The sequence below is a fragment of the Schistocerca piceifrons genome, chromosome 11 (genome assembly GCF_021461385.2).
Source record: "Schistocerca piceifrons isolate TAMUIC-IGC-003096 chromosome 11, iqSchPice1.1, whole genome shotgun sequence".
Taxonomy (NCBI): Eukaryota; Metazoa; Arthropoda; class Insecta; order Orthoptera; family Acrididae; genus Schistocerca; species Schistocerca piceifrons.
Genome location: NC_060148.1, coordinates 2,599,437 through 2,667,298, shown reverse-complemented (window position 1 = coordinate 2,667,298; position 67,862 = coordinate 2,599,437). Strand labels below are relative to the sequence as shown.

The following is a 67,862-nucleotide window of genomic DNA, read 5'->3' as shown; positions in this document are numbered from 1 at the left end:
TTTGGAACGTAGGAGACGAGGTACTGGCAGAAATAAAGCTGTGAGCATGGGGCGTGAGTTGTACTTGGGTGGCTCGGTTGGTAGAGCACTTGCCCGCGAGAGGCAAAGGTCCCGAATTCGAGGCTCGGTCCGGCACGCAGTTTTAATCTGCCAGGAAGTTTCATATCAGCGCACACTTCTCTGCAGAGTGAAAATCTCATTCTGGATACATTCCCCAGGCTGTAGCTATGCCATGTCTCCGCAACATCCTTTCTTTCAGGAGTGCTAGTTCTGCAAGGTTCGCAGGAGAGCTTCTGTTAACTTTGGAAGGTAGGAGACGAGGTACTGAGAGAAATAAAGCTGTGAGCAAGGGGCGTGAGTTGTGCTTGGGTGGTTCAGTTGGTAGAGCACTTGCCCGCGAGAGGCAAATCTCCCGAGTTCGAGTCTCGATCTGGCACGCAGTTTTAATCTGCCAGGAAGTTTCATATCAGCGCACACTCCGCTGCAGAGTGAAAATCTCATTCCGGAAACATTCCCCAGGCTGTAGCTATGCCATGTCTCCGCAATATCCTTTCTTTCTGGAGTGCTAGTTCTGCAAGGTTCGCAGGAGAGCTTCTGTTAACTTTGGAACGTAGGAGACGAGGTACTGGCAGAAGTAAAGCTGTGAGGATGGAGCATGAGTTAAGTTTGGGTGACTCGGTTGGTAGAACACTTGGCCACGAGAGGCAAATGTCCCGAGTTCGAGTCTCGGTCCGGCACGCAGTTTTAATCTGCCAGGAAGTTTCATGTCAGCGCACACTCCGCTGCAGAGTGAAAATCTCATTCTGGAAACATTCCCCAGGCTGTGGCTAAGCCATGTCTCCGCAATATCCTTTCTTTCAGGAGTGCTAGTTCTGCAAGGTTCGCAGGAGAGCTTCTGTTAACTTTGGAAGGTAGGAGACGAGGTACTGGCAGAAATAAAGCTTTGAGCATGGGGCGTGACTTGTGCTTGGGTGGCTCGTTGGTAGAGCACTTGCCCGCAAGAGGCAAATGTCCCGAATTCGAGGATCGGTTCGGCACGCAGTTTTAATCTGCCAGGAAGTTTCATATCAGCGCACACTTCTCTGCAGAGTGAAAATCTCATTCTGGAAACATTCCCCAGGCTGTAGCTATGCCATGTCTCTGCAATATCCTTTCTTTCAGGAGTGCTAGTTCTGCAAGGTTCGCAGGAGAGCTTCTGTTAACTTTGGAAGGTAGGAGACGAGGTACTGGCAGAAGTAATGATGTGAGGATGGAGCGTGAGCCGTGCTTGGGTGGCTCAGTTGGTAGGGCACTTGCCCCCGAGAGGAAAAGGTCCCGAGTTCGAGTCTCGGTCCGGCACGCAGTTTTAATCTGCCAGGAAGTTTCATATCTGCGCACACTCCACTGCAGAGTGAAAATCTCATTCTGGAAACATTCCCCAGGCTGTAGCTATACCATGTCTCCGCAATATCCTTTCTTTCAGGAGTGCTAGTTCTGCAAGTTTCGCAGGAGAGCTTCTGTTAACTTTGGAAGGTAGGAGACGAGGTACCGGCAGAAATAAAGCTGTGAGCATGGGGCGTGAGTTGTGCTTGGGTGGCTCGGTTGGTAGAGCACTTGCCCGCGAGGGGCAAATGTCCCGAGTTCGCGTCTCGGTCCGGCACGCAGTTTTAATCTGTCAGGAAGTTTCATATCAGCGCACTCTCCGCTGCAGAGTGAAAATCTCATTCTGTAAACATTCCCCAGGCTGTAGCTATGCCATGTCTCGGCAATATCCTTTCTTTCAGGAGTGCTACTTCTGCAAGGTTCGCAGGAGAGCTTGTGTTAACTTTGGAAGGTAGGAGACGAGGTACTGGCAGAAGTAAAGCTGTGAGGATGGTGCGTGAGTTGTCCTTGGGTGGCTCGGTTTGTAGAGCACTTGCCCGCGAGAGGCAAATGTCCCGAGTTCGAGTCTCGGTCCGGCACGCAGTTTTAATCTGCCAGGAAGTTTCATATCAGCGGACACTCCACTGCAGAGTGAAAATCTCATTCTGGAAACATTCCCCAGGCTGTGGCTATGCCATGTCTCCGCAATATCCTTTCTTTCAGGAGTGCTAGTACTGCAAGGTTCGCAGGAGTGCTTCTGTTAACTTTGGAAGGTAGGAGACGAGGTACTGGCAGAAATAAAACTGTGAGCATGGGGCGTGAGTTGTGCCTGGGTGGCTCAGTTGGTAGAGCACTTGCCCCCGAGTGGCAAATGCCCCGAGTTCGAGTCTCGGTCCGGCACGCAGTTTTAATCTGCCACGAAGTTTCATATCAGCGCACACTCCGCTGCAGAGTGAAAATCTCATTCCGGAAACATTCCCCAGGCTGTAGCTATGCCATGTCTCCGCAATATCCTTTCTTTCTGGAGTGCTAGTTCTGCAAGGTTCGCAGGAGAGCTTCTGTTAACTTTGGAACGTAGGAGACGAGGTACTGGCAGAAATAAAGCTGTGAGCATGGGGCGTGAGTTGTACTTGGGTGGCTCGGTTGGTAGAGCACTTGCCCGCGAGAGGCAAAGGTCCCGAATTCGAGGCTCGGTCCGGCACGCAGTTTTAATCTGCCAGGAAGTTTCATATCAGCGCACACTTCTCTGCAGAGTGAAAATCTCATTCTGGAAACATTCCCCAGGCTGTAGCTATGCCATGTCTCCGCAATATCCTTTCTTTCAGGAGTGCTAGTTCTGCAAGGTTCGCAGGAGAGCTTCTGTTAACTTTGGAAGGTAGGAGACGAGGTACTGAGAGAAATAAAGCTGTGAGCAAGGGGCGTGAGTTGTGCTAGGGTGGTTCAGTTGGTAGAGCACTTGCCCGCGAGAGGCTAATCTCCCGAGTTCGAGTCTCGATCCGGCACGCAGTTTTAATCTGCCAGGAAGTTTCATATCAGCGCACACTCCGCTGCAGAGTGAAAATCTCATTCTGGAAACATTCTCCAGGCTGTAGCTATGCCATGTCTCCGTAATATCCTTTCTTTCAGGAGTGCTAGTTCTGCAAGGTTCGCAGGAGAGCTTCTGTTAACTTTGGAAGGTAGGAGACGAGGTACTGGCAGAAATAAAGCTGTGAGCATGGGGCGTGAGTTGTGCTTGGGTGGCTCGGTTGGTAGAGCACTTGCCCGCGAGAGGCAAATGTCCCGAGTTCGAGTCTCGGTCCGGCACGCAGTTTTAATCTGCCAGGAAGTTTCATATCAGCGCACACTCCGCTGCAGAGTGAAAATCTCTTTCTGGAAACATTCCCCAGGCTGTAGCTATGCCATGTCTCCGCAATATCCTTTCTTTCAGGAGTGCTAGTTCCGCAAGGTTCGCAGGAGAGCTTCTGTTAACTTTGGAAGGTAGGAGACGAGGTACTGGCAGAAATAAAGCTGTGAGCATGGGGCGTGAGTTGTGCTTGGGTGGCTCAGGTGGTAGAGCACTTGCCCGCGAGAGGCAAATGTCCCGAATTCGAGTCTCGGTCCGGCACGCAGTTTTAATCTGTCAGGAAGTTTCATATCAGCGCACACTCCGCTGCTGAGTGAAAATCTCATTCTGGAAACATTCCCCAGGCTGTAGCTATGCCATGTCTCCGCAATATCCTTTCTATCAGGAGTGCTAGTTCTGCAAGGTTCGCAGGAGAGCTTCTGTTAACTTTGGAAGGTAGGAGACGAGGTACTGGCAGAAATAAAGCTGTGAGCTTGGGCCGTGAGTTATGCTCGGGTGGCTCAGTTAGTAGAGCACTTGCCCCCGAGAGGCAAATGTCCCGAGTTCGAGTCTTGGTCCGGCACGCAGTTTTAATCTGCCATGAAGTTTCATATCAGCGCACACTCCGCTGCAGAGTGAAAATCTCATTCTGGAAACATTCCACAGGCTGTAGCTATGCCATTTCTACGCAATGTCCTTTCTTTCAGGAGTGCTAGTTCTTCGAGTTTTGCAGGAGAGCTTCTGTTATCTTTGGAATTTAGGAGACGAGGTACTGGCAGAAATAAAGCTGTGAGGATGGAGCGTGGGTCGTGCTTATGTGGCTCAGTTGGTAGAGCACTTGCCCGCGAGAGGCAAATGTCCCGAGTTCGAGTCTCGGTCTGGCACGCAGATTTAATCTGCCAGGAAGTTTCATATCAGCGCACACTGCACTGCAGAGTGAAAATCTCATTCTGGAAACATTCCCCAGCCTGTGGCTATGCCATGACTCCGCAATATCCTTTCTTTCAGGAGTGCTAGTTCTGCAAGGTTCGCAGGAGAGCTTCTGTTAACTTTGTAAGGTAGGAGATGAGGTACTGGCAGAAGTAAAGCTGTGAGGATGGGGCGTGAGTCGTGCTTGGGTGGCTCAGTTGGTAGAGCACTTGCCACCGAGAGGCAAAGGTACCGAGTTCGAGTCTCGGTCCGGCACGCAGTTTTAATCTGCCAGGAACTTTCATATCAGCGCACACTCCGCTGCAGAGTGAAAATCTCATTCTGGAAACATTCCCCAGGCTGTAGCTATGCCATGTCTCCGCAATATCCTTTCTTTCAGGAGTGCTGGTTCTGCAAGTTTCGCACGAGAACTCCTGTTAACTTTAGAAGGTAGGATACGAGGTACTGGCAGAAATAAAGCTGTGAGGATGGAGCGTGAGTTGTGCTTGGGTGGCTCGGTTGGTAGAGCATTTGCCCGCGAGAGGCAAATGTCCTGAGCTCGAGTCTTGGTCCGGCACGCAGTTTTATTCTGCCAGGAAGTTTCATATCAGCGCACACTCCGCTGCAGAGTGAAAATCTCATTCTGGAAACATTCCCCAGGCTGTAGCTATGCCATGTCTCCGCAATATCCTTTCTTTCAGGAGTGCTAGTTCTGCAAGCTTCGCAGGAGCGCTTCTGTTAACTTTGGAAGGTAGGAGACGAGGTACTGGCAGAAGTAAAGCTGTGAGGATGGAGCGTGAGTTGTGCTTGGGTGGCTCAGGTGGTAGAGCACTTGCCCCCCAGAGGAAAAGGTCCCGATTTCGAGTCTCGGTCTGGCACGCAGTTTTAATCTGCCAGGAAGTTTCATATCAGCGCACACTCCGCTGCAGAGTGAAAATCTCATTCTGGAAACATTCCCCAGGCTGTAGCTATGCCATGTCTCCGCAATATCCTTTCTTTCAGGAGTGCTAGTTCTGCAAGTTTCGCAGGAGAACTTCTGTTAACTTTCGAAGGTAGGAGACGAGGTACTGGCAGAAATAAAGCTGTGAGGATGGAGCGTGAGTTGTGCTTGGGTGGCTCGGTTGGTAGAGCACTTGCCCGCGACAGGCAAATGTCCCGAGTTCGAGTCTTGGTCCGGCACGCAGTTTTAATCTGCCAGGAAGCTTCATATCAGCGCACACTCCGCTGCAGAGTGAAAATCTCATTCTGGAAACATTCCCCAGGCTGTAGCTATGCCATGTCTCCACAATATCCTTTCTTTCAGGAGTGCTAGTTCTGCAAGGTTCGCAGGAGCGCTTCTGTTAACTTTGGAAGGTAGGAGACGAGGCACTGGCAGAAATAAAGCTGTGAGCATGAGGCGTGAGTTGTGCTTGGGTGGCTCAGGTGGTAGAGCACTTGCCCCCCAGAGGAAAAATTCCCGAGTTCGAGTCTCGGTCTGGCACACAGTTTTAATCTGCCATGAAGTTTCATATCAGCGCACACTCTGCTGCAGAGTGAAAATCTCATTCTGGAAACATTCCCCAGGCTGTAGCTATGCCATTTCTCCGCAATATCCTTTCTTTCAGGAGTGCTAGTTCTGCAAGGTTCGCAGGAGAGCTTCTGTTAACTTTGGAAGGTAGGAGACGAGGTACTGGCAGAAGTAAAGCTGTGAGGATGGAGCGTGAGTCGTGCTTGGGTGGCTCAGTTGCTAGAGTACTTGTCCGCGAGAGGCAAAGGTCCCGAGTTCGAGTCTCGGTCCGGCACGCAGTTTTAATCTGCCAGGAAGTTTCATATCAGCGCACACTCTGCTGCAGAGTGAAAATCTAATTCTGGAAACATTCCCCAGGCTGTAGCAATGCCATGTCTCCGCAATATCCTTTCTTTCAGGAGTGCTAGTTCTGCAAGGTTCGCAGGAGAGGTTCTGTTAACTTTGGAAGGTAGGAGACGAGGTACTGGCAGAAATAAAGCTGTGAGCATGGGGCGTGAGTTGTGCTTGCATGGCTCAGTTGGTAGAGCACTTGCCCCCGAGAGGCAAAGGTCCCGAGTTCGAGTCTCGGTCCGGCACGCAGTTTTAATCTTCCAGGAAGTTACATATCAGCGCACACTCCTCTGCAGAGTGAAAATCTCATTCTGGAAACATTCCCCAGGCTGTGGCTATGCCATGTCTCCGCAATATCCTTTCTTTCAGGAGTGCTAGTTCTGCAAGATTCGCAGGAGAGCTTCTGTTAACTTTGGAAGGTAGGAGACGAGGTACTGGCAGAAATAAAGCTGTGGCAATGGGGCGTGAGTTGTGCTTGGGTGGCTCGGTTGGTAGAGCACTTCCCCGCAAGAGGCAAATGTCCCGAGTTCGGGTATCGGTCCGGCACGCAGTTTTAATCTTCCAGGAAGTTTCATATCAGCGCACACTCCTCTGCAGAGTGAAAATCTCATTCTGGAAACATTCCCCAGGCTGTGGCTATGCCATGTCTCCGCAAAATCCTTTCTTTCAGGAGTGCTAGTTCTGCAAGGTTCGCAGGAGAGCTTCTGTTAACTTTGGAAGGTAGGAGACGACCTACTGGCAGAAGTAAAGCTGTGAGGATGTAGCGTGGGTCGTGCTTGGGTGGCTCAGTTGGTAGAGCACTTGCCCCCGAGAGGCAAAGGTCACGAGTTCGAGTCTCGGTCCGGCACGCAGTTTTAATCTGCCAGGAAGTTTCATATCAGCGCACACTCCGCTGCAGAGTGAAAATCTCATTCTGGAAACATTCCCCAGCCTGTGGCTATGCCATGTCTCCGCAATATCCTTTCTTTCAGGAGTGTCAGTTCTGCAAGGTTCGCAGGAGAGCTTCTGTTAACTTTGGAAGGTAGGAGACGAGGTACTGGCAGAAATAAAGCTGTGAGCATGGGGCGTGAGTTGTGCTTGCATGGCTCAGTTGGTGGAGCACTTGCCCCCGAGAGGCAAAGGTCCCGAGTTCGAGTCTCATTCCGGCACACAGTTTTAATCTGCCAGGAAGTTTCATATCAGCGCACACTCCGCTGCAGAGTGAAAATCTCATTCTGGAAACGTTCCCCAGGCTGTAGCTATGCTATGTCTCCGCAATATCCTTTCTTTCAGGAGTGCTAGTTCTGCCAGGTTTGCAGGACTGCTTCTGTTAACTTTGGAAGCTAGGAGACGAGGTACTGGCAGAAGTAAAGCTGTGAGGATGTAGCGTGAGTCGTGCTTGGGTGGCTCAGTTGGTAGAGCACTTGCCCCCGAGAAGCAAAGGTCCCGAGTTCGAGTCTCGGTCCGTCACGCAGTTTTAATCTGCCAGGAAGTTTCATATCTGCGCACACTCCACTGCAGAGTGAAAATCTCATTCTGGAAACATTCCCCAGGCTGTAGCTATACCATGTCTCCGCAATATCCTTTCTTTCAGGAGTGCTAGTTCTGCAAGTTTCGCAGGAGAGCTTCTGTTAACTTTGGAAGGTAGGAGAAGAGGTACTGGCAGAAATAAAGCTGTGAGCATGGGGCGTGAGTTGTGCTTGGGTGGCTCGGCTGGTAGAGCACTTGCCCGCGAGGGGCAAATGTCCCGAGTTCGCGTCTCGGTCCGGCACGCAGTTTTAATCTGTCAGGAAGTTTCATATCAGCGCACTCTCCGCTGCAGAGTGAAAATCTCATTCTGTAAACATTCCCCAGGCTGTAGCTATGCCATGTCTCGGCAATATCCTTTCTTTCAGGAGTGCTAGTTCTGCAAGGTTCGCAGGAGAACTTGTGTTAACTTTGGAAGGTAGGAGACGAGGTACTGGCAGAAGTAAAGCTGTGAGGATGGTGCGTGAGTTGTCCTTGGGTGGCTCGGTTTGTAGAGCACTTGCCCGCGAGAGGCAAATGTCCCGAGTTCGAGTCTCGGTCCGGCACGCAGTTTTAATCTGCCACGAAGTTTCATATCAGCGCACACTCCGCTGCAGAGTGAAAATCTCATTCCGGAAACATTCCCCAGGCAGTAGCTATGCCATGTCTCCGCAATATCCTTTCTTTCTGGAGTGCTAGTTCTGCAAGGTTCGCAGGAGAGCTTCTGTTAACTTTGGAACGTAGGAGACGAGGTACTGGCAGAAATAAAGCTGTGAGCATGGGGCGTGAGTTGTACTTGGGTGGCTCGGTTGGTAGAGCACTTGCCCGCGAGAGGCAAAGGTCCCGAATTCGAGGCTCGGTCCGGCACGCAGTTTTAATCTGCCAGGAAGTTTCATATCAGCGCACACTTCTCTGCAGAGTGAAAATCTCATTCTGGAAACATTCCCCAGGCTGTAGCTATGCCATGTCTCCGCAATATCCTTTCTTTCAGGAGTGCTAGTTCTGCAAGGTTCGCAGGAGAGCTTCTGTTAACTTTGGAAGGTAGGAGACGAGGTACTGAGAGAAATAAAGCTGTGAGCAAGGGGCGTGAGTTGTGCTAGGGTGGTTCAGTTGGTAGAGCACTTGCCCGCGAGAGGCTAATCTCCCGAGTTCGAGTCTCGATCCGGCACGCAGTTTTAATCTGCCAGGAAGTTTCATATCAGCGCACACTCCGCTGCAGAGTGAAAATCTCATTCTGGAAACATTCTCCAGGCTGTAGCTATGCCATGTCTCCGTAATATCCTTTCTTTCAGGAGTGCTAGTTCTGCAAGGTTCGCAGGAGAGCTTCTGTTAACTTTGGAAGGTAGGAGACGAGGTACTGGCAGAAATAAAGCTGTGAGCATGGGGCGTGAGTTGTGCTTGGGTGGCTCGGTTGGTAGAGCACTTGCCCGCGAGAGGCAAATGTCCCGAGTTCGAGTCTCGGTCCGGCACGCAGTTTTAATCTGCCAGGAAGTTTCATATCAGCGCACACTCCGCTGCAGAGTGAAAATCTCTTTCTGGAAACATTCCCCAGGCTGTAGCTATGCCATGTCTCCGCAATATCCTTTCTTTCAGGAGTGCTAGTTCCGCAAGGTTCGCAGTAGAGCTTCTGTTAACTTTGGAAGGTAGGAGACGAGGTACTGGCAGAAATAAAGCTGTGAGCATGGGGCGTGAGTTGTGCTTGGGTGGCTCAGGTGGTAGAGCACTTGCCCGCGAGAGGCAAATGTCCCGAATTCGAGTCTCGGTCCGGCACGCAGTTTTAATCTGTCAGGAAGTTTCATATCAGCGCACACTCCGCTGCTGAGTGAAAATCTCATTCTGGAAACATTCCCCAGGCTGTAGCTATGCCATGTCTCCGCAATATCCTTTCTATCAGGAGTGCTAGTTCTGCAAGGTTCGCAGGAGAGCTTCTGTTAACTTTGGAAGGTAGGAGACGAGGTACTGGCAGAAATAAAGCTGTGAGCTTGGGCCGTGAGTTATGCTCGGGTGGCTCAGTTAGTAGAGCACTTGCCCCCGAGAAGCAAAAGTCCCGAGTTCGAGTCTCGGTCCGGCACGCACTTTTAATCTGCCAGGAAGTTTCATATCAGCGCACACTCCACTGCAGAGTGAAAATCTCATTCCGGAAACATTCCCCAGGCTGTAGCTAAGCCATGTCTCCGCAATATCTTATCTTTCAGGAGTGCTAGTTCTTCAAGGTTCGCAGGAGATCTTCTGTTATCTTTGGAAGGTAGGAGACGAGGTACTGGCAGAAGTAAAGCTGTGAGGATGGAGCGTGAGTTGTGCTTGGGTGGCTCGGTTGGTAGAGCACTTGCCCGCGAGAGGCAAACGTCCCGAGTTCGAGTCTCGGTCCGGCACGAAGTTTTAATCTGCCATGAAGTTTCATATCAGCGCACACTCCGCTGCAGAGTGAAAATCTCATTCTGGAAACATTCCACAGGCTGTAGCTATGCCATTTCTACGCAATGTCCTTTCTTTCAGGAGTGCTAGTTCTTCGAGTTTTGCAGGAGAGCTTCTGTTATCTTTGGAATTTAGGAGACGAGGTACTGGCAGAAATAAAGCTGTGAGGATGGAGCGTGGGTCGTGCTTATGTGGCTCAGTTGGTAGAGCACTTGCCCGCGAGAGGCAAATGTCCCGAGTTCGAGTCTCGGTCTGGCACGCAGATTTAATCTGCCAGGAAGTTTCATATCAGCGCACACTGCACTGCAGAGTGAAAATCTCATTCTGGAAACATTCCCCAGCCTGTGGCTATGCCATGACTCCGCAATATCCTTTCTTTCAGGAGTGCTAGTTCTGCAAGGTTCGCAGGAGAGCTTCTGTTAACTTAGTAAGGTAGGAGATGAGGTACTGGCAGAAGTAAAGCTGTGAGGATGGGGCGTGAGTCGTGCTTGGGTGGCTCAGTTGGTAGAGCACTTGCCACCGAGAGGCAAAGGTACCGAGTTCGAGTCTCGGTCCGGCACGCAGTTTTAATCTGCCAGGAACTTTCATATCAGCGCACACTCCGCTGCAGAGTGAAAATCTCATTCTGGAAACATTCCCCAGGCTGTAGCTATGCCATGTCTCCGCAATATCCTTTCTTTCAGGAGTGCTGGTTCTGCAAGTTTCGCACGAGAACTCCTGTTAACTTTAGAAGGTAGGATACGAGGTACTGGCAGAAATAAAGCTGTGAGGATGGAGCGTGAGTTGTGCTTGGGTGGCTCGGTTGGTAGAGCATTTGCCCGCGAGAGGCAAATGTCCTGAGCTCGAGTCTTGGTCCGGCACGCAGTTTTATTCTGCCAGGAAGTTTCATATCAGCGCACACTCCGCTGCAGAGTGAAAATCTCATTCTTGAAACATTCCCCAGGCTGTAGCTATGCCATGTCTCCGCAATATCCTTTCTTTCAGGAGTGCTAGTTCTGCAAGCTTCGCAGGAGCGCTTCTGTTAACTTTGGAAGGTAGGAGACGAGGTACTGGCAGAAGTAAAGCTGTGAGGATGGAGCGTGAGTTGTGCTTGGGTGGCTCAGGTGGTAGAGCACTTGCCCCCCAGAGGAAAAGGTCCCGATTTCGAGTCTCGGTCTGGCACGCAGTTTTAATCTGCCAGGAAGTTTCATATCAGCGCACACTCCGCTGCAGAGTGAAAATCTCATTCTGGAAACATTCCCCAGGCTGTAGCTATGCCATGTCTCCGCAATATCCTTTCTTTCAGGAGTGCTAGTTCTGCAAGTTTCGCAGGAGAACTTCTGTTAACTTTCGAAGGTAGGAGACGAGGTACTGGCAGAAATAAAGCTGTGAGGATGGAGCGTGAGTTGTGCTTGGGTGGCTCTTTTGGTAGAGCACTTGCCCGCGACAGGCAAATGTCCCGAGTTCGAGTCTTGGTCCGGCACGCAGTTTTAATCTGCCAGGAAGCTTCATATCAGCGCACACTCCGCTGCAGAGTGAAAATCTCATTCTGGAAACATTCCCCAGGCTGTAGCTATGCCATGTCTCCACAATATCCTTTCTTTCAGGAGTGCTAGTTCTGCAAGGTTCGCAGGAGCGCTTCTGTTAACTTTGCAAGGTAGGAGACGAGGCACTGGCAGAAATAAAGCTGTGAGCATGAGGCGTGAGTTGTGCTTGGGTGGCTCAGGTGGTAGAGCACTTGCCCCCCAGAGGAAAAATTCCCGAGTTCGAGTCTCGGTCTGGCACACAGTTTTAATCTGCCATGAAGTTTCATATCAGCGCACACTCTGCTGCAGAGTGAAAATCTCATTCTGGAAACATTCCCCAGGCTGTAGCTATGCCATTTCTCCGCAATATCCTTTCTTTCAGGAGTGCTAGTTCTGCAAGGTTCGCAGGAGAGCTTCTGTTAACTTTGGAAGGTAGGAGACGAGGTACTGGCAGAAGTAAAGCTGTGAGGATGGAGCGTGAGTCGTGCTTGGGTGGCTCAGTTGCTAGAGTACTTGTCCGCGAGAGGCAAAGGTCCCGAGTTCGAGTCTCGGTCCGGCACGCAGTTTTAATCTGCCAGGAAGTTTCATATCAGCGCACACTCTGCTGCAGAGTGAAAATCTAATTCTGGAAACATTCCCCAGGCTGTAGCAATGCCATGTCTCCGCAATATCCTTTCTTTCAGGAGTGCTAGTTCTGCAAGGTTCGCAGGAGAGGTTCTGTTAACTTTGGAAGGTAGGAGACGAGGTACTGGCAGAAATAAAGCTGTGAGCATGGGGCGTGAGTTGTGCTTCCATGGCTCAGTTGGTAGAGCACTTGCCCCCGAGAGGCAAAGGTCCCGAGTTCGAGTCTCGGTCCGGCACGCAGTTTTAATCTTCCAGGAAGTTACATATCAGCGCACACTCCTCTGCAGAGTGAAAATCTCATTCTGGAAACATTCCCCAGGCTGTGGCTATGCCATGTCTCCGCAATATCCTTTCTTTCAGGAGTGCTAGTTCTGCAAGATTCGCAGGAGAGCTTCTGTTAACTTTGGAAGGTAGGAGACGAGGTACTGGCAGAAATAAAGCTGTGGCAATGGGGCGTGAGTTGTGCTTGGGTGGCTCGGTTGGTAGAGCACTTCCCCGCAAGAGGCAAATGTCCCGAGTTCGGGTATCGGTCCGGCACGCAGTTTTAATCTTCCAGGAAGTTTCATATCAGCGCACACTCCTCTGCAGAGTGAAAATCTCATTCTGGAAACATTCCCCAGGCTGTGGCTATGCCATGTCTCCGCAATATCCTTTCTTTCAGGAGTGCTAGTTCTGCAAGGTTCGCAGGAGAGCTTCTGTTAACTTTGGAAGGTAGGAGACGACCTACTGGCAGAAGTAAAGCTGTGAGGATGTAGCGTGAGTCGTGCTTGGGTGGCTCAGTTGGTAGAGCACTTGCCCCCGAGAGGCAAATGTCCCTTGTTCGAGTCTCGGTCCGGCACGCAGTTTTAATCTGCCAGGAAGTTTCATATCAGCGCACACTCCGCTGCAGAGTGAAAATCTCATTCTGGAAACATTCCCCAGCCTGTGGCTATGCCATGTCTCCGCAATATCCTTTCTTTCAGGAGTGTCAGTTCTGCAAGGTTCGCAGGAGAGCTTCTGTTAACTTTGGAAGGTAGGAGACGAGGTACTGGCAGAAATAAAGCTGTGAGCATGGGGCGTGAGTTGTGCTTGCATGGCTCAGTTGGTGGAGCACTTGCCCCCGAGAGGCAAAGGTCCCGAGTTCGAGTCTCGGTCCGGCACACAGTTTTAATCTGCCAGGAAGTTTCATATCAGCGCACACTCCGCTGCAGAGTGAAAATCTCATTCTGGAAACGTTGCCCAGGCTGTAGCTATGCTATGTCTCCGCAATATCCTTTCTTTCAGGAGTGCTAGTTCTGCCAGGTTTGCAGGACTGCTTCTGTTAACTTTGGAAGCTAGGAGACGAGGTACTGGCAGAAGTAAAGCTGTGAGGATGTAGCGTGAGTCGTGCTTGGGTGGCTCAGTTGGTAGAGCACTTGCCCCCGAGAGGCAAAGGTCCCGAGTTCGAGTCTCGGTCCGTCACGCAGTTTTAATCTGCCAGGAAGTTTCATATCAGCGCACACTCCGCTGCAGAGTGAAAATCTCATTCTGGAAACATTCCCCAGGCTGTAGCTATGCCATGTCTCCGCAATATCCTTTCTTTCAGGAGTGCTATTTCTGCAAGGTTCGCAGGAGAGCTTCTGTTAACTTTGGAAGGTAGGAGACGAGGTACTGGCAGAAATAAAGCTGTGAGCATGGGGCGTGAGTTGTGCTTGGGTGGCTCAGTTGGTAGAGCACTTGCCCGCGATAGGCAAATGTCGGGAGTTCGAGTCTCGATCCGGCACGCAGTTTTAATCTGCCAGGAAGTTTCATACCAGCGCACACTCCACTGCAGAGTGAAAATCTCATTCTGGAAACATTCCCCAGGCTGTAGCTATGCCTTGTCTCCGCAATATCCTTTCTTTCAGGAGTGCTAGTTCTGCAAGATTCGCAGGAGAGCTTCTGTTAACTTTGTAAGGTAGGAGACGAGGTACTGGCAGAAGTAAAGCTGTGAGGATGGGGCGTGAGTCGTGCTTGGGTGGCTCAGTTGGTAGAGCATTTGCCCGCGAGAGGCAAATTTCCCGAGTTCGAGTCTTGGTCTGGCACGCAGTTTTAATCTGCCACGAAGTTTCAAATCAGCGCTCACTCCGCTGCAGAGTGAAAATCTCATTCTGGAAACATTCCCCGGGCTGTAGCTATGCCATGTCTCCGCAATATCCTTTCTTTCAGGAGTGTTGGTTCTGCAAGTTTCGGAGGAGAGCTTCTGTTAACTTTGGAAGGTAGGAGACGAGGTACTGGCAGAAATAAAGCTGTGAGGATGGAGCGTGAGTTGTGCTTGGGTGGCTCGGTTGGTAGAGCATTTGCCCCCGAGAGGCAAATGTCCCGAGTTCGAGTCTCGGTCCGGCACGCAGTTTTAATCTGGCATCAAGTTTCATATCAGCGCACACTCCGCTGCAGAGTGAAAATCTCATTCTGGAAACATTCCCCAGCCTGTAGCTATGCCATGACTCCGCAATATCCTTTCTTTCAGGAGTGCTAGTTCTGCAAGGTTCGCAGGAGAGCTTCTGTTAACTTTGTAAGGTAGGAGATGAGGTACTGGCAGAAGTAAAGCTGTGAGGATGGGGCGTGAGTCGTGCTTGGGTGTCTCAGTTGGTAGAGCACTTGCCACCGAGAGGCAAAGGTACCGAGTTCGAGTCTCGGTCCGGCACGCAGTTTTAATCTGCCAGGAACTTTCATATCAGCGCACACTCCGCTGCAGAGTGAAAATCTCATTCTGGAAACATTCCCCAGGCTGTAGCTATGCCATGTCTCCGCAATATCCTTTCTTTCAGGAGTGCTAGTTCTGCAAGCTTCGCAGGAGCGCTTCTGTTAACTTTGGAAGGTAGGATACGAGGTACTGGCAGATATAAAGCTTTGAGCATGGGGCGTGAGTTGTGCTTGGGTGGCTCAGTTGGTAGAGCACTTGCCCCCCAGAGGAAAAGGTCCCGATTTCGAGTCTCGGTCTGGCACGCAGTTTTAATCTGCCAGGAAGTTTCATATCAGCGCACACTCCGCCTCAGAGTGAAAATCTCATTCTGGAAACATTCCCCAGGCTGTAGCTATGCCATGTCTCCGCAATATCCTTTCTTTCAGGAGTGCTAGTTCTGCAAGGTTCGCAGGAGAACTTCTGTTAACTTTGGAAGGTAGGAGACGAGGTACTGGCAGAAATAAAGCTGTGAGGATGGAGCGTGAGTTGTGCTTGGGTGGCTCGGTTGGTAGAGCACTTTTCCGCGAGAGGCAAATGTCCCGAGTTCGAGTCTCGGTCCGGCACGCAGTTTTAATCTGCCAGGAAGTTTCATATCAGCGCACACTCCGCTGCAGAGTGAAAATCTCATTCTGGAAACATTCCCCAGGCTGTGGCTATGCCATGTCTCCGCAATATCCTTTCTTTCAGGAGTGCTAGTTCTGCAAGGTTCGCAGGAGAGCTTCTGTTAACTTTGGAAGGTAGGAGACGACCTACTGGCAGAAGTAAAGCTGTGAGGATGTAGCGTGAGTCGTGCTTGGGTGGCTCAGTTGGTAGAGCACTTGCCCCCGAGAGGCAAAGGTCCCGAGTTCGAGTCTCGGTCCGGCACGCAGTTTTAATCTTCCAGGAAGTTTCATATCAGCGCACACTCCTCTGCAGAGTGAAAATCTCATTCTGGAAACATTCCCCAGTCTGTGGCTATGCCATGTCTCCGCAATATCCTTTCTTTCAGGAGTGCTAGTTCTGCAAGGTTCCCAGGAGAGCTTCTGTTAACTTTGGAAGGTAGGAGACGAGGTACTGGCAGAAATAAAGCTGTGGCAATGGGGCGTGAGTTGTGCTTGGGTGGCTCGGTTGGTAGAGCACTTCCCCGCAAGAGGCATATGTCCCGAGTTCGGGTATCGGTCCGGCACGCAGTTTTAATCTTCCAGGAAGTTTCATATCAGCGCACACTCCTCTACAGAGTGAAAATCTCATTCTGGAAACATTCCCCAGGCTGTGGCTATGCCATGTCTCCGCAATATCCTTTCTTTCAGGAGTGTTAGTTCTGCAAGGTTCGCAGGAGAACTTCTGTTAACTTTGGAAGGTAGGAGACGAGGTACTGGCAGAAATAAAGCTGTGAGCATGGGGCGTGAGTTGTGCTTGCATGGCTCAGTTGGTAGAGCACTTGCCCCCGAGAGGCAAAGGTCCCGAGTTCGAGTCTCGGTCCGGCACGCAGTTTTAATCTGCCAGGAAGTTTCATATCAGCGCACACTCTGCTGCAGAGTGAAAATCTCATTCTGGAAACATTCCCCAGGCTGTAGCAATGCCATGTCTCCGCAATATCCTTTCTTTCAGGAGTGCTAGTTCTGCAAGGTTCGCAGGAGAGCTTCTGTTAACTTTGGAAGGTAGGAGACGAGGTACTGGCAGAAATAAAGCTGCGGCAATGGGGCGTGAGTTGTGCTTGGGTGGCTCGGTTGGTAGAGCACTTCCCCGCAAGAGGCAAATGTCCCGAGTTCGGGTATCGGTCCGGCACGCAGTTTTAATCTTCCAGGAAGTTTCATATCAGCGCACACTCCACTGCAGAGTGAAAATCTCATTCTGGAAACATTCCCCAGGCTGTGGCTATGCCATGTCTCCGCAATATCCTTTCCTTCAGGAGTGCTAGTTCTGCAAGGTTCGCAGGAGAGCTTCTGTTAACTTTGGAAGGTGGGAGACGACGTACTGGCAGAAGTAAAGCTGTGAGGATGTAGCGTGAGTCGTGCTTGGGTGGCTCAGTTAGTAGAGCACTTGCCCCCGAGAGGCAAAGGTCCCGAGTTCGAGTCTCGGTCCGGCACGCAGTTTTAATCTGCCAGGAAGTTTCATATCAGCGCACACTCCGCTGCAGAGTGAAAATCTCATTCTGGAAATATTCCCCAGGCTGTAGCTATGCCATGTCTCCGCAATATCCTTTCTTTCAGGAGTGCTAGTTCTGCAAGGTTCGCAGGAGAGCTTCTGTTAACTTTGGAAGGTAGGAGACGAGGTACTGGCAGATATAATGCTGTGAACATGGGGCGTGAGTTGTGCTTGCATGGCTCAGTTGGTAGAGCACTTGCCCCCGAGAGGCAAAGGTCCCGAGTTCGAGTCTCGGTCCGGCACACAGTTTTAATCTGCCAGGAAGTTTCATATCAGCGCACACTGCACTGCAGAGTGAAAATCTCATTCTGGAAACGTTCCCCAGGCTTTAGCTATGCTATGTCTCCGCAATATCCTTTCTTTCAGGAGTGCTAGTTCTGCCAGGTTCGCAGGACAGCTTCTGTTAACTTTGGAAGGTAGGAGACGAGGTACTGGCAGAAGTAAAGCTGTGAGCATGGGGCGTGAGTTGTGCTTGGGTGGCTCAGTTGGTAGAGCACTTGCCCGCGATAGGCAAATGTCCCGAGTTCGAGTCTCGATCCGGCACGCAGTTTTAATCTGCCAGGAAGTTTCATACCAGCGCACACTGCACTGCAGAGTGAAAATCTCATTCTGGAAACGTTCCCCAGGCTGTAGCTATGCTATGTCTCCGCAATATCCTTTCTTTCAGGAGTGCTAGTTCTGCCAGGTTCGCAGGACAGCTTCTGTTAACTTTGGAAGGTAGGAGACGAGGTACTGGCAGATGTAAAGCTGTGAGGATGTAGCGTGAGTCGTGCTTGGGTGGCTCAGTTGGTAGAGCACTTGCCCGCGAGAGGCAAATGTCCCGAGTTCGAGTCTCGATCCGGCACGCAGTTTTAATCTGCCAGGAAGTTTCATACCAGCGCACACTCCACTGCAGAGTGAAAATCTCATTCTGGAAACATTCCCCAGGCTGTAGCTATGCCATGTCTCCGCAATATCCTTTCTTTCAGGAGTGCTAGTTCTGCAAGGTTCGCAGGAGAGCTTCTGTTAACTTTGGAAGGTAGGAGACGAGGTACTGGCAGAGGTAAAGCTGTGAGCATGGGGCGTGAGTTGTGCTTGGGTGGCTCAGTTGGTAGAGCACTTGCCCGCGATAGGCAAATGTCCCGAGTTCGAGTCTCGATCCGGCACGCAGTTTTAATCTGCCAGGAAGTTTCATACCAGCGCACACTCCACTGCAGAGTGAAAATCTCATACTGGAAACATTCCCCAGCCTGTGGCTATCCCATGTCTCCGCAATATCCTTTCTTTCAGGAGTGTTACTTCTGCAAGGTTCGCATGAGAGCTTCTGTTAACTTTGGAAGGTAGGAGACGAGGTACTGGCAGAAATAAAGCTGTGAGCATGGGGCGTGAGTTGTGCTTGCATGGCTCAGTTGGTAGAGCACTTGCCCCCGAGAGGCAAAGGTACCGAGTTCGAGTCTCGGTCCGGCACGCAGTTTTAATCTTCCAGGAAGTTTCATATCAGCGCACACTCCTCTGCAGAGTGAAAATCTCATTCTGGAAACATTGCCCAGTCTGTGGCTATGCCATGTCTCCGCAATATCCTTTCTTTCAGGAGTGCTAGTTCTGCAAGGTTCGCAGGAGAGCTTCTGTTAACTTTGGAAGGTAGGAGACGAGGTACTGGCAGAAATAAAGCTGTGAGCATGGGGCGTGAGTTGTGCTTGCATGGCTCAGTTGGTGGAGCACTTGCCCCCGAGAGGCAAAGGTCCCGAGTTCGTGTCCCGGTCCGGCACACAGTTTTAATCTGCCAGGAAGTTTCATATCAGCGCACACTCCGCTGCAGAGTGAAAATCTCATTCTGGATACGTTCCCCAGGCTGTAGCTATGCTATGTCTCCGCAATATCCTTTCTTTCAGGAGTGCTAGTTCTGCCAGGTTCGCAGGACAGCTTCTGTTAACTTTGGAAGCTAGGAGACGAGGTACTGGCAGAAGTAAAGCTGTGAGGATGTAGCGTGAGTCGTGCTTGGGTGGCTCAGTTGGTAGAGCACTTGCCCGCGAGAGGCAAAGGTCCCGAGTTCGAGTCTCGGTCCGGCACGCAGTTTTAATCTGCCAGGAAGTTTCATATCAGCGCACACTCTGCTGCAGAGTGAAAATCTCATTCTGGAAACATTCCCCAGGCTGTAGCAATGCCATGTCTCCGCAATATCCTTTCTTTCAGGAGTGCTAGTTCTGCAAGGTTCGCAGGAGAGCTTCTGTTAACTTTGGAAGGTAGGAGACGAGGTACTGGCAGAGGTAAAGCTGTGAGCATGGGGCGTGAGTTGTGCTTGGGTGGCTCAGTTGGTAGAGCACTTGCCCGCGATAGGCAAATGTCCCGAGTTCGAGTCTCGATCCGGCACGCAGTTTTAATCTGCCAGGAAGTTTCATACCAGCGCACACTCCACTGCAGAGTGAAAATCTCATTCTGGAAACATTCCCCAGCCTGTGGCTATCCCATGTCTCCGCAATATCCTTTCTTTCAGGAGTGTTACTTCTGCAAGGTTCGCATGAGAGCTTCTGTTAACTTTGGAAGGTAGGAGACGAGGTACTGGCAGAAATAAAGCTGTGAGCATGGGGCGTGAGTTGTGCTTGCATGGCTCAGTTGGTAGAGCACTTGCCCCCGAGAGGCAAAGGTCCCGAGTTCGAGTCTCGGTCCGGCACACAGTTTTAATCTGCCAGGAAGTTTCATATCAGCGCACACTGCACTGCAGAGTGAAAATCTCATTCTGGAAACGTTCCCCAGGCTTTAGCTATGCTATGTCTCCGCAATATCCTTTCTTTCAGGAGTGCTAGTTCTGCCAGTTTCGCAGGACAGCTTCTGTTATCTTTGGAAGGTAGGAGACGAGGTACTGGCAGAAGTAAAGCTGTGAGGATGTAGCGTGAGTCGTGCTTGGGTATCTCAGTTGGTAGAGCACTTGCCCGCGAGTGGCAAATGTCCCGAGTTCGAGTCTCGATCCGGCACGCAGTTTTAATCTGCCAGGAAGTTTCATACCAGCGCACACTCCACTGCAGAGTGAAAATCTCATTCTGGAAACATTCCCCAGGCTGTAGCTATGCCATGTCTCCGCAATATCCTTTCTTTCAGGAGTGCTAGTACTGCAAGGTTCGCAGGAGAGCTTCTGTTAACTTTGGAAGGTACGAGACGAGGTACTGGCAGAAGTAAAGCTGTGAGGATGTAGCGTGAGTCGTGCTTGGGTTGCTCAGTTGGTAGAGCACTTGCCGCCGAGAGGCAAAGGTCACGAGTTCGAGTCTCGGTCCGGCACGCAGTTTTAATCTGCCAGGAAGTTTCATATCAGCGCACACTCCGCTGCAGAGTGAAAATCTCATTCTGGAAACATTCCCCAGGCTGTGGCTATGCCATGTCTCCGCAATATCCTTTCTTTCAGGAGTGCTAGTTCTGCAAGGTTCGCAGGAGAGCTTCTGTTAACTTTGGAAGGTAGGAGACGACCTACTGGCAGAAGTAAAGCTGTGAGGATGTAGCGTGAGTCGTGCTTGGGTGGCTCAGTTGGTAGAGCACTTGCCCCCGAGAGGCAAAGGTCCCGAGTTCGAGTCTCGGTCCGGCACGCAGTTTTAATCTTCCAGGAAGTTTCATATCAGCGCACACTCCTCTGCAGAGTGAAAATCTCATTCTGGAAACATTCCCCAGGCTGTGGCTATGTCATGTCTCCGCAATATCCTTTCTTTCAGGAGTGCTAGTTCTGCAAGGTTCCCAGGAGAGCTTCTGTTAACTTTGGAAGGTAGGAGACGAGGTACTGGCAGAAATAAAGCTGTGGCAATGGGGCGTGAGTTGTGCTTGGGTGGCTCGGTTGGTAGAGCACTTCCCCGCAAGAGGCATATGTCCCGAGTTCGGGTATCGGTCCGGCACGCAGTTTTAATCTTCCAGGAAGTTTCATATAAGCGCACACTCCTCTACAGAGTGAAAATCTCATTCTGGAAACATTCCCCAGGCTGTGGCTATGCCATGTCTCCGCAATATCCTTTCTTTCAGGAGTGTTAGTTCTGCAAGGTTCGCAGGAGAGCTTCTGTTAACTTTGGAATGTAGGAGACGAGGTACTGGCAGAAATAAAGCTGTGAGCATGGGGCGTGAGTTGTGCTTGCATGGCTCAGTTGGTAGAGCACTTGCCCCCGAGAGGCAAAGGTACCGAGTTCGAGTCTCGGTCCGGCACGCAGTTTTAATCTTCCAGGAAGTTTCATATCAGCGCACACTCCTCTGCAGAGTGAAAATCTCATTCTGGAAACATTGCCCAGTCTGTGGCTATGCCATGTCTCCGCAATATCCTTTCTTTCAGGAGTGCTAGTTCTGCAAGGTTCGCAGGAGAGCTTCTGTTAACTTTGGAAGGTAGGAGACGAGGTACTGGCAGAAATAAAGCTGTGAGCATGGGGCGTGAGTTGTGCTTGCATGGCTCAGTTGGTGGAGCACTTGCCCCCGAGAGGCAAAGGTCCCGAGTTCGAGTCTCGGTCCGGCACACAGTTTTAATCTGCCAGGAAGTTTCATATCAGCGCACACTCCGCTGCAGAGTGAAAATCTCATTCTGGAAACGTTCCCCAGGCTGTAGCTATGCTATGTCTCCGCAATATCCTTTCTTTCAGGAGTGCTAGTTCTGCCAGGTTCGCAGGACAGCTTCTGTTAACTTTGGAAGCTAGGAGACGAGGTACTGGCAGAAGTAAAGCTGTGAGGATGTAGCGTGAGTCGTGCTTGGGTGGCTCAGTTGGTAGAGCACTTGCCCGCGAGAGGCAAAGGTCCTGAGTTCGAGTCTCGGTCCGGCACGCAGTTTTAATCTGCCAGGAAGTTTCATATCAGCGCACACTCTGCTGCAGAGTGAAAATCTCATTCTGGAAACATTCCCCAGGCTGTAGCAATGCCATGTCTCCGCAATATCCTTTCTTTCAGGAGTGCTAGTTCTGCAAGGTTCGCAGGAGAGCTTCTGTTAACTTTGGAAGGTAGGAGACGAGGTATTGGCAGAAATAAAGCTGCGGCAATGGGGCGTGAGTTGTGCTTGGGTGGCTCGGTTGGTAGAGCACTTCCCCGCAAGAGGCAAATGTCCCGAGTTCGGGTATCGGTCCGGCACGCAGTTTTAATCTTCCAGGAAGTTTCATATCAGCGCACACTCCACTGCAGAGTGAAAATCTCATTCTGGAAACATTCCCCAGGCTGTGGCTATGCCATGTCTCCGCAATATCCTTTCCTTCAGGAGTGCTAGTTCTGCAAGGTTCGCAGGAGAGCTTCTGTTAACTTTGGAAGGTGGGAGACGACGTACTGGCAGAAGTAAAGCTGTGAGGATGTAGCGTGAGTCGTGCTTGGGTGGCTCAGTTGGTAGAGCACTTGCCCCCGAGAGGCAAAGGTCCCGAGTTCGAGTCTCGGTCCGGCACGCAGTTTTAATCTGCCAGGAAGTTTCATATCAGCGCACACTCCGCTGCAGAGTGAAAATCTCATTCTGGAAATATTCCCCAGGCTGTAGCTATGCCATGTCTCCGCAATATCCTTTCTTTCAGGAGTGCTAGTTCTGCAAGGTTCGCAGGAGAGCTTCTGTTAACTTTGGAAGGTAGGAGACGAGGTACTGGCAGATATAATGCTGTGAGCATGGGGCGTGAGTTGTGCTTGCATGGCTCAGTTGGTAGAGCACTTGCCCCCGAGAGGAAAAGGTCCCGAGTTCGAGTCTCGGTCCGGCACACAGTTTTAATCTGCCAGGAGGTTTCATATCAGCGCACACTGCACTGCAGAGTGAAAATCTCATTCTGGAAACGTTCCCCAGGCTTTAGCTATGCTATGTCTCCGCAATATCCTTTCTTTCAGGAGTGCTAGTTCTGCCAGGTTCGCAGGACAGCTTCTGTTAACTTTGGAAGGTAGGAGACGAGGTACTGGCAGAAGTAAAGCTGTGAGCATGGGGCGTGAGTTGTGCTTGGGTGGCTCAGTTGGTAGAGCACTTGCCCGCGATAGGCAAATGTCCCGAGTTCGAGTCTCGATCCGGCTCGCAGTTTTAATCTGCCAGGAAGTTTCATACCAGCGCACACTGCACTGCAGAGTGAAAATCTCATTCTGGAAACGTTCCCCAGGCTGTAGCTATGCTATGTCTCCGCAATATCCTTTCTTTCAGGAGTGCTAGTTCTGCCAGGTTCGCAGGACAGCTTCTGTTAACTTTGGAAGGTAGGAGACGAGGTACTGGCAGATGTAAAGCTGTGAGTATGTAGCGTGAGTCGTGCTTGGGTGGCTCAGTTGGTAGAGCACTTGCCCGCGAGAGGCAAATGTCCCGAGTTCGAGTCTCGATCCGGCACGCAGTTTTAATCTGCCAGGAAGTTTCATACCAGCGCACACTCCACTGCAGAGTGAAAATCTCATTCTGGAAACATTCCCCAGGCTGTAGCTATGCCATGTCTCCGCAATATCCTTTCTTTCAGGAGTGCTAGTTCTGCAAGGTTCGCAGGAGAGCTTCTGTTAACTTTGGAAGGTAGGAGACGAGGTACTGGCAGAGGTAAAGCTGTGAGCATGGGGCGTGAGTTGTGCTTGGGTGGCTCAGTTGGTAGAGCGCTTGCCCGCGATAGGCAAATGTCCCGAGTTCGAGTCTCGATCCGGCACGCAGTTTTAATCTGCCAGGAAGTTTCATACCAGCGCACACTCCACTGCAGAGTGAAAATCTCATTCTGGAAACATTCCCCAGCCTGTGGCTATCCCATGTCTCCGCAATATCCTTTCTTTCAGGAGTGTTACTTCTGCAAGGTTCGCATGAGAGCTTCTGTTAACTTTGGAAGGTAGGAGACGAGGTACTGGCAGAAATAAAGCTGTGAGCATGGGGCGTGAGTTGTGCTTGCATGGCTCAGTTGGTAGAGCACTTGCCCCCGAGAGGCAAAGGTCCCGAGTTCGAGTCTCGGTCCGGTACACAGTTTTAACCTGCCAGGAAGTTTCATATCAGCGCACACTGCACTGCAGAGTGAAAATCTCATTCTGGAAACGTTCCCCAGGCTTTAGCTATGCTATGTCTCCGCAATATCCTTTCTTTCAGGAGTGCTAGTTCTGCCAGTTTCGCAGGACAGCTTCTGTTATCTTTGGAAGGTAGGAGACGAGGTACTGGCAGAAGTAAAGCTGTGAGGATGTAGCGTGAGTCGTGCTTGGGTATCTCAGTTGGTAGAGCACTTGCCCGCGAGTGGCAAATGTCCCGAGTTCGAGTCTCGATCCGGCACGCAGTTTTAATCTGCCAGGAAGTTTCATACCAGCGCACACTCCACTGCAGAGTGAAAATCTCATTCTGGAAACATTCCCCAGGCTGTAGCTATGCCATGTCTCCGCAATATCCTTTCTTTCAGGAGTGCTAGTACTGCAAGGTTCGCAGGAGAGCTTCTGTTAACTTTGGAAGGTACGAGACGAGGTACTGGCAGAAGTAAAGCTGTGAGGATGGAGCGTGAGTCGTGCTTGGGTGGCTCAGTTGGTAGAGCACTTGCCCGCGATAGGCAAATGTCCCGAGATCGAGTCTCGATCCGGCACGCAGTTTTAATCTGCCAGGAAGTTTCATACCAGCGCACACTCCACTGCAGAGTGAAAATCTCATTCTGGAAACATTCCCCAGGCTGTAGCTATGCCATGTCTCCACAATATCCTTTCTTTCAGGAGTGCTAGTTCTGCAAGGTTCGCAGGAGAGCTTCTGTTAGCTTTGGAAGGTAGGAGACGAGGTACTGGCAGGAGTAAAGCTGTGAGCATGGGGTGTGAGTTGTGCTTGGGTGGCTCAGTTGGTAGAGCACTTGCCCGCGATAGGCAAATGTCCCGAGTTCGAGTCTCGATCCGGCACGCAGTTTTAATGTGCCAGGAAGTTTCATACCAGCGCACACTGCACTGCAGAGTGAAAATCTCATTCTGGAAACGTTCCCCAGGCTGTAGCTATGCTATGTCTCCGCAATATCCTTTCTTTCAGGAGTGCTAGTTCTACCAAGTTCGCAGGACAGCTTCTGTTAACTTTGGAAGGTAGGAGACGAGGTACTGGCAGAAGTAAAGCTGTGAGGATGTAGCGTGAGTCGTGCTTGGGTGGCTCAGTTGGTAGAGCAGTTGCCCGCGAGAGGCAAATGTCCCGAGTTCGAGTCTCGATCCGGCACGCAGTTTTAATCTGCCAGGAAGTTTCATATCAGCGCACACTCCACTGCAGAGTGAAAATCTCATTCTGGAAACATTCCCCAGGCTGTAGCTATGCCATGTCTCCGCAATATCCTTTCTTTCAGGAGTGCTAGTTCTGCAAGGTTCGCAGGAGAGCTTCTGTTAACTTTGGAAGGTAGGAGACGAGGTACTGGCAGAAGTAAAGCTGTGAGCATGGGGCGTGAGTTGTGCTTGGGTGTCTCAGTTGGTAGAGCACTTGCCCCCGAGAGGCAAAGGTCCCGAGTTCGAGTCTCGGTCCGGCACGCAGTTTCAATCTGCCAGGAAGTTTCATATCAGCGCACACTCTGCTGCAGAGTGAAAATCTCATTCTGGAAACATTCCCCAGGCTGTAGCTATGCCATGTCTCCGCACTATCCTTTCTTGCAGGAGTGCTAGTTCTGCAAGGTTCGCAGGAGAGTTTCTGTTAGCTTTGGAAGGTAGGAGACGAGGTACTGGCAGAAATAAAGCTGTGGCAATGGGGCGTGAGTTGTGCTTGGGTGGCTCGGTTGGTAGAGCACTTCCCCGCAAGAGGCATATGTCCCGAGTTCGGGTATCGGTCCGGCACGCAGTTTTAATCTTCCAGGAAGTTTCATATCAGCGCACTCTCCTCTACAGAGTGAAAATCTCATTCTGGAAACATTCCCCAGGCTGTGGCTATGCCATGTCTCCGCAATATCCTTTCTTTCAGGAGTGTTAGTTCTGCAAGGTTCGCAGGAGAGCTTCTGTTAACTTTGGAAGGTAGGAGACGAGGTACTGGCAGAAATAAAGCTGTGAGCATGGGGCGTGAGTTGTGCTTGCATGGCTCAGTTGGTAGAGCACTTGCCCCCGAGAGGCAAAGGTACCGAGTTCGAGTCTCGGTCCGGCACGCAGTTTTAATCTTCCAGGAAGTTTCATATCAGCGCACACTCCTCTGCAGAGTGAAAATCTCATTCTGGAAACATTGCCCAGTCTGTGGCTATGCCATGTCTCCGCAATATCCTTTCTTTCAGGAGTGCTAGTTCTGCAAGGTTCGCAGGAGAGCTTCTGTTAACTTTGGAAGGTAGGAGACGAGGTACTGGCAGAAATAAAGCTGTGAGCATGGGGCGTGAGTTGTGCTTGCATGGCTCAGTTGGTGGAGCACTTGCCCCCGAGAGGCAAAGGTCCCGAGTTCGAGTCTCGGTCCGGCACACAGTTTTAATCTGCCAGGAAGTTTCATATCAGCGCACACTCCGCTGCAGAGTGAAAATCTCATTCTGGAAACGTTCCCCAGGCTGTAGCTATGCTATGTCTCCGCAATATCCTTTCTTTCAGGAGTGCTAGTTCTGCCAGGTTAGCAGGACAGCTTCTGTTAACTTTGGAAGCTAGGAGACGAGGTACTGGCAGAAGTAAAGCTGTGAGGATGTAGCGTGAGTCGTGCTTGGGTGGCTCAGTTGGTAGAGCAGTTGCCCGCGAGAGGCAAATGTCCCGAGTTCGAGTCTCGGTCCGGCACGCAGTTTTAATCTGCCAGGAAGTTTCATATCAGCGCACACTCTGCTGCAGAGTGAAAATCTCATTCTGGAAACATTCCCCAGGCTGTAGCAATGCCATGTCTCCGCAATATCCTTTCTTTCAGGAGTGCTAGTTCTGCAAGGTTCGCAGGAAAGCTTCTGTTAACTTTGGAAGGTAGGAGACGAGGTACTGGCAGAAATAAAGCTGCGGCAATGGGGCGTGAGTTGTGCTTGGGTGGCTCGGTTGGTAGAGCACTTCCCCGCAAGAGGCAAATGTCCCGAGTAAGGGTATCGGTCCGGCACGCAGTTTTAATCTTCCAGGAAGTTTCATATCAGCGCACACTCCACTGCAGAGTGAAAATCTCATTCTGGAAACATTCCCCAGGCTGTGGCTATGCCATGTCTCCGCAATATCCTTTCCTTCAGGAGTGCTAGTTCTGCAAGGTTCGCAGGAGAGCTTCTGTTAACTTTGGAAGGTGGGAGACGACGTACTGGCAGAAGTAAAGCTGTGAGGATGTAGCGTGAGTCGTGCTTGGGTGGCTCAGTTGGTAGAGCACTTGCCCCCGAGAGGCAAAGGTCCCGAGTTCGAGTCTCGGTCCGGCACGCAGTTTTAATCTGCCAGGAAGTTTCATATCAGCGCACACTCCGCTGCAGAGTGAAAATCTCATTCTGGAAATATTCCCCAGGCTGTAGCTATGCCATGTCTCCGCAATATCCTTTCTTTCAGGAGTGCTAGTTCTGCAAGGTTCGCAGGAGAGCTTCTGTTAACTTTGGAAGGTAGGAGACGAGGTACTGGCAGATATAATGCTGTGAGCATGGGGCGTGAGTTGTGCTTGCATGGCTCAGTTGGTAGAGCACTTGCCCCCGAGAGGCAAAGGTCCCGAGTTCGAGTCTCGGTCCGGCACACAGTTTTAATCTGCCAGGAGGTTTCATATCAGCGCACACTGCACTGCAGAGTGAAAATCTCATTCTGGAAACGTTCCCCAGGGTTTAGCTATGCTATGTCTCCGCAATATCCTTTCTTTCAGGAGTGCTAGTTCTGCCAGGTTCGCAGGACAGCTTCTGTTAACTTTGGAAGGTAGGAGACGAGGTACTGGCAGAAGTAAAGCTGTGAGCATGGGGCGTGAGTTGTGCTTGGGTGGCTCAGTTGGTAGAGCACTTGCCCGCGATAGGCAAATGTCCCGAGTTCGAGTCTCGATCCGGCACGCAGTTTTAATCTGCCAGGAAGTTTCATACCAGCGCACACTGCACTGCAGAGTGAAAATCTCATTCTGGAAACGTTCCCCAGGCTGTAGCTATGCTATGTCTCCGCAATATCCTTTCTTTCAGGAGTGCTAGTTCTGCCAGGTTCGCAGGACAGCTTCTGTTAACTTTGGAAGGTAGGAGACGAGGTACTGGCAGATGTAAAGCTGTGAGGATGTAGCGTGAGTCGTGCTTGGGTGGCTCAGTTGGTAGAGCACTTGCCCGCGAGAGGCAAATGTCCCGAGTTCGAGTCTCGATCCGGCACGCAGTTTTAATCTGCCAGGAAGTTTCATACCAGCGCACACTCCACTGCATTGTGAAAATCTCATTCTGGAAACATTCCCCAGGCTGTAGCTATGCCATGTGTCCGCAATATCCTTTCTTTCAGGAGTGCTAGTTCTGCAAGGTTCGCAGGAGAGCTTCTGTTAACTTTGGAAGGTAGGAGACGAGGTACTGGCAGAGGTAAAGCTGTGAGCATGGGGCGTGAGTTGTGCTTGGGTGGCTCAGTTGGTAGAGCACTTGCCCGTGATAGGCAAATGTCCCGAGTTCGAGTCTCGATCCGGCACGCAGTTTTAATCTGCCAGGAAGTTTCATACCAGCGCACACTCCACTGCAGAGTGAAAATCTCATTCTGGAAACATTCCCCAGCCTGTGGCTATCCCATGTCTCCGCAATATCCTTTCTTTCAGGAGTGTTACTTCTGCAAGGTTCGCATGAGAGCTTCTGTTAACTTTGGAAGGTAGGAGACGAGGTACTGGCAGAAATAAAGCTGTGAGCATGGGGCGTGAGTTGTGCTTGCATGGCTCAGTTGGTAGAGCACTTGCCCCCGAGAGGCAAAGGTCCCGAGTTCGAGTCTCGGTCCGGTACACAGTTTTAATCTGCCAGGAAGTTTCATATCAGCGCACACTGCACTGCAGAGTGAAAATCTCATTCTGGAAACGTTCCCCAGGCTTTAGCTATGCTATGTCTCCGCAATATCCTTTCTTTCAGGAGTGCTAGTTCTGCCAGTTTCGCAGGACAGCTTCTGTTATCTTTGGAAGGTAGGAGACGAGGTACTGGCAGAAGTAAAGCTGTGAGGATGTAGCGTGGGTCGTGCTTGGGTATCTCAGTTGGTAGAGCACTTGCCCGCGAGTGGCAAATGTCCCGAGTTCGAGTCTCGATCCGGCACGCAGTTTTAATCTGCCAGGAAGTTTCATACCAGCGCACACTCCACTGCAGAGTGAAAATCTCATTCTGGAAACATTCCCCAGGCTGTAGCTATGCCATGTCTCCGCAATATCCTTTCTTTCAGGAGTGCTAGTACTGCAAGGTTCGCAGGAGAGCTTCTGTTAACTTTGGAAGGTACGAGACGAGGTACTGGCAGAAGTAAAGCTGTGAGGATGGAGCGTGAGTCGTGCTTGGGTGGCTCAGTTGGTAGAGCACTTGCCCGCGATAGGCAAATGTCCCGAGATCGAGTCTCGATCCGGCACGCAGTTTTAATCTGCCAGGAAGTTTCATACCAGCGCACACTCCACTGCAGAGTGAAAATCTCATTCTGGAAACATTCCCCAGGCTGTAGCTATGCCATGTCTCCGCAATATCCTTTCTTTCAGGAGTGCTAGTTCTGCAAGGTTCGCAGGAGAGCTTCTGTTAGCTTTGGAAGGTAGGAGACGAGGTACTGGCAGGAGTAAAGCTGTGAGCATGGGGTGTGAGTTGTGCTTGGGTGGCTCAGTTGGTAGAGCACTTGCCCGCGATAGGCAAATGTCCCGAGTTCGAGTCTCGATCCGGCACGCAGTTTTAATGTGCCAGGAAGTTTCATACCAGCGCACACTGCACTGCAGAGTGAAAATCTCATTCTGGAAACGTTCCCCAGGCTGTAGCTATGCTATGTCTCCGCAATATCCTTTCTTTCAGGAGTGCTAGTTCTGCAAGGTTCGCAGGAGAGTTTCTGTTAACTTTGGAAGGTAGGAGACGAGGTACTGGCAGAAGTAAAGCTGTGAGCATGGGGCGTGAGTTGTGCTTGGGTGTCTCAGTTGGTAGAGCACTTGCCCCCGAGAGGCAAAGGTCCCCAGTTCGAGTCTCGGTCCGGCACGCAGTTTCAATCTGCCAGGAAGTTTCATATCAGCGCACACTCCGCTGCAGAGTGAAAATCTCATTCTGGAAACATTGCCCAGGCTGTAGCTATGCCATGTCTCCGCAATATCCTTTGTTACAGGAGTGCTAGTTCTGCAAGGTTCGCAGGAGAGCTTCTGTTAACTTTGGAAGGTAGGAGACGAGGTATTGGCAGAATTAAAGCTGTGAGCACGGGGCGTGAGTTGTGCTTGGGTGGCTCAGTTGGTAGAGCACTTGCCCGCGAGAGGCAAATGTCCCGAGTTCGAGTCTCGGTCCGGCACGCAGTTTTAATCTGCCACGAAGTTTCATATCAGCGCACACTCCGCTGCAGAGTGAAAATCTCATTCTGGAAACATTCCCCAGGCTGTAGCTATACCATGTCTCCGCAATATCCTTTATTTCAGGGGTGCTAGTTCTGCAAGGTTCGCAGGAGAGCTTCTGTTAACTTTGGACGGTAGGAGACGAGGTACTGGCAGAAATAAAGCTGTGAGCATGGGGCGTGTGTTGTGCTTGGGTGGCTCGGTTGGTAGAGCACTTGCCCGCAAGAGGCAAATGTCCCGAGTTCGAGTCTCGGTCCGGCACGCAGTTTTAATCCGCCAGGAAGTTTCATATCAGCGCACACTCCGCTGCAGAGTGAATATCTCATTCTGGAAACATTCCCCAGGCTGTAGCTATGCCATGTCTCCGCAATATCCTTTCTTTCAGGAGTGCTAGTTCTGCAAGGCTCGCAGGAGAGCTTCTGTTAACTTTGGAAAGTAGGAGACGAGGTGCTGGCAGAAGTAAGGCTGTGAGGATGGAGCGTGAGTCGTGCTTGGGTGGCTCAGTTGGTAGAGCACTTGCCCCCGAGAGACAAAGGTCCCGAGTTCGAGTCTCGGTCCGGCACGCAGTTTTAATCTGCCAGGAAGTTTCATATCAGCGCACACTCCCCTGCAGAGTGAAAATCTCATTCTGGAAACATTCCCCAGACTGTAGCTATGTCATGTCTCCGCAATATCCTTTCTTTCAGGAGTGTTAGTTCTGCAAGGTTCGCAGGAGAGCCTCTGTTAACTTTGGAAGGTAGCAGACGAGGTACTGGCAGAAGTAAAGCTGTGAGGATGTAGCGTGAGTCGTGCTTGGGTGGCTCAGTTGGTAGAGCACTTGCCCGTGAGAGGCAAAGGTCCCGAGTACGAGTCTCGGTCCGGCACGCAGTTTTAATCTGCCAGGAAGTTTCATATCAGCGCACACTCCGCTGCAGAGTGAAAATCTCATTCTGGAAACATTCCCCAGACTGTAGCTATGTCATGTCTCCGCAATATCCTTTCTTTCAGGAGTGCTAGTTCTGCAAGGTTCGCAGGAGAGCTTCTGCTACCTTTGGAAGGTAGGAGACGAGGTACTGGCAGAAGTAAAGCTGTGAGGATGGAACGTGAGTCGTGCTTGAGTGGCTCAGTTGGTAGAGCACTTGCCCGCGAGAGGCAAATATCCCGAGTTCGAGTCTCGGTCTGGCACGCAGTTTTAATCTGCCACGAAGTTTCAAATCAGCGCTCACTCCGCTGCAGAGTGAAAATCTCATTCTGGAAACATTCCCCGGGCTGTAGCTATGCCATGTCTCCGCAATATCCTTTCTTTCAGGTGTGTTAGTTCTGCAAGTTTCGCAGGAGAGCTTCTGTTAACTTTGGAAGGTAGGAGACGAGGTACTGGCAGAAATAAAGCTGTGAGGATAGAGCGTGAGTTGTGCTTGGGTAGCTCAGTTGGTAGAGCACTTGCCCGCGAGAGGCAAATGTCCCGAGTTCGAGTCTCGGTCCCGCACGCTGTTTTAATCTGCCAGGAAGTTTCATATCAGCGCACACTCCTCTGCAGAGTGAAAATCTCATTCTGGAAACATTCCCCAGACTGTAGCTATGTCATGTCTCCGCAATATCCTTTCCTTGAGGAGTGCTAGTTCTGCAAGGTTCGCAGGAGAGCTTCTGTTAACTTTGGAAGGTAGGAGACGAGGTATTGGCAGAAGTAAAGCTGTGAGGATGGAGCGTGAGTCGTGCTTGAGTGGCTCAGTTGGTAGAGCACTTGCCCGCGAGAGGCAAATGTCCCGAGTTCGTGTCTCGGTCCGGCACGCAGTTTTAATCTGCCAGGAAATTTCATATCAGCGCACACTCCGCTGCAGAGTAAAAATCTCATTCTGGAAACATTCCCCAGACTGTAGCTATGTCATGTCTCCGCAATATCCTTTCTTTCAGCAGTGCTAGTTCTGCAAGGTTTACAGGAGAGCTTCTGTTAACTTTGGAGGGTAGGAGACGAGGTACTGGCAGAAATAAAGCTGAGAGCATGGGGCGTGAGTTTTGCTTGAGTGGCTCAGTTGGTAGAGCACTTGCCCCAGAGAGTCAAAAGTCCCGAGTTCGAGTCTCGGTCCGGCACGCAGTTTTAATCTGCCAGGAAGTTTCATATCAGCGCACACTCCGCTGCAGAGTGAAAATCACATTCTGGAAACATTCCCCAGGCTGTAGCTATGTCATGTCTCCGCAATATCCTTTCATTCAGGAGTGCTAGTTCTGCAAGGTTCGCAGGAGAGCTTCTGTTAACTTTGGAAGGTAGGAGACGAGGTACTGGCAGAAATAAAGCTGTGAGCATGGGGCGTGATTTGTACTTCCGTGGCTCATTTGGTAGAGCACTTGCCCTCGAGAGGCAAAGGTCCCGAGTTCGAGTCTCGGTCCGGCACACAGTTTTAATCTGCCAGGAAGTTTCATATCAGCGCACACTCCGCTGCAGAGTGAAAATCTCATTCTGGAAACGTTCCCCAGGCTGTAGCTATGCTATGTCTCCGCAATATCCTTTCTTTCAGGAGTGTTAGTTCTGCCAGGTTCGCAGGAGAGCCTCTGTTAACTTTGGAAGGTAGCAGACGAGGTACTGGCAGAAGTAAAGCTGTGAGGATGGAGCGTGAGTCGTGCTTGAGTGGCTCAGTTGGTAGAGCACTTGCCCGCGAGAGGCAAATGTCCCGAGTTCGAGTCTCGGGCCGGCACGCAGTTTTAATCTGCCAGGAAGTTTCATATCAGCGCACACTCCGCTGCAGAGTGAAAATCTCATTCTGGAAACATTCCCCAGACTGTAGCTATGTCATGTCTCCGCAATATCCTTTCTTTCAGGAGTGTTAGTTCTGCAAGGTTCGCAGGAGAGCCTCTGTTAACTTTGGAAGGTAGCAGACGAGGTACTGGCAGAAGTAAAGCTGTGAGGATGTAGCGTGAGTCGTGCTTGGGTGGCTCAGTTGGTAGAGCACTTGCCCGTGAGAGGCAAAGGTCCCGAGTACGAGTCTCGGTCCGGCACGCAGTTTTAATCTGCCAGGAAGTTTCATATCAGCGCACACTCCGCTGCAGAGTGAAAATCTCATTCTGGAAACATTCCCCAGACTGTAGCTATGTCATGTCTCCGCAATATCCTTTCTTTCAGGAGTGCTAGTTCTGCAAGGTTCGCAGGAGAGCTTCTGCTACCTTTGGAAGGTAGGAGACGAGGTACTGGCAGAAGTAAAGCTGTGAGGATGGAGCGTGAGTCGTGCTTGAGTGGCTCAGTTGGTAGAGCACTTGCCCGCGAGAGGCAAATGTCCCGAGTTCGAGTCTCGGGCCGGCACGCAGTTTTAATCTGCCAGGAAGTTTCATATCAGCGCACACTCCGCTGCAGAGTGAAAATCTCATTCTGGAAACATTCCCCAGGCTGTAGCTATGCCATGTCTCCACAATATCCTTTCTTTCAGGAGTGCTAGTTCTGCAAGGTTCGCAGGAGAGCTTCTGTTAACTTTGGAAGGTAGGAGACAAGGTACTGGTAGAAGTAAAGCTGTGAGCATGGGGCGTGAGTTGTGCTTGGGTGGCTCGGTTGGTAGAGCACTTGCCCGCAAGACGCAAATGTCCCGAGTTCGAGTCTCGGTCCGGCACGCAGTTTTAATCTGCCAGGAAGTTTCATATCAGCGCACACTCCGCTGCAGAGTGAAAATCTCTTTCTGGAAACATTCCCCAGGCTGTAGCTATGCCATGTCTCCGCACTATCCTTTCTTTCAGGAGTGCTAGCTCTGCAAGTTTCGCAGGAAAGCTTCTGTTAACTTTGGAAGGTAGGAGACGAGGTACTGGCAGAAGTAAAGCTGTGAGCATGGAGCGTGAGTTGTGCTTGGGTGGCTCAGTTGGTAGAGCACTTGCCCCCGAGAGGCAAAGGTCCCGAGTTCGAGTCTCGGTCCGGCACGCAGTTTTAATCTGCCAGGAAGTTTCATATCAGCGCACAATCCGCTGCAGAGTGAAAATCTCATTCTGGAAACATTCCCTAGGCTGTAGCTATGCCATGTCTCCGCAATATCCTTTCTTTCAGGAGTGCTAGTTCTGCAAGTTTCGCAGGAGAGCTTCTGTTAACTTTGGAAGGTAGGAGACGAGGTACTGGCAGAAATAAAGCTGTGAGCATGGGGCGTGTGTTGTGCTTGGGTGGCTCAGTTGGTAGAGCACTTGCCCGCGAGAGGCAAATGTCCCGAGTTTGAGTCTCGGTCCGGCACGCAGTTTTAATCTTCCAGGAAGTTTCATATCAGCGCACACTCCGCTGCAGAGTGAAGATCTCATTCTGGAAACATTCCCCAGGCTGTAGCTATGCCATGTCTCCGCAATATCCTTTCTTTCAGGAGTGCTAGTTCTGCAAGGTTCGCAGGAGAGCTTCTGTTAACTTTGGAAGGTAGGAGACGAGGTGCTGGCAGAAGTAAAGCTGTGAGGATGGAGCGTGAGTCGTGATTGGGTGGCTCAGTTGGTAGAGCACTTGCCCCCGAGAGGCAAAGGTCCCGAGTTCGAGTCTCGGTCCGGCACGCTGTTTTAATCTGCCAGGAAGTTTCATATCAGCGCACACTCCGCTGCAGAGTGAAAATCTCATTCTGGAAACATTCCCCAGGCTGTAGCTATGCCATGTCTCCGCAATATCCTTTCTTTGAGGAGTGCTAGTTCTGCAAGGTTCGCAGTAGAGCTTCTCTTAACTTTGGAAGGTAGGAGACGAGGTACTGGCAGAAATAAAGCTGTGAGCATGGGGCGTGAGTTGTGCTTGGGTGGCTCGGTTGGTAGAGCACTTGCCCGCAAGAGGCAAATGTCCCGAGTTCGAGTCTCGGTCCGGCACGCAGTTTTAATCCGCCAGGAAGTTTCATATCAGCGCACACTCCACTGCAGAGTGAAAATCTCATTCTGGAAACATTCCCCAGGCTGTAGCTATGCCATGTCTCCGCAATATCCTTTCTTTCAGGAGCGCTAGTTCTGCAAGGTTCGCAGGAGAGCTTCTGTTAACTTTGGAAGGTAGGCGACGAGGTACTGGCAGAAATAAAGCTGTGAGCATGGGGCGTGAGTTGTGCTTGGGTGGATCGGTTGGTAGAGCACTTGCCCGCAACAGGCAAATGTCCCGAATACGAGTCTCGGTCCGTCACGCAGTTTTAATCTGCCAGGAAGTTTCATATCAGCGCACACTCTGCTGCAGAGTGAAAATCTCATTCTGGAAACATTCCCCAGGCTGTAGCTATGCCATGTCTCCGCACTATCCTTTCTTGCAGGAGTGCTAGTTCTGCAAGGTTCGCAGGAGAGTTTCTGTTAACTTTGGAAGGTAGGAGACGAGGTACTGGCAGAAGTAAAGCTGTGAGCATGGGGCGTGAGTTGTGCTTGGGTGTCTCAGTTGGTAGAGCACTTGCCCCCGAGAGGCAAAGGTCCCGAGTTCGAGTCTCGGTCCGGCACGCAGTTTCAATCTGCCAGGAAGTTTCATATCAGCGCACACTCCGCTGCAGAGTGAAAATCTCATTCTGGAAACATTGCCCAGGCTGTAGCTATGCCATGTCTCCGCAATATCCTTTCTTACAGGAGTGCTAGTTCTGCAAGGTTCGCAGGAGAGCTTCTGTTTGGAAGGTAGGAGACGAGGTATTGGCAGAATTAAAGCTGTGAGCACGGGGCGTGAGTTGTGCTTGGGTGGCTCAGTTGGTAGAGCACTTGCCCGCGAGAGGCAAATGTCCCGAGTTCGAGTCTCGGTCCGGCACGCAGTTTTAATCTGCCACGAAGTTTCATATCAGCGCACACTCCGCTGCAGAGTGAAAATCTCATTCTGGAAACATTCCCCAGGCTGTAGCTATACCATGTCTCCGCAATATCCTTTATTTCAGGGGTGCTAGTTCTGCAAGGTTCGCAGGAGAGCTTCTGTTAACTTTGGACGGTAGGAGACGAGGTACTGGCAGAAATAAAGCTGTGAGCATGGGGCGTGTGTTGTGCTTGGGTGGCTCGGTTGGTAGAGCACTTGCCCGCAAGAGGCAAATGTCCCGAGTTCGAGTCTCGGTCCGGCACGCAGTTTTAATCCGCCAGGAAGTTTCATATCAGCGCACACTCCGCTGCAGAGTGAATATCTCATTCTGGAAACATTCCCCTGGCTGTAGCTATGCCATGTCTCCGCAATATCCTTTCTTTCAGGAGTGCTAGTTCTGCAAGGCTCGCAGGAGAGCTTCTGTTAACTTTGGAAAGTAGGAGACGAGGTGCTGGCAGAAGTAAGGCTGTGAGGATGGAGCGTGAGTCGTGCTTGGGTGGCTCAGTTGGTAGACCACTTGCCCCCGAGAGACAAAGGTCCCGAGTTCGAGTCTCGGTCCGGCACGCAGTTTTAATCTGCCAGGAAGTTTCATATCAGCGCACACTCCCCTGCAGAGTGAAAATCTCATTCTGGAAACATTCCCCAGACTGTAGCTATGTCATGTCTCCGCAATATCCTTTCTTTCAGGAGTGTTAGTTCTGCAAGGTTCGCAGGAGAGCCTCTGTTAACTTTGGAAGGTAGCAGACGAGGTACTGGCAGAAGTAAAGCTGTGAGGATGTAGCGTGAGTCGTGCTTGGGTGGCTCAGTTGGTAGAGCACTTGCCCGTGAGAGGCAAAGGTCCCGAGTACGAGTCTCGGTCCGGCACGCAGTTTTAATCTGCCAGGAAGTTTCATATCAGCGCACACTCCGCTGCAGAGTGAAAATCTCATTCTGGAAACATTCCCCAGACTGTAGCTATGTCATGTCTCCGCAATATCCTTTCTTTCAGGAGTGCTAGTTCTGCAAGGTTCGCAGGAGAGCTTCTGCTACCTTTGGAAGGTAGGAGACGAGGTACTGGCAGAAGTAAAGCTGTGAGGATGGAACGTGAGTCGTGCTTGAGTGGCTCAGTTGGTAGAGCACTTGCCCGCGAGAGGCAAATGTCCCGAGTTCGAGTCTCGGTCTGGCACGCAGTTTTAATCTGCCACGAAGTTTCAAATCAGCGCTCACTCCGCTGCAGAGTGAAAATCTCATTCTGGAAACATTCCCCGGGCTGTAGCTATGCCATGTCTCCGCAATATCCTTTCTTTCAGGTGTGTTAGTTCTGCAAGTTTCGCAGGAGAGCTTCTGTTAACTTTGGAAGGTAGGAGACGAGGTACTGGCAGAAATAAAGCTGTGAGGATAGAGCGTGAGTTGTGCTTGGGTAGCTCAGTTGGTAGAGCACTTGCCCGCGAGAGGCAAATGTCCCGAGTTCGAGTCTCGGTCCCGCACGCTGTTTTAATCTGCCAGGAAGTTTCATATCAGCGCACACTCCTCTGCAGAGTGAAAATCTCATTCTGGAAACATTCCCCAGACTGTAGCTATGTCATGTCTCCGCAATATCCTTTCCTTGAGGAGTGCTAGTTCTGCAAGGTTCGCAGGAGAGCTTCTGTTAACTTTGGAAGGTAGGAGACGAGGTATTGGCAGAAGTAAAGCTGTGAGGATGGAGCGTGAGTCGTGCTTGAGTGGCTCAGTTGGTAGAGCACTTGCCCGCGAGAGGCAAATGTCCCGAGTTCGTGTCTCGGTCCGGCACGCAGTTTTAATCTGCCAGGAAATTTCATATCAGCGCACACTCCACTGCAGAGTAAAAATCTCATTCTGGAAACATTCCCCAGACTGTAGCTATGTCATGTCTCCGCAATATCCTTTCTTTCAGCAGTGCTAGTTCTGCAAGGTTTACAGGAGAGCTTCTGTTAACTTTGGAGGGTAGGAGACGAGGTACTGGCAGAAATAAAGCTGAGAGCATGGGGCGTGAGTTTTGCTTGAGTGGCTCAGTTGGTAGAGCACTTGCCCCAGAGAGTCAAAAGTCCCGAGTTCGAGTCTCGGTCCGGCACGCAGTTTTAATCTGCCAGGAAGTTTCATATCAGCGCACACTCCGCTGCAGAGTGAAAATCACATTCTGGAAACATTCCCCAGGCTGTAGCTATGTCATGTCTCCGCAATATCCTTTCATTCAGGAGTGCTAGTTCTGCAAGGTTCGCAGGAGAGCTTCTGTTAACTTTGGAAGGTAGGAGACGAGGTACTGGCAGAAATAAAGCTGTGAGCATGGGGCGTGATTTGTACTTCCGTGGCTCATTTGGTAGAGCACTTGCCCTCGAGAGGCAAAGGTCCCGAGTTCGAGTCTCGGTCCGGCACACAGTTTTAATCTGCCAGGAAGTTTCATATCAGCGCACACTCCGCTGCAGAGTGAAAATCTCATTCTGGAAACGTTCCCCAGGCTGTAGCTATGCTATGTCTCCGCAATATCCTTTCTTTCAGGAGTGTTAGTCCTGCCAGGTTCGCAGGAGAGCCTCTGTTAACTTTGGAAGGTAGCAGACGAGGTACTGGCAGAAGTAAAGCTGTGAGGATGGAGCGTGAGTCGTGCTTGAGTGGCTCAGTTGGTAGAGCACTTGCCCGCGAGAGGCAAATGTCCCGAGTTCGAGTCTCGGGCCGGCACGCAGTTTTAATCTGCCAGGAAGTTTCATATCAGCGCACACTCCGCTGCAGAGTGAAAATCTCATTCTGGAAGCATTCCCCAGACTGTAGCTATGTCATGTCTCCGCAATATCCTTTCTTTCAGGAGTGTTAGTTCTGCAAGGTTCGCAGGAGAGCCTCTGTTAACTTTGGAAGGTAGCAGACGAGGTACTGGCAGAAGTAAAGCTGTGAGGATGTAGCGTGAGTCGTGCTTGGGTGGCTCAGTTGGTAGAGCACTTGCCCGTGAGAGGCGAAGGTCCCGAGTACGAGTCTCGGTCCGGCACGCAGTTTTAATCTGCCAGGAAGTTTCATATCAGCGCACACTCCGCTGCAGAGTGAAAATCTCATTCTGGAAACATTCCCCAGACTGTAGCTATGTCATGTCTCCGCAATATCCTTTCTTTCAGGAGTGCTAGTTCTGCAAGGTTCGCAGGAGAGCTTCTGCTACCTTTGGAAGATAGGAGACGAGGTACTGGCAGAAGTAAAGCTGTGAGGATGGAGCGTGAGTCGTGCTTGAGTGGCTCAGTTGGTAGAGCACTTGCCCGCGAGAGGCAAATGTCCCGAGTTCGAGTCTCGGGCCGGCACGCAGTTTTAATCTGCCAGGAAGTTTCATATCAGCGCACACTCCGCTGCAGAGTGAAAATCTCATTCTGGAAACATTCCCCAGGCTGTAGCTATGCCATGTCTCCACAATATCCTTTCTTTCAGGAGTGCTAGTTCTGCAAGGTTCGCAGGAGAGCTTCTGTTAACTTTGGAAGGTAGGAGACAAGGTACTGGTAGAAGTAAAGCTGTGAGCATGGGGCGTGAGTTGTGCTTGGGTGGCTCGGTTGGTAGAGCACTTGCCCGCAAGACGCAAATGTTCCGAGTTCGAGTCTCGGTCCGGCACGCAGTTTTAATCTGCCAGGAAGTTTCATATCAGCGCACACTCCGCTGCAGAGTGAAAATCTCTTTCTGGAAACATTCCCCAGGCTGTAGCTATGCCATGTCTCCGCACTATCCTTTCTTTCAGGAGTGCTAGTTCTGCAAGTTTCGCAGGAAAGCTTCTGTTAACTTTGGAAGGTAGGAGACGAGGTACTGGCAGAAGTAAAGCTGTGAGCATGGGGCGTGAGTTGTGCTTGGGTGGCTCAGTTGGTAGAGCACTTGCCCCCGAGAGGCAAAGGTCCCGAGTTCGAGTCTCGGTCCGGCACGCAGTTTTAATCTGCCAGGAAGTTTCATATCAGCGCACACTCCGCTGCAGAGTGAAAATCTCATTCTGGAAACATTCCCCAGGCTGTAGCTATGCCATGTCTCCGCAATATCCTTTCTTTCAGGAGTGCTAGTTCTGCAAGTTTCGCAGGAGAGCTTCTGTTAACCTTGGAAGGTAGGAGACGAGGTACTGGCAGAAATAAAGCTGTGAGCATGGGGCGTGTGTTGTGCTTGGGTGGCTCAGTTGGTAGAGCACTTGCCCGCGAGAGGCAAATGTCCCGAGTTTGAGTCTCGGTCCGGCACGCAGTTTTAATCTTCCAGGAAGTTTCATATCAGCGCACACTCCGCTGCAGAGTGAAGATCTCATTCTGGAAACATTCCCCAGGCTGTAGCTATGCCATGTCTCCGCAATATCCTTTCTTTCAGGAGTGCTAGTTCTGCAAGGTTCGCAGGAGAGCTTCTGTTAACTTTGGAAGGTAGGAGACGAGGTGCTGGCAGAAGTAAAGCTGTGAGGATGGAGCGTGAGTCGTGATTGGGTGGCTCAGTTGGTAGAGCACTTGCCCCCGAGAGGCAAAGGTCCCGAGTTCGAGTCTCGGTCCGGCACGCAGTTTTAATCTGCCAGGAAGTTTCATATCAGCGCACACTCCGCTGCAGAGTGAAAATCTCATTCTGGAAACATTCCCCAGGCTGTAGCTATGCCATGTCTCCGCAATATCCTTTCTTTGAGGAGTGCTAGTTCTGCAAGGTTCGCAGTAGAGCTTCTCTTAACTTTGGAAGGTAGGAGACGAGGTACTGGCAAAAATAAAGCTGTGAGCATGGGGCGTGAGTTGTGCTTGGGTGGCTCGGTTGGTAGAGCACTTGCCCGCAAGAGGCAAATGTCCCGAGTTCGAGTCTCGGTCCGGCACGCAGTTTTAATCTGCCAGGAAGTTTCATATCAGCGCACACTCCACTGCAGAGTGAAAATCTCATTCTGGAAACATTCCCCAGACTGTAGCTATGTCATGTCTCCGCAATATCCTTTCTTTCAGGAGTGCTAGTTCTGCAAGGTTCGCAGGAGAGCTTCTGCTTCCTTTGGAAGGTAGGAGACGAGGTACTGGCAGAAGTAAAGCTGTGAGGATGGAGCGTGAGTCGTGCTTGAGTGGCTCAGTTGGTAGAGCACTTGCCCGCGAGAGGCAAATGTCCCGAGTTCGAGTCTCGGGCCGGCACGCAGTTTTAATCTGCCAGGAAGTTTCATATCAGCGCACACTCCGCTGCAGAGTGAAAATCTCATTCTGGAAACATTCCCCAGGCTGTAGCTATGCCATGTCTCCACAATATCCTTTCTTTCAGGAGTGCTAGTTCTGCAAGGTTCGCAGGAGAGCTTCTGTTAACTTTGGAAGGTAGGAGACAAGGTACTGGTAGAAGTAAAGCTGTGAGCATGGGGCGTGAGTTGTGCTTGGGTGGCTCGGTTGGTAGAGCACTTGCCCGCAAGACGCAAATGTTCCGAGTTCGAGTCTCGGTCCGGCACGCAGTTTTAATCTGCCAGGAAGTTTCATATCAGCGCACACTCCGCTGCAGAGTGAAAATCTCTTTCTGGAAACATTCCCCAGGCTGTAGCTATGCCATGTCTCCGCACTATCCTTTCTTTCAGGAGTGCTAGTTCTGCAAGTTTCGCAGGAAAGCTTCTGTTAACTTTGGAAGGTAGGAGACGAGGTACTGGCAGAAGTAAAGCTGTGAGCATGGGGCGTGAGTTGTGCTTGGGTGGCTCAGTTGGTAGAGCACTTGCCCCCGAGAGGCAAAGGTCCCGAGTTCGAGTCTCGGTCCGGCACGCAGTTTTAATCTGCCAGGAAGTTTCATATCAGCGCACACTCCGCTGCAGAGTGAAAATCTCATTCTGGAAACATTCCCCAGGCTGTAGCTATGCCATGTCTCCGCAATATCCTTTCTTTCAGGAGTGCTAGTTCTGCAAGTTTCGCAGGAGAGCTTCTGTTAACCTTGGAAGGTAGGAGACGAGGTACTGGCAGAAATAAAGCTGTGAGCATGGGGCGTGTGTTGTGCTTGGGTGGCTCAGTTGGTAGAGCACTTGCCCGCGAGAGGCAAATGTCCCGAGTTTGAGTCTCGGTCCGGCACGCAGTTTTAATCTTCCAGGAAGTTTCATATCAGCGCACACTCCGCTGCAGAGTGAAGATCTCATTCTGGAAACATTCCCCAGGCTGTAGCTATGCCATGTCTCCGCAATATCCTTTCTTTCAGGAGTGCTAGTTCTGCAAGGTTCGCAGGAGAGCTTCTGTTAACTTTGGAAGGTAGGAGACGAGGTGCTGGCAGAAGTAAAGCTGTGAGGATGGAGCGTGAGTCGTGATTGGGTGGCTCAGTTGGTAGAGCACTTGCCCCCGAGAGGCAAAGGTCCCGAGTTCGAGTCTCGGTCCGGCACGCAGTTTTAATCTGCCAGGAAGTTTCATATCAGCGCACACTCCGCTGCAGAGTGAAAATCTCATTCTGGAAACATTCCCCAGGCTGTAGCTATGCCATGTCTCCGCAATATCCTTTCTTTGAGGAGTGCTAGTTCTGCAAGGTTCGCAGTAGAGCTTCTCTTAACTTTGGAAGGTAGGAGACGAGGTACTGGCAAAAATAAAGCTGTGAGCATGGGGCGTGAGTTGTGCTTGGGTGGCTCGGTTGGTAGAGCACTTGCCCGCAAGAGGCAAATGTCCCGAGTTCGAGTCTCGGTCCGGCACGCAGTTTTAATCTGCCAGGAAGTTTCATATCAGCGCACACTCCACTGCAGAGTGAAAATCTCATTCTGGAAACATTCCCCAGACTGTAGCTATGTCATGTCTCCGCAATATCCTTTCTTTCAGGAGTGCTAGTTCTGCAAGGTTCGCAGGAGAGCTTCTGCTTCCTTTGGAAGGTAGGAGACGAGGTACTGGCAGAAGTAAAGCTGTGAGGATGGAGCGTGAGTCGTGCTTGAGTGGCTCAGTTGGTAGAGCACTTGCCCGCGAGAGGCAAATGTCCCGAGTTCGAGTCTCGGGCCGGCACGCAGTTTTAATCTGCCAGGAAGTTTCATATCAGCGCACACTCCGCTGCAGAGTAAAAATCTCATTCTGGAAACATTCCCCAGGCTGTAGCTATGCCATGTCTCCACAATATCCTTTCTTTCAGGAGTGCTAGTTCTGCAAGGTTCGCAGGACAGCTTCTGTTAACTTTGGAAGGTAGGAGACAAGGTACTGGTAGAAGTAAAGCTGTGAGCATGGGGCGTGAGTTGTGCTTGGGTGGCTCGGTTGGTAGAGCACTTGCCCGCAAGACGCAAATGTCCCGAGTTCGAGTCTCGGTCCGGCACGCAGTTTTAATCTGCCAGGAAGTTTCATATCAGCGCACACTCCGCTGCAGAGTGAAAATCTCTTTCTGGAAACATTCCCCAGGCTGTAGCTATGCCATGTCTCCGCACTATCCTTTCTTTCAGGAGTGCTAGCTCTGCAAGTTTCGCAGGAAAGCTTCTGTTAACTTTGGAAGGTAGGAGACGAGGTACTGGCAGAAGTAAAGCTGTGAGCATGGAGCGTGAGTTGTGCTTGGGTGGCTCAGTTGGTAGAGCACTTGCCCCCGAGAGGCAAAGGTCCCGAGTTCGAGTCTCGGTCCGGCACGCAGTTTTAATCTGCCAGGAAGTTTCATATCAGCGCACACTCCGCTGCAGAGTGAAAATCTCATTCTGGAAACATTCCGCAGGCTGTAGCTATGCCATGTCTCCGCAATATCCTTTCTTTCAGGAGTGCTAGTTCTGCAAGTTTCGCAGGAGAGCTTCTGTTAACTTTGGAAGGTAGGAGACGAGGTACTGGCAGAAATAAAGCTGTGAGCATGGGGCGTGTGTTGTGCTTGGGTGGCTCAGTTGGTAGAGCACTTGCCCGCGAGAGGCAAATGTCCCGAGTTTGAGTCTCGGTCCGGCACGCAGTTTTAATCTTCCAGGAAGTTTCATATCAGCGCACACTCCGCTGCAGAGTGAAGATCTCATTCTGGAAACATTCCCCAGGCTGTAGCTATGCCATGTCTCCGCAATATCCTTTCTTTCAGGAGTGCTAGTTCTGCAAGGTTCGCAGGAGAGCTTCTGTTAACTTTGGAAGGTAGGAGACGAGGTGCTGGCAGAAGTAAAGCTGTGAGGATGGAGCGTGAGTCGTGATTGGGTGGCTCAGTTGGTAGAGCACTTGCCCCCGAGAGGCAAAGGTCCCGAGTTCGAGTCTCGGTCCGGCACGCTGTTTTAATCTGCCAGGAAGTTTCATATCAGCGCACACTCCGCTGCAGAGTGAAAATCTCATTCTGGAAACATTCCCCAGGCTGTAGCTATGCCATGTCTCCGCAATATCCTTTCTTTGAGGAGTGCTAGTTCTGCAAGGTTCGCAGTAGAGCTTCTCTTAACTTTGGAAGGTAGGAGACGAGGTACTGGCAGAAATAAAGCTGTGAGCATGGGGCGTGAGTTGTGCTTGGGTGGCTCGGTTGGTAGAGCACTTGCCCGCAAGAGGCAAATGTCCCGAGTTCGAGTCTCGGTCCGGCACGCAGTTTTAATCCGCCAGGAAGTTTCATATCAGCGCACACTCCACTGCAGAGTGAAAATCTCATTCTGGAAACATTCCCCAGGCTGTAGCTATGCCATGTCTCCGCAATATCCTTTCTTTCAGGAGCGCTAGTTCTGCAAGGTTCGCAGGAGAGCTTCTGTTAACTTTGGAAGGTAGGAGACGAGGTACTGGCAGAAATAAAGCTGTGAGCATGGGGCGTGAGTTGTGCTTGGGTGGATCGGTTGGTAGAGCACTTGCCCGCAACAGGCAAATGTCCCGAATACGAGTCTCGGTCCGTCACGCAGTTTTAATCTGCCAGGAAGTTTCATATCAGCGCACACTCTGCTGCAGAGTGAAAATCTCATTCTGGAAACATTCCCCAGGCTGTAGCTATGCCATTTCTCCGCACTATCCTTTCTTGCAGGAGTGCTAGTTCTGCAAGGTTCGCAGGAGAGTTTCTGTTAACTTTGGAAGGTAGGAGACGAGGTACTGGCAGAAGTAAAGCTGTGAGCATGGGGCGTGAGTTGTGCTTGGGTGTCTCAGTTGGTAGAGCACTTGCCCCCGAGAGGCAAAGGTCCCGAGTTCGAGTCTCGGTCCGGCACGCAGTTTCAATCTGCCAGGAAGTTTCATATCAGCGCACACTCCGCTGCAGAGTGAAAATCTCATTCTGGAAACATTGCCCAGGCTGTAGCTATGCCATGTCTCCGCAATATCCTTTCTTACAGGAGTGCTAGTTCTGCAAGGTTCGCAGGAGAGCTTCTGTTAACTTTGGAAGGTAGGAGACGAGGTATTGGCAGAATTAAAGCTGTGAGCACGGGGCGTGAGTTGTGCTTGGGTGGCTCAGTTGGTAGAGCACTTGCCCGCGAGAGGCAAATGTCCCGAGTTCGAGTCTCGGTCCGGCACGCAGTTTTAATCTGCCACGAAGTTTCATATCAGCGCACACTCCGCTGCAGAGTGAAAATCTCATTCTGGAAACATTCCCCAGGCTGTAGCTATACCATGTCTCCGCAATATCCTTTATTTCAGGGGTGCTAGTTCTGCAAGGTTCGCAGGAGAGCTTCTGTTAACTTTGGACGGTAGGAGACGAGGTACTGGCAGAAATAAAGCTGTGAGCATGGGGCGTGTGTTGTGCTTGGGTGGCTCGGTTGGTAGAGCACTTGCCCGCAAGAGGCAAATGTCCCGAGTTCGAGTCTCGGTCCGGCACGCAGTTTTAATCCGCCAGGAAGTTTCATATCAGCGCACACTCCGCTGCAGAGTGAATATCTCATTCTGGAAACATTCCCCTGGCTGTAGCTATGCCATGTCTCCGCAATATCCTTTCTTTCAGGAGTGCTAGTTCTGCAAGGCTCGCAGGAGAGCTTCTGTTAACTTTGGAAAGTAGGAGACGAGGTGCTGGCAGAAGTAAGGCTGTGAGGATGGAGCGTGAGTCGTGCTTGGGTGGCTCAGTTGGTAGAGCACTTGCCCCCGAGAGACAAAGGTCCCGAGTTCGAGTCTCGGTCCGGCACGCAGTTTTAATCTGCCAGGAAGTTTCATATCAGCGCACACTCCCCTGCAGAGTGAAAATCTCATTCTGGAAACATTCCCCAGACTGTAGCTATGTCATGTCTCCGCAATATCCTTTCTTTCAGGAGTGTTAGTTCTGCAAGGTTCGCAGGAGAGCCTCTGTTAACTTTGGAAGGTAGCAGACGAGGTACTGGCAGAAGTAAAGCTGTGAGGATGTAGCGTGAGTCGTGCTTGGGTGGCTCAGTTGGTAGAGCACTTGCCCGTGAGAGGCAAAGGTCCCGAGTACGAGTCTCGGTCCGGCACGCAGTTTTAATCTGCCAGGAAGTTTCATATCAGCGCACACTCCGCTGCAGAGTGAAAATCTCATTCTGGAAACATTCCCCAGACTGTAGCTATGTCATGTCTCCGCAATATCCTTTCTTTCAGGAGTGCTAGTTCTGCAAGGTTCGCAGGAGAGCTTCTGCTACCTTTGGAAGGTAGGAGACGAGGTACTGGCAGAAGTAAAGCTGTGAGGATGGAACGTGAGTCGTGCTTGAGTGGCTCAGTTGGTAGAGCACTTGCCCGCGAGAGGCAAATGTCCCGAGTTCGAGTCTCGGTCTGGCACGCAGTTTTAATCTGCCACGAAGTTTCAAATCAGCGCTCACTCCGCTGCAGAGTGAAAATCTCATTCTGGAAACATTCCCCGGGCTGTAGCTATGCCATGTCTCCGCAATATCCTTTCTTTCAGGTGTGTTAGTTCTGCAAGTTTCGCAGGAGAGCTTCTGTTAACTTTGGAAGGTAGGAGACGAGGTACTGGCAGAAATAAAGCTGTGAGGATAGAGCGTGAGTTGTGCTTGGGTAGCTCAGTTGGTAGACCACTTGCCCGCGAGAGGCAAATGTCCCGAGTTCGAGTCTCGGTCCCGCACGCTGTTTTAATCTGCCAGGAAGTTTCATATCAGCGCACACTCCTCTGCAGAGTGAAAATCTCATTCTGGAAACATTCCCCAGACTGTAGCTATGTCATGTCTCCGCAATATCCTTTCCTTGAGGAGTGCTAGTTCTGCAAGGTTCGCAGGAGAGCTTCTGTTAACTTTGGAAGGTAGGAGACGAGGTATTGGCAGAAGTAAAGCTGTGAGGATGGAGCGTGAGTCGTGCTTGAGTGGCTCAGTTGGTAGAGCACTTGCCCGCGAGAGGCAAATGTCCCGAGTTCGTGTCTCGGTCCGGCACGCAGTTTTAATCTGCCAGGAAATTTCATATCAGCGCACACTCCACTGCAGAGTAAAAATCTCATTCTGGAAACATTCCCCAGACTGTAGCTATGTCATGTCTCCGCAATATCCTTTCTTTCAGCAGTGCTAGTTCTGCAAGGTTTACAGGAGAGCTTCTGTTAACTTTGGAGGGTAGGAGACGAGGTACTGGCAGAAATAAAGCTGAGAGCATGCGGCGTGAGTTTTGCTTGAGTGGCTCAGTTGGTAGAGCACTTGCCCCAGAGAGTCAAAAGTCCCGAGTTCGAGTCTCGGTCCGGCACGCAGTTTTAATCTGCCAGGAAGTTTCATATCAGCGCACACTCCGCTGCAGAGTGAAAATCACATTCTGGAAACATTCCCCAGGCTGTAGCTATGTCATGTCTCCGCAATATCCTTTCATTCAGGAGTGCTAGTTCTGCAAGGTTCGCAGGAGAGCTTCTGTTAACTTTGGAAGGTAGGAGACGAGGTACTGGCAGAAATAAAGCTGTGAGCATGGGGCGTGATTTGTACTTCCGTGGCTCATTTGGTAGAGCACTTGCCCTCGAGAGGCAAAGGTCCCGTGTTCGAGTCTCGGTCCGGCACACAGTTTTAATCTGCCAGGAAGTTTCATATCAGCGCACACTCCGCTGCAGAGTGAAAATCTCATTCTGGAAACGTTCCCCCGGCTGTAGCTATGCTATGTCTCCGCAATATCCTTTCTTTCAGGAGTGTTAGTTCTGCCAGGTTCGCAGGAGAGCCTCTGTTAACTTTGGAAGGTAGCAGACGAGGTACTGGCAGAAGTAAAGCTGTGAGGATGGAGCGTGAGTCGTGCTTGAGTGGCTCAGTTGGTAGAGCACTTGCCCGCGAGAGGCAAATGTCCCGAGTTCGAGTCTCGGGCCGGCACGCAGTTTTAATCTGCCAGGAAGTTTCATATCAGCGCACACTCCGCTGCAGAGTGAAAATCTCATTCTGGAAGCATTCCCCAGACTGTAGCTATGTCATGTCTCCGCAATATCCTTTCTTTCAGGAGTGTTAGTTCTGCAAGGTTCGCAGGAGAGCCTCTGTTAACTTTGGAAGGTAGCAGACGAGGTACTGACAGAAGTAAAGCTGTGAGGATGTAGCGTGAGTCGTGCTTGGGTGGCTCAGTTGGTAGAGCACTTGCCCGTGAGAGGCAAAGGTCCCGAGTACGAGTCTCGGTCCGGCACGCAGTTTTAATCTGCCAGGAAGTTTCATATCAGCGCACACTCCGCTGCAGAGTGAAAATCTCATTCTGGAAACATTCCCCAGACTGTAGCTATGTCATGTCTCCGCAATATCCTTTCTTTCAGGAGTGCTAGTTCTGCAAGGTTCGCAGGAGAGCTTCTGCTACCTTTGGAAGGTAGGAGACGAGGTACTGGCAGAAGTAAAGCTGTGAGGATGGAGCGTGAGTCGTGCTTGAGTGGCTCAGTTGGTAGAGCACTTGCCCGCGAGAGGCAAATGTCCCGAGTTCGAGTCTCGGGCCGGCACGCAGTTTTAATCTGCCAGGAAGTTTCATATCAGCGCACACTCCGCTGCAGAGTGAAAATCTCATTCTGGAAACATTCCCCAGGCTGTAGCTATGCCATGTCTCCACAATATCCTTTCTTTCAGGAGTGCTAGTTCTGCAAGGTTCGCAGGAGAGCTTCTGTTAACTTTGGAAGGTAGGAGACAAGGTACTGGTAGAAGTAAAGCTGTGAGCATGGGGCGTGAGTTGTGCTTGGGTGGCTCGGTTGGTAGAGCACTTGCCCGCAAGACGCAAATGTCCCGAGTTCGAGTCTCGGTCCGGCACGCAGTTTTAATCTGCCAGGAAGTTTCATATCAGCGCACACTCCGCTGCAGAGTGAAAATCTCTTTCTGGAAACATTCCCCAGGCTGTAGCTATGCCATGTCTCCGCACTATCCTTTCTTTCAGGAGTGCTAGTTCTGCAAGTTTCGCAGGAAAGCTTCTGTTAACTTTGGAAGGTAGGAGACGAGGTACTGGCAGAAGTAAAGCTGTGAGCATGGGGCGTGAGTTGTGCTTGGGTGGCTCAGTTGGTAGAGCACTTGCCCCCGAGAGGCAAAGGTCCCGAGTTCGAGTCTCGGTCCGGCACGCAGTTTTAATCTGCCAGGAAGTTTCATATCAGCGCACACTCCGCTGCAGAGTGAAAATCTCATTCTGGAAACATTCCCCAGGCTGTAGCTATGCCATGTCTCCGCAATATCCTTTCTTTCAGGAGTGCTAGTTCTGCAAGTTTCGCAGGAGAGCTTCTGTTAACCTTGGAAGGTAGGAGACGAGGTACTGGCAGAAATAAAGCTGTGAGCATGGGGCGTGTGTTGTGCTTGGGTGGCTCAGTTGGTAGAGCACTTGCCCGCGAGAGGCAAATGTCCCGAGTTTGAGTCTCGGTCCGGCACGCAGTTTTAATCTTCCAGGAAGTTTCATATCAGCGCACACTCCGCTGCAGAGTGAAGATCTCATTCTGGAAACATTCCCCAGGCTGTAGCTATGCCATGTCTCCGCAATATCCTTTCTTTCAGGAGTGCTAGTTCTGCAAGGTTCGCTGGAGAGCTTCTGTTAACTTTGGAAGGTAGGAGACGAGGTGCTGGCAGAAGTAAAGCTGTGAGGATGGAGCGTGAGTCGTGATTGGGTGGCTCAGTTGGTAGAGCACTTGCCCCCGAGAGGCAAAGGTCCCGAGTTCGAGTCTCGGTCCGGCACGCAGTTTTAATCTGCCAGGAAGTTTCATATCAGCGCACACTCCGCTGCAGAGTGAAAATCTCATTCTGGAAACATTCCCCAGGCTGTAGCTATGCCATGTCTCCGCAATATCCTTTCTTTGAGGAGTGCTAGTTCTGCAAGGTTCGCAGTAGAGCTTCTCTTAACTTTGGAAGGTAGGAGACGAGGTACTGGCAGAAATAAAGCTGTGAGCATGGGGCGTGAGTTGTGCTTGGGTGGCTCGGTTGGTAGAGCACTTGCCCGCAAGAGGCAAATGTCCCGAGTTCGAGTCTCGGTCCGGCACGCAGTTTTAATCTGCCAGGAAGTTTCATATCAGCGCACACTCCACTGCAGAGTGAAAATCTCATTCTGGAAACATTCCCCAGGCTGTAGCTATGCCATGTCTCCGCAATATCCTTTCTTTCAGGAGCGCTAGTTCTGCAAGGTTCGCAGGAGAGCTTCTGTTAACTTTGGAAGGTAGGAGACGAGGTACTGGCAGAAATAAAGCTGTGAGCATGGGGCGTGAGTTGTGCTTGGGTGGATCGGTTGGTAGAGCACTTGCCCGCAACAGGCAAATGTCCCGAATTCGAGTCTCGGTCCGGCACGCAGTTTTAATCTGACAGGAAGTTTCATATCAGCGCACACTCTGCTGCAGAGTGAAAATCTCATTCTGGAAACATTCCCCAGGCTGTAGCTATGCCATGTCTCCGCACTATCCTTTCTTGCAGGAGTGCCAGTTCTGCAAGGTTCGCAGGAGAGTTTCTGTTAACTTTGGAAGGTAGGAGACGAGGTACTGGCAGAAGTAAAGCTGTGAGCATGGGGCGTGAGTTGTGCTTGGGTGTCTCAGTTGGTAGAGCACTTGCCCCCGAGAGGCAAAGGTCCCGAGTTCGAGTCTCGGTCCGGCACGCAGTTTCAATCTGCCAGGAAGTTTCATATCAGCGCACACTCCGCTGCAGAGTGAAAATCTCATTCTGGAAACATTGCCCAGGCTGTAACTATGCCATGTCTCTGCAATATCCTTTCTTACAGGAGTGCTAGTTCTGCAAGGTTCGCAGGAGAGCTTCTGTTAACTTTGGAAGGTAGGAGACGAGGTATTGGCAGAATTAAAGCTGTGAGCACGGGGCGTGAGTTGTGCTTGGGTGGCTCAGTTGGTAGAGCACTTGCCCGCGAGAGGCAAATGTCCCGAGTTCGAGTCTCGGTCCGGCACGCAGTTTTAATCTGCCACGAAGTTTCATATCAGCGCACACTCCGCTGCAGAGTGAAAATCTCATTCTGGAAACATTCCCCAGGCTGTAGCTATACCATGTCTCCGCAATATCCTTTATTTCAGGGGTGCTAGTTCTGCAAGGTTCGCAGGAGAGCTTCTGTTAACTTTGGACGGTAGGAGACGAGGTACTGGCAGAAATAAAGCTGTGAGCATGGGGCGTGTGTTGTGCTTGGGTGGCTCGGTTGGTAGAGCACTTGCCCGCAAGAGGCAAATGTCCCGAGTTCGAGTCTCGGTCCGGCACGCAGTTTTAATCCGCCAGGAAGTTTCATATCAGCGCACACTCCGCTGCAGAGTGAATATCTCATTCTGGAAACATTCCCCAGGCTGTAGCTATGCCATGTCTCCGCAATATCCTTTCTTTCAGGAGTGTTAGTTCTGCAAGGTTCGCAGGAGAGCCTCTGTTAACTTTGGAATGTAGCAGACGAGGTACTGGCAGAAGTAAAGCTGTGAGGATGTAGCGTGAGTCGTGCTTGGGTGGCTCAGTTGGTAGAGCACTTGCCCGTGAGAGGCAAAGGTCCCGAGTACGAGTCTCGGTCCGGCACGTAGTTTTAATCTGCCAGGAAGTTTCATATCAGCGCACACTCCGCAGCAGAGTGAAAATCTCATTCTGGAAACATTCCCCAGACTGTAGCTATGTCATGTCTCCGCAATATCCTTTCTTTCAGGAGTGCTAGTTCTGCAAGGTTCGCAGGAGAGCTTCTGCTACCTTTGGAAGGTAGGAGACGAGGTACTGGCAGAAGTAAAGCTGTGAGGATGGAGCGTGAGTCGTGCTTGAGTGGCTCAGTTGGTAGAGCACTTGCCCGCGAGAGGCAAATGTCCCGAGTTCGAGTCTCGGGCCGGCACGCAGTTTTAATCTGCCAGGAAGTTTCATATCAGCGCACACTCCGCTGCAGAGTAAAAATCTCATTCTGGAAACATTCCCCAGGCTGTAGCTATGCCATGTCTCCACAATATCCTTTCTTTCAGGAGTGCTAGTTCTGCAAGGTTCGCAGGAGAGCTTCTGTTAACTTTGGAAGGTAGGAGACAAGGTACTGGTAGAAGTAAAGCTGTGAGCATGGGGCGTGAGTTGTGCTTGGGTGGCTCGGTTGGTAGAGCACTTGCCCGCAAGACGCAAATGTCCCGAGTTCGAGTCTCGGTCCGGCACGCAGTTTTAATCTGCCAGGAAGTTTCATATCAGCGCACACTCCGCTGCAGAGTGAGAATCTCTTTCTGGAAACATTCCCCAGGCTGTAGCTATGCCATGTCTCCGCACTATCCTTTCTTTCAGGAGTGCTAGCTCTGCAAGTTTCGCAAGAAAGCTTCTGTTAACTTTGGAAGGTAGGAGACGAGGTACTGGCAGAAGTAAAGCTGTGAGCATGGGGCGTGAGTTGTGCTTGGGTGGCTCAGTTGGTAGAGCACTTGCCCCCGAGAGGCAAAGGTCCCGAGTTCGAGTCTCGGTCCGGCACGCAGTTTTAATCTGCCAGGAAGTTTCATATCAGCGCACACTCCGCTGCAGAGTGAAAATCTCATTCTGGAAACATTCCCCAGGCTGTAGCTATGCCATGTCTCCGCAATATCCTTTCTTTCAGGAGTGCTAGTTCTGCAAGTTTCGCAGGAGAGCTTCTGTTAACTTTGGAAGGTAGGAGACGAGGTACTGGCAGAAATAAAGCTGTGAGCATGGGGCGTGTGTTGTGCTTGGGTGGCTCAGTTGGTAGAGCACTTGCCCGCGAGAGGCAAATGTCCCGAGTTTGAGTCTCGGTCCGGCACTTAGTTTTAATCTTCCAGGAAGTTTCATATCAGCGCACACTCCGCTGCAGAGTGAAGATCTCATTCTGGAAACATTCCCCAGGCTGTAGCTATGCCATGTCTCCGCAATATCCTTTCTTTCAGGAGTGCTAGTTCTGCAAGGTTCGCAGGAGAGCTTCTGTTAACTTTGGAAGGTAGGAGACGAGGTGCTGGCAGAAGTAAAGCTGTGAGGATGGAGCGTGAGTCGTGATTGGGTGGCTCAGTTGGTAGAGCACTTGCCCCCGAGAGGCAAAGGTCCCGAGTTCGAGTCTCGGTCCGGCACGCAGTTTTAATCTGCCAGGAAGTTTCATATCAGCGCACACTCCGCTGCAGAGTGAAAATCTCATTCTGGAAACATTCCCCAGGCTGTAGCTATGCCATGTCTCCGCAATATCCTTTCTTTCAGGAGCGCTAGTTCTGCAAGGTTCGCAGGAGAGCTTCTGTTAACTTAGGAAGGTAGGAGACGAGGTACTGGCAGAAATAAAGCTGTGAGCATGGGGCGTGAGTTGTGCTTGGGTGGATCGGTTGGTAGAGCACTTGCCCGCAACAGGCAAATGTCCCGAATTCGAGTCTCGGTCCGGCACGCAGTTTTAATCTGCCAGGAAGTTTCATATCAGCGCACACTCTGCTGCAGAGTGAAAATCTCATTCTGGAAACATTCCCCAGGCTGTAGCTATGCCATGTCTCCGCACTATCCTTTCTTGCAGGAGTGCTAGTTCTGCAAGGTTCGCAGGAGAGTTTCTGTTAACTTTGGAAGGTAGGAGACGAGGTACTGGCAGAAGTAAAGCTGTGAGCATGGGGCGTGAGTTGTGCTTGGGTGTCTCAGTTGGTAGGGCACTTGCCCCCGAGAGGCAAAGGTCTCGAGTTCGAGTCTCGGTCCGGCACGCAGTTTCAATCTGCCAGGAAGTTTCATATCAGCGCACACTCCGCTGCAGAGTGAAAATCTCATTCTGGAAACATTGCCCAGGCTGTAGCTATGCCATGTCTCCGCAATATCCTTTCTTACAGGAGTGCTAGTTCTGCAAGGTTCGCAGGAGAGCTTCTGTTAACTTTGGAAGGTAGGAGACGAGGTATTGGCAGAATTAAAGCTGTGAGCACGGGGCGTGAGTTGTGCTTGGGTGGCTCAGTTGGTAGAGCACTTGCCCGCGAGAGGCAAATGTCCCGAGTTCGAGTCTCGGTCCGGCACGCAGTTTTAATCTGCCACGAAGTTTCATATCAGCGCACACTCTGCTGCAGAGTGAAAATCTCATTCTGGAAACATTCCCCAGGCTGTAGCTATACCATGTCTCCGCAATATCCTTTATTTCAGGGGTGCTAGTTCTGCAAGGTTCGCAGGAGAGCTTCTGTTAACTTTGGACGGTAGGAGACGAGGTACTGGCAGAAATAAAGCTGTGAGCATGGGGCGTGTGTTGTGCTTGGGTGGCTCGGTTGGTAGAGCACTTGCCCGCAAGAGGCAAATGTCCCGAGTTCGAGTCTCGGTCCGGCACGCAGTTTTAATCCGCCAGGAAGTTTCATATCAGCGCACACTCCGCTGCAGAGTGAATATCTCATTCTGGAAACATTCGCCAGGCTGTAGCTATGCCATGTCTCCGCAATATCCTTTCTTTCAGGAGTGCTAGTTCTGCAAGGCTCGCAGGAGAGCTTCTGTTAACTTTGGAAAGTAGGAGACGAGGTGCTGGCAGAAGTAAGGCTGTGAGGATGGAGCGTGAGTCGTGCTTGGGTGGCTCAGTTGGTAGAGCACTTGCCCCCGAGAGGCAAAGGTCCCGAGTTCGAGTCTCGGTCCGGCACGCAGTTTTAATCTGCCAGGAAGTTTCATATCAGCGCACACTCCCCTGCAGAGTGAAAATCTCATTCTGGAAACATTCCATAGGCTGTAGCTATGCCATGTCCTGGCAATACCCTTTCTTTGAGGAGTGCTAGTTCTGCAAGGTTCGCAGTAGAGCTTCTGTTAGCTTTGGAAGGTAGGAGACGAGGTACTGGCAGAAGTAAAGCTGTGAGCATGGGGCGTGAATTGTGCTTGGGTGGCTCGGATGGTAGAGCACTTGCCTACAAGAGGCAAACGTCCCGAGTTCGAGTCTCGGTCCAGCACGCAGTTTTAATCTGCCAGGAAGTTTCATATCAGCGCACACTTCTCTGCAGAGTGAAAATCTCATTCCGGAAACATTCCCCAGGCTGTAGCTATGCCATGTCTCCCGAATATCCTTTCTTTCAGGAGTGCTAGTTCTGCAAGGTTCGCAGGAGAGCTTCTGTTAACTTTGGAAGGTAGGAGACGAGGTACTGCCAGAAATAAAGCTGTGAGGATGGAGCGTGAGTTGTGCTTGGGTGGCTCGGTTGGTAGAGCACTTGCCCGCAAGAGGCAAATGTCCCGAGTTCGAGTCTCGGTCCGGCACGCACTTTTAATCTGCCAGGAAGTTTCATATCAGCGCACACTCCGCAGCAGAGTGAAAATCTCATTCTGGAAACATTCCCCAGGCTGTAGCTATGCCATGTCTGCGCAATATCCTTTCTTTCAGGAGTGCTAGTTCTGCAAGTTTGCAGGAGAGATTCTGTTAACTTTGGAAGGTAGGAGACGAGGTACTGGCAGAAGTAAAGCTATGAGGATGGAGCGTGAGTCGTGCTTGGGTGGCTCAGTTGGTAGAGCACTTGCCCGCGAGAGGCAAAGTTCCCGAGTTCGAGTCTCGGACAGCACGCAGTTTTAATCTGCCAGGAAGTTTCATATCAGCGCACACTTCGCTGCAGAGTGAAAATCTCATTCTGCAAACATTCCCCAGGCTGTGGCTATGCCATGTCTCCGCAATATCCTTTCTTTCAGGAGTGCTAGTTCTGCAAGGTTCGCAGGAGAGCTTCTGTTAACTTTGGAATGTAGCAGACGAGGTACTGGCAGAAATAAAGCTGTGAGCATGGGGCGTGAGTTGTGCTTGGGTGGCTCGGTTGGTAGAGCACTTGCCCGCAAGAGGCAAATGTCCCGAGTTCGAGTCTCGGTCCGGCACGCTGTTTTAATCTGCCAGGAAGTTTCATATCAGCGCACACTCCGCTGCAGAGTGAAAATCTCATTCTGGAAACATTCCCCAGGCTGTAGCTATGCCATGTCTCCACAATATCCTTTCTTTCAGGAGTGCTAGTTCTGCAAGGTTCGCAGGAGAGCTTCTGTTAACTTTGGAAGGTAGGAGACAAGGTACTGGTAGAAGTAAAGCTGTGAGCATGGGGCGTGAGTTGTGCTTGGGTGGCTCGGTTGGTAGAGCACTTGCCCGCAAGACGCAAATGTCCCGAGTTCGAACCTCGGTCCGGCACGCAGTTTTAATCTGCCAGGAAGTTTCATATCAGCGCACACTCCGCTGCAGAGTGAAAATCTCTTTCTGGAAACATTCCCCAGGCTGTAGCTATGCCATGTCTCCGCACTATCCTTTCTTTCAGGAGTGCTAGCTCTGCAAGTTTCGCAGGAAAGCTTCTGTTAACTTTGGAAGGTAGGAGACGAGGTACTGGCAGAAGTAAAGCTGTGAGCATGGGGCGTGAGTTGTGCTTGGGTGGCTCAGTTGGTAGAGCACTTGCCCCCGAGAGGCAAAGGTCCCGAGTTCGAGTCTCGGTCCGGCACGCAGTTTTAATCTGCCAGGAAGTTTCATATCAGCGCACACTCCGCTGCAGAGTGAAAATCTCATTCTGGAAACATTGCCCAGGCTGTAGCTATGCCATGTCTCCGCAATATCCTTTCTTACAGGAGTGCTAGTTCTGCAAGGTTCGCAGGAGAGCTTCTGTTAACTTTGGAAGGTAGGAGACGAGGTATTGGCAGAATTAAAGCTGTGAGCACGGGGCGTGGGTTGTGCTTGGGTGGCTCAGTTGGTAGAGCACTTGCCCGCGAGAGGCAAATGTCCCGAGTTCGAGTCTCGGTCCGGCACGCAGTTTTAATCTGCCACGAAGTTTCATATCAGCGCACACTCCGCTGCAGAGTGAAAATCTCGTTCTGGAAACATTCCCCAGGCTGTAGCTATACCATGTCTCCGCAATATCCTTTATTTCAGGGGTGCTAGTTCTGCAAGGTTCGCAGGAGAGCTTCTGTTAACTTTGGACGGTAGGAGACGAGGTACTGGCAGAAATAAAGCTGTGAGCATGGGGCGTGTGTTGTGCTTGGGTGGCTCGGTTGGTAGAGCACTTTCCCGCAAGAGGCAAATGTCCCGAGTTCGAGTCTCGGTCCGGCACGCAGTTTTAATCCGCCAGGAAGTTTCATATCAGCGCACACTCCGCTGCAGAGTGAATATCTCATTCTGGAAACATTCCCCAGGCTGTAGCTATGCCATGTCTCCGCAATATCCTTTCTTTCAGGAGTGCTAGTTCTGCAAGGCTCGCAGGAGAGCTTCTGTTAACTTTGGAAAGTAGGAGACGAGGTGCTGGCAGAAGTAAGGCTGTGAGGATGGAGCGTGAGTCGTGCTTGGGTGGCTCAGTTGGTAGAGCACTTGCCCCCGAGAGGCAAAGGTCCCGAGTTCGAGTCTCGGTCCGGCACGCAGTTTTAATCTGCCAGGAAGTTTCATATCAGCGCACACTCCCCTGCAGAGTGAAAATCTCATTCTGGAAACATTCCATAGGCTGTAGCTATGCCATGTCCTTGCAATACCCTTTCTTTGAGGAGTGCTAGTTCTGCAAGGTTCGCAGTAGAGCTTCTGTTAGCTTTGGAAGGTAGGAGACGAGGTACTGGCAGAAGTAAAGCTGTGAGCATGGGGCGTGAGTTGTGCTTGGGTGGCTCGGATGGTAGAGCACTTGCCTGCAAGAGGCAAACGTCCCGAGTTCGAGTCTCGGTCCAGCACGCAGTTTTAATCTGCCAGGAAGTTTCATATCAGCGCACACTTCTCTGCAGAGTGAAAATCTCATTCTGGAAACATTCCCCAGGCTGTAGCTATGCCATGTCTCCCGAATATCCTTTCTTTCAGGAGTGCTAGTTCTGCAAGGTTCGCAGGAGAGCTTCTGTTAACTTTGAAAGGTAGGAGACGAGGTACTGGCAGAAATAAAGCTGTGAGGATGGAGCGTGAGTTGTGCTTGGGTGGCTCGGTTGGTAGAGCACTTGCCCGCAAGAGGCAAATGTCCCGAGTTCGAGTCTCGGTCCGGCACGCACTTTTAATCTGCCAGGAAGTTTCATATCAGCGCACACTCCGCAGCAGAGTGAAAATCTCATTCTGGAAACATTCCCCAGGCTGTAGCTATGCCATGTCTGCGCAATATCCTTTCTTTCAGGAGTGCTAGTTCTGCAAGTTTGCAGGAGAGCTTCTGTTAACTTTGGAAGGTAGGAGACGAGGTACTGGCAGAACTAAAGCTATGAGGATGGAGCGTGAGTCGTGCTTGGGTGGCTCAGTTGGTAGAGCACTTGCCCGCGAGAGGCAAAGTTCCCGAGTTCGAGTCTCGGACAGCACGCAGTTTTAATCCGCCAGGATGTTTCATATCAGCGCACACTTCGCTGCAGAGTGAAAATCTCATTCTGCAAACATTCCCCAGGCTGTGGCTATGCCATGTCTCCGCAATATCCTTTCTTTCAGGAGTGCTAGTTCTGCAAGGTTCGCAGGAGAGCTTCTGTTAACTTTGGAATGTAGCAGACGAGGTACTGGCAGAAATAAAGCTGTGAGCATGGGGCGTGAGTTGTGCTTGGGTGGCTCGGTTGGTAGAGCACTTGCCCGCAAGAGGCAAATGTCCCGAGTTCGAGTCTCGGTCCGGCACGGAGTTTTAATCTGCCAGGAAGTTTCATATCAGCGCACACTCCGCTGCAGAGTGAAAATCTCATTCTGGAAACATTCCCCAGGCTGTAGCTATGCCATGTCTCCACAATATCCTTTCTTCCAGGAGTGCTAGTTCTGCAAGGTTCGCAGGAGAGCTTCTGTTAACTTTGGAAGGTAGGAGACAAGGTACTGGTAGAAGTAACGCTGTGAGGATGGAGCGTGAGTCGTGCTTGAGTGGCTCAGTCTGTAGAGCACCTGCCCGCGAGAGACAAAGGTCCCGAGTTCGAGTCTCGGTCCGGCACGCAGTTTTAATCTGCCAGGAAGTTTCATATCAGCGCACACTTCGCTGCAGAGTGAAAATCTCATTCTGGAAACATTCCCCAGGCTGTAGCTATGCCATGTCTCCGCAATATCCTTTCTTTCAGGAGTGCTAGTTCTGCAAGGTTCGCAGGAGAGCTTCTGTTATCTTTGGAAGGTAGGAGACGAGGTACTGGCAGAAGTAATGCTGTGAGGATGCGGCGTGAGTTGTGCTTGGATGGCTCGGTTGGTAGAGCACTTGCCCGCGAGTGGCAAAGGTCCCGAGTTCGAGTCTCGGTGCGGCACGCAGTTTTAATCTGCCAGTAAGTTTCATATCGGCGCACACTCCGCTGCAGAGTGAAAATATCATTCTGGAAACATTCCCCAGGCTGTGGCTATGCCATGTCTCCGCAATATCCTTTCTTTCAGGAGTGCTAGTTCTGCAAGGTTCGCAGGAGAGCTTCTGTTAACTTTGGAATGTAGCAGACGAGGTACTGGCAGAAATAAAGCTGTGAGCATGGGGCGTGAGTTGTGCTTGGATGGCTCGGTTGGTAGAGCACTTGCCCGTGGGAGGCAAATGTCCCGAGTTCGCGTCTCGGTCCGGCACGCAGTTTTAATCTGCCAGGAAGTTACATGTCAGCGCACACTCCGCTGCAGAGTGAAAATCTCATTCTGGAAACATTCCCCAGGCTGTAGCTATGCCATGTCTCCGCAGTATCCTTTCTTTCAGGAGTGCTAGTTCTGCAAGTTTGCAGGAGAGCTTCTGTTAACTTTGGAAGTTAGGAGACGAGGTACTGGCAGAGGTAAGGCTGTGAGGATGCAGCGTGAGTCGTGCTTGGGTGGCTCGGTTGGTAGAGCACTTGCCCGCGAGAGGCAAAGGTCCCGAGTTCGAGTCTCGGTCCGCCACGCAGTTTTAATCTGCTATTAAGTTTCATATAAGCGCACACTCCGCTGCAGAGTGAAAATCTCATTCTGGAAACATTCCCCAGGCTGTGGCTATGCCATGTCTCCGCAATATCCTTTCTTTCAGGAGTGCTAGTTCTGCAAGGTTCACAGGAGAGCTTCTGTTAACTTTGGAAGGTTGGAGACGAGGTACTGGCAAAAGTAAAGCTGTGAGGATGGGGCGTGAGTCGTGCTTGGGTGGTACAGTTGGTAGAGCACTTGCCCCCGAGAGGCAAATGTCCCGAGTTCGAGTCTCGGTCCGGCACGCAGTTTTAATCTGACAGGAAGTTTCATATCAGCGCACACTCCGCTGCAGAGTGAAAATCTCATTCTGGAAACATTCCCCAGGCTGTGGCTATGCCATGTCTCCGCAATATCCTTTCTTTCAGTAGTGCTAGTTCTGCAAGGTTCGGAGGAGAGCTTCTGTTAACTTTGGACGGAAGGAGACGAAGTACTTACAGAAATAATGCCGTGAGGATGGGGCGTGAGTCGTGCTTGGGTGGCTCAGTTGGTAGAGCAATTGCCCGCGAGAGGCAAATGTCCCGAGTTCGAATCTCGGATGGCACGCAGTTTTAATCTGCCAGGAAGTTTCATATCAGCGCACACTTCGCTTCAGAGTGAAAATCTCATTCTGGAAACATTCCCCAGGCTGTGGCTATGCCATGTCTCCGCAATACCCTTTCTTTCAGGAGTCCTAGTTCTGCAAACTTCGCAGGAGAGCTTCTGTTAACTTTGGAAGGTAGGAGACGCGGTACTGGCAGAAGTAAAGCTGTGAGGATGGGGCGTGAGTCGTGCTTGGGTGGCTCAGTTGGTAGAGCACTTGCCCGCTAGAGGCAAAGGTCCCGAGTTCGTGTCTCGGTCCGGCACGCAGTTTTAATCTGCCAGAAAGTTTCATATCAGCGCACATTTCGCTGCAGAGTGAAAATCTCATTCTGGAAACATTCCCCAGGCTGTGGCTATGCCATTTCTCCGCAATATCCTTTCTTTCAGGAGTGCTAGTTCTGCAAGGTTCGCAGGAGAGCTTCTGTTAACTTTGGAAGGTAGGAGACGAGGTACTGGCAGAAGTAAAGCTGTGAGGATGGAGCGTGAGTTGTGCTTGGGTGGCTGGGTTGGTAGAGCACTTGCCTGCGAGAGGCAAAGTTCCCGACTTCGAGTCTCGGTCCGGCACGTAGTTTTAATCTGCCAGGAAGTTTCATATCAGCGCACACTCCGCTGCAGAGTGAAAATCTCATTCTGGAAACATTCCCCAGGCTGTAGCTATGCCATGTGTCTGCAATATCCTTTCTTTCAGGAGTGCTAGTTCTGCAAGGTTCGCAGGAGAGCTTCTGTTAACTTTGGAAGGTAGGAGACGAGGTACTGGCAAAAGTAAAGCTGTGAGGATGGGGCGTGAGTCGTGCTTGAGTGGCACAGTTGGTAGAGCACCTGCCCGCGAGAGGCAAAGATCCCGAGTTCGAGTCTCGGTCCGGCACGCAGTTTTAATCTGCCAGGAAGTTTCATATCAGCGCACACTTCGCTGCAGAGTGAAAATCTCATTCTGGAAACATTCCCCAGGCTGTGGCTATGCCATGTCTCCGCAATATCCTTTCTTTCAGGAGTGCTAGTTCTGCAAGTTTCGCAGGAGAGCTTCTGTTAACTTTGGAAGGTAGGAGACGAGGTACTGGCAGAAGTAAAGCTGTGAGGATGGGGCGTGAGTCGTGCTTGGATCGCTCAGTTGGTAGAGCACTTGCCCGCTAGAGGCAAAGGTCCCGAGTTCGAGTCTCGGTCCGGCACGCAGTTTTAATCTGCCAGGAAGTTTCATATCAGCGCACACTTCGCTGCAGAGTGAAAATCTCATTCTGGAAACATTCCCCAGGCTTTGGCTATGCCATGTCTCCGCAATATCCTTTCTTTCAGGAGTGCTAGTTCTGCAAGGTTCGCAGGAGAGCTTCTGTTAACTTTGGAAGGTAGGCGACGAGGTACTGGCAGAAGTAAAGCTGTGAGGATGGGGCGTGAGTCGTGCTTGGGTGGCTCAGTTTGTAGAGCACTTGCCCGCGAGAGGCAAAGGTCCCGAGTTCGAGTCTCGGTCCGGCACGCAGTTTTAATCTGCCAGGAAGTTTCATATCAGCGCACACTTCACTGCTGAGTGAAAATCTCATTCTGGAAACATTCCCCAGGCTGTAGCTATGCCATGTCTCCGCAAAAACCTTTCTTTCAGGAGTGCTAGTTCTGCAAGGTTCGCAGGAGAGCTTCTGTTAACTTTGGAAGGTAGGAGACGAGGTACTGGCAGAAGTAAAGCTTTGAGGATGGGGTGTGAGTCGTGCTTGGGTGGCTCAGTTGGTAGAGCACTTGCCCGCTAGAGGCAAACGTCCCGAGTTCGAGTCTCGGTCCGGCACGCAGTTTTAATCTGCCAGGAAGTTTCATATCAGCGCACACTCCGCTGCAGAGTGAAAATCTCATTCTGGAAACATTCCCCAGGCTGTAGCTATGCCATGTCTCCACAATATCATTTCTTTCAGGAGTGCTAGTTCTGCAAGGTTCGCAGGAGAGCTTCTGTTAACTTTGGAAGGTAGGAGACGAGGTACTGGCAGAAGTAAAGCTGTGAGGATGGAGCGTGAGTTGTGCTTGGGTGGCTGGGTTGGTAGAGCACTTGCCCGCGAGAGGCAAATAACCCGAGTTCGAGTCTCGGTCCGGCACGCAGTTTTAATCTGCCAGGAAGTTTCATGTCAGCGCACACTCCGCTGCAGAGTGAAAATCTCATTCTGGAAACATTCCCCAGGCTGTAGCTATGCCATGTCTCCGCAATATCCTTTCTTTCAGGAGTGCTAGTTCTGCAAGGTTCGCAGGAGAGCTTCTGTTAACTTTGGAAGGTAGGAGACGAGGTACTGGCAAAAGTAAAGCTGTGAGGATGGGGCGTGAGTCGTGCTTGGATGGCACAGTTGGTAGAGCACTTGCCCGCGAGAGGCAAAGTTCCCGAGTTCGAGTCTCGGTACGGCACGCAGTTTTAATCTGCCAGGAAGTTTCATATCAGCGCACACTTCGCTGCAGAGTGAAAATCTCATTCTGGAAACATTCCCCAGGCTGTGGCTATGCCATGTCTCCGCAATATCCTTTCTTTCAGGAGTGCTAGTTCTGCAAGTTTCGCAGGAGAGCTTCTGTTAACTTTGGAAGGTAGGAGACGAGGTACTGGCAGAAGTAAAGCTGTGAGGATGGGGCGTGAGTCGTGCTTGGGTGGCTCAGTTGGTAGAGCACTTGACCGCGAGAGGCAAAGGTCCCGAGTTCGAGTCTCGGTCCGGCACGCAGTTTTAATCTGCCAGGAAGTTTCATATCAGCGCACACTTCGCTGCAGAGTGAAAATCTCATTCTGGAAACATTCCCCAGGCTGTGGCTATGCCATGTCTCCGCAATATCTTTTCTTTCAGGAGTGCTAGTTCTGCAAGGTTCGCGGGAGCTTCTGTTAACTTTGGAAGGTAGGAGACGAGGTACTGGCAGAAGTAAAGCTGTGAGGATGGGGCGTGAGTCGTGCTTGGGTGGCTTAGTTTGTAGAGCACTTGCCCGCGAGAGGCAAAGGTCCCGAGTTCGAGTCTCGGTCCGGCACGCAGTTTTAATCTGCCAGGAAGTTTCATATCAGCGCACACTTCGCTGCAGAGTGAAAATCTCATTCTGGAAACATTCCCCAGGCTGTCGCTATGCCATGTCTCCGCAATATCCTTTCTTTCAGGAGTACTAGTTCTGCAAGGTTCGCAGGAGAGCTTCTGTTAACTTTGGAAGGTAGGAGACGAGGTACTGGCAGAAGTAAAGCTGTGAGCATGGGGTGTGAGTTGTGCTTGGGTGGCTCGGTTGGTAGAGCACTTGCCCACGAGAGGCAAAGGTCCCGAGTTCAAGTGTCGGTCCGGCACACAGTTTTAATCTGCTAGGAAGTTTCATATCATCGCACACTCCGCTGCAGAGTGAAAAACTCATTCTGGAGAATGATCCGTGTTTGTTGATGTTCTCATCAAGGTAAGTAGATGCTGCGTTGAACTGTAGTAGTAGCACAGCAACAGGGTTTGCGCTGTTCCGATTTCTAAGACACGAAAAGCGGAACGCAAAATAGTTGGAGAGAGAATAAAAAATGTAATATACATTCATGTTCGGGATCCAAATTAGTTGATCGGTTAAAGGGGTTGTGGTTAGAAAATCGTATATTGCCGTAGAATATAAATGCATAGCATTTATGTAACACTGTGACGTATGTACTCAAGCTGCAAGTGTAGTGTTGTACTGATGGACGTCATAAACTGCAGTTTAGTTTCGTAATTGTGTGCATATATGAAAGCTGTGTTTTATGCAATGTAGTACTGCTTTAAAGAGTGTGCAAGGCTTCTTGAAAGTTATCTCCCACTTAAACATTCTGACTTGTTAAGTAGTGGAGTTATTGAACTTCATTCACCAAGTATTTAACGATCAAACTCGCCAACAGTAGAAGGAGAGATGCAGCAGAACTGGAGATACTGTGGGAAATTTGCATTTTCAAAACAAGATGCTGAAGAAATAGCAGGTAGGTCTTCATACGAATGTCTCGACTGATATTCTGAAAATTCGTAAATCAAATCAGTGTGTAGTAAACGCACTCATTATTAATAACAATTACAATTAGGAAGTGAATGGTTTAGGGTGTAAGTATAACAATTTCAGTGTTAGAATGTACAATTTTATATCCTAGCTGTGGCACATAAAGAGAAAATGCTGCAGGACAGATTGAATAAAATTATGCTGTGAGTCCTGTTTGTGGGCCAGTACAGTGAGAAAGATTTCCAAGTGTAAAGCAGCCAGCACTGATATTCTTGGATTGTACCAAAAGACTCACACTCTGAACAAAAGTTCGAACAGCATTTAAGCTTCATGCTAGATAATTTGTTCCTGTTTTCTTGCCAATTGGCAGTCATTGTCACCATTTATTATCTGGGGATAACGTAAGGTTATTCACACTCGGTCGGGTCCGATGCTACACCCATCTGCTTAGGCCCGTGACATAACTGTGATGTGGTGTGTGATGTCATGGTGAGGTTTGATGTTTTTGTCTCTGTTTGTGTTTGTAGATGGTGTGCTGTAGCATTTGGGGGCCCTCTCTTGAGTTGGATGTTGGTTAGTGAATTGCTTGACATGAATTGCATGTTTCAGGCTGCTATTGTAAGAATTTGTGCTGGTTTACTGGTGAGATACTTTGAATTTACATATTATAGCTGATGGATTAATTTTTATGTTTGGAACAATCAGTGCCATGTGTTTCTTATGGTCGGAGATTTAATATTAATTTTCTTTGTGTTTATGGCTACATACCAGCTACTTACAGATTACTGGCTGAAAAGTCATAATAATGAGCATATTGATCTGTCACTGCTCATGTAACATTCGCATCTACTTCTCAATAGCACAAGTAATCATTGTAGTGTTTCGTGCCACAAGATTTTTGTTAAATATCTATCTTCAGGGCAGATGTTGCCAGAAGAAGCAATTTCAGTTCAGATTTAATGTTGTGTAATGGTTTCCAGCTGCCAGTAGCCTTTAGTTTTATTATTCAGTTTATATTTACCATTTTTCCTTAATGTGTAGTGTTCTGGTGGTCTAAGGATCTGCCACTGGAATTTCTCCCAGCATTGCCCAGGGTACGCCCGAGCGCTGACGACGACATTGTGTGTCGTATCTTCCTCATGTTGCGATCTTCACTGAGGCATCTTCCATGTACCCCTCTGTTTACAGTGTCTGGTTTTGAATCGACAAGCGATTTATCATCAAGTGGTACATATTTATTGCATATTTGCAGCATTGTTGTGGCTCATGTAGCTATGGCAAGAAAACGAAACATGTACGCATGTAATGTGGTGAGTAGTATGTGCGGTTCACATCTGGCCACAGCTGGGCAACTCCAAGAATGCTGCAAATATGCAATAAATATGTACCATGTGATTATAAAGATTCAAAACTGGTCATGGTAAACAAAGATTGGAAAATAATAGAAAATGTGGCTGGTAACTGTAATTTCTAGAGAGATTGATCCACGACAGTTACCATGCCCCACACATATAATGGACAGATACTAAAGGTTTTTAAATTTTTTGGCACATGTCAGATTATATTAGTGGGAAAACAATACAAAACTTTTGTGGCTATTGTTTGACCCTTTCATGAGCCTTTGGCGATTTAGTGATAAACGATAATTATGTTTTCTTCTAAATTTCGATTAAAACTACTTCGCGGCTGGCAGTCACGTGTGGTGGTGCAGTGTTGCTGGTTGTATACATTATTCCACATACTTGGAACGAACAAGAGCTGCACGCGCAACGCAAACAGAGCAAAACATGTAGTCAGATTACTTTTATTATTATCGTTGTCGGCAGCACCACTTGATAACTTGGTATTTGATCGAATGCAGGAGTTTTTGCTCCTAGGTACTTCATTTGAGATTGATTTGCACCTCACTGGCGACAGAGTGGTGTACTCTACATACAGAAATCGTGTTACTAATCAGTGTAGACTTAATTCTTTTCTGATTTGACAGAATGATGTTATTCTGCTTATGTTTGTCCTTTCCATTACTGCCATGTTCTATCAGAAACTATTCAATAATTCATTCAATATACCTTTGATTTGTTTTGAGAGACACGTCGCAAACTCAGCACCACAACAAAACGACTACAGGATTGCACAACCAAACGTTTTCTGCCACCGCCCTTTATTTTCTGGGGTGGTTGTCAGGGATAGGCCGTGGCCAATACCCAAGAACATTATTTTATGTTTTACCATCTGTGCCAAATTAGTGTGTCTGGTAATATAGTAACCTTATGGCACAGTCAATAATAGTATGATAGATAGCTGTAGATACTAGTATGATAGGTAGCTCTTGGATCAAACATAGTTCCCTCCTTTTGACAAAGTGGTATGGTGTTCATAGAATAATATTTCTTTGGGTTAGTACACACAGTAACAAAACACTGTTGTAAAAGAGTGCACAAACACTTGCATCAGATCTACATTCGTGAAGTTACAATCCAGCATTAATATTTTATTATAATTACCTAACACAAAGAGCTACAAAAAAGAACTCTTGGCTAAGTAGTTGTAAGCTTGTTTAGGAAGGACCTCATTTCAGGACAAGATACAAGAAAACATAATAAAAGATATTTATTTTCACAGTTACTTTTTATTTCCTGTACACCATTAAGGATAACATATGTGTAATAAGATGCATGAGCACAATACCATTACTTCATACTAAGAAACATTTATGAATATACACAAGTGGTACAACAGCCTGCCAAAATATTTTAAGAGCAGTAACTGAAATTTGTTTTAAGTAAAATTACAACATACATGTAGTGAATAAGGAACATTAAATTTAGAACTACTTAGTACCTTATGGCATAGTTCAAAATAAAAGAACTGTGATTTTACAATTGAGAGATAGAAGAACCCAAAAACTGAATCTTACAATACATCAAATGGCAACATTTGCACACCTATTGCAGTAAGCAACACATTAAATCATGATACCACTATGAGTGATCAATATTTACACTGAAAAACAAATTTGTGGCTTTTATGTACTCATGTAGAACCGACAAAAATTGCTTGTGTAAACATATTGAAATTCCACTTGTGAAATGTGAAGAGCAATGTTTTAGGGTCATTGGCGAATCTAGAAAATTCGAGCATATCCTGTTGGGTGGCATGCTGAGCAGCTGGGTGGTCCAGCTGTCTCTCGGCCAGTTTGGCGGTGGCCATTCGTGCGGACACACGACTTGTTAGTGGTCGTGACCGTGTAGAATGCCAGGAAGTGGTTGCAGGTGACTTGCTGGAGCACACGGCTGCTTTCACATTTGTCCCTTGCTTTGATGGGATGGGAGATGCCCGAGACAGGACTGGAGTGTGTTGTTGTATGGATCAGGTTTTGCAGGATAAGCCCCATGGGGCAATTGATTCGGAATAGGGGCAGGGAAGGATGTCGCATAAGTTGGGTAAGCAGTTGAATACCTTAGTTGGGGGGGGGGGGGGGCGGCGAGATATTTTGCATTTCGTGACATGATGAGAGGTTGTCAAGTTGCTGTCATTCTCCGAAGTATCACTAATGAACACTGATGATGACAGAAAAATTGTTATGAAGTATCATTAATGCAGTACAAGTCATCCAGTCGTAGGATTTTAACAAAACTGAATTGTGTGGTTCCCTTAGTCTTAGATCAGTATTTATGTCTCCATGAATACATATTCTGTCCTTAGATCATTTTCCAAAAAAAAAAAAAAAAAAAAAAAAAAAAAAAAAAGGTCAATTTTCTTCAAGGACTGAGCAAATGCTTCAATATTAGTGTCTGGCATACAGTACAAAAATATAGTTACGATTTTTAACATGGGCCGTAATGGTGCAGCTGCCTCCATTGCATTTTCTATGC

At 50.2% G+C, this 67,862-nt stretch overlaps 15 non-coding genes across 15 annotated transcripts; all 15 read left to right on the top strand.

Annotated features, from left to right (window-relative positions):
• The first annotated feature begins 2,168 nt into the window (after positions 1-2,168).
• On the top strand, positions 2,169-2,245 carry Trnas-cga. Its single transcript has one exon. It is a non-coding gene; the product is annotated as a tRNA-Ser (tRNA).
• Positions 2,246-13,305: 11,060 nt separating this feature from the next.
• Trnas-cga lies at positions 13,306-13,382 on the top strand. The gene has a single exon. It is a non-coding gene; the product is annotated as a tRNA-Ser (tRNA).
• A 2,030-nt stretch (positions 13,383-15,412) lies between these two features.
• Trnas-cga lies at positions 15,413-15,489 on the top strand. The gene has a single exon. It is a non-coding gene; the product is annotated as a tRNA-Ser (tRNA).
• Positions 15,490-20,228: 4,739 nt separating this feature from the next.
• Positions 20,229-20,305, top strand: Trnas-cga. The gene has a single exon. It is a non-coding gene; the product is annotated as a tRNA-Ser (tRNA).
• Positions 20,306-22,034: 1,729 nt separating this feature from the next.
• Trnas-cga lies at positions 22,035-22,111 on the top strand. Its single transcript has one exon. It is a non-coding gene; the product is annotated as a tRNA-Ser (tRNA).
• Positions 22,112-26,850: 4,739 nt separating this feature from the next.
• Positions 26,851-26,927, top strand: Trnas-cga. The gene has a single exon. It is a non-coding gene; the product is annotated as a tRNA-Ser (tRNA).
• Positions 26,928-33,773: 6,846 nt separating this feature from the next.
• On the top strand, positions 33,774-33,850 carry Trnas-cga. The gene has a single exon. It is a non-coding gene; the product is annotated as a tRNA-Ser (tRNA).
• A 5,637-nt stretch (positions 33,851-39,487) lies between these two features.
• Trnas-cga lies at positions 39,488-39,564 on the top strand. Its single transcript has one exon. It is a non-coding gene; the product is annotated as a tRNA-Ser (tRNA).
• A 1,729-nt stretch (positions 39,565-41,293) lies between these two features.
• Positions 41,294-41,370, top strand: Trnas-cga. The gene has a single exon. It is a non-coding gene; the product is annotated as a tRNA-Ser (tRNA).
• A 1,729-nt stretch (positions 41,371-43,099) lies between these two features.
• On the top strand, positions 43,100-43,176 carry Trnas-cga. Its single transcript has one exon. It is a non-coding gene; the product is annotated as a tRNA-Ser (tRNA).
• Positions 43,177-48,818: 5,642 nt separating this feature from the next.
• Positions 48,819-48,895, top strand: Trnas-cga. Its single transcript has one exon. It is a non-coding gene; the product is annotated as a tRNA-Ser (tRNA).
• Positions 48,896-52,129: 3,234 nt separating this feature from the next.
• Positions 52,130-52,206, top strand: Trnas-cga. The gene has a single exon. It is a non-coding gene; the product is annotated as a tRNA-Ser (tRNA).
• Positions 52,207-54,236: 2,030 nt separating this feature from the next.
• Trnas-cga lies at positions 54,237-54,313 on the top strand. The gene has a single exon. It is a non-coding gene; the product is annotated as a tRNA-Ser (tRNA).
• A 1,727-nt stretch (positions 54,314-56,040) lies between these two features.
• Trnas-cga lies at positions 56,041-56,117 on the top strand. Its single transcript has one exon. It is a non-coding gene; the product is annotated as a tRNA-Ser (tRNA).
• Positions 56,118-56,943: 826 nt separating this feature from the next.
• On the top strand, positions 56,944-57,020 carry Trnas-cga. Its single transcript has one exon. It is a non-coding gene; the product is annotated as a tRNA-Ser (tRNA).
• Positions 57,021-67,862: the final 10,842 nt, after the last annotated feature.